The sequence below is a fragment of the Malus sylvestris genome, chromosome 3, assembly GCF_916048215.2.
Source record: "Malus sylvestris chromosome 3, drMalSylv7.2, whole genome shotgun sequence".
Lineage (NCBI taxonomy): Eukaryota > Viridiplantae > Streptophyta > Magnoliopsida > Rosales > Rosaceae > Malus > Malus sylvestris.
This window is the reverse complement of record NC_062262.1, coordinates 13,683,785-13,755,873: the sequence shown is the minus strand read 5'-3', so window position 1 is coordinate 13,755,873 and position 72,089 is coordinate 13,683,785. Positions and strand designations below refer to the sequence as shown.

Below are 72,089 nucleotides of genomic sequence, written 5' to 3'. Positions count from 1 at the left end.
TTTAGTATACTTGTAAAATCTCAAAAATTATGAAATTTTTGGAATTAACAGTGTTGTATGTTTTCTTTATGTCTGAAAATTTTCATGCATATCGGATGAACAATGAATATTTGGTGAATTTGTAATCTCAGGTCTGTACTGAACATTTTCTGCAGCACCTCTCTTTTCGAACTCATTTTTGGCTCGCTTAAAATTTTAAAAAATCATGAAATTTTGCGAAATAGTAGCCATATATGTCTAGTGCATACCTAAAAATTTTCATGACAATTTAAAGAGAATTGAGTTTTTAGTAAATTTGCAAACTAAAGTAGTACTGCTGAATTTTGGTACTTCAATACTAGTTTTGTTATGTGATATTGTTTCACTGATTTGTGTACGTCTATTGGTACCAATTATTATACAAGTTTATGGTTTCAATATGTCCTTATTTTATGCAAATTATCAATACTAATGAATTTTATAGACAACACTAATTAAATTTTGATTTAAAGATGTATTGGTTTGTTTTGCTTAAACCAATGTTTTGTTTGGTCATCAATTCTGATTATGATGATAATTGTCTTTTGAGAGAAAATTGGAAAGTGGCATCAATTTACTAATTAATCATTTTGGTCCCTATCGAATAACTGAATAACCATGTTTCATCTTTCGAGAACTCCATTGTTCAATGTCAACAACGACATATTTTTGTGTCTGATTGAATCTTTTGAGAATCATTGAATATCCAACAAAACGGTTATTTAATACTGTTCTAAAGGATTATTTTGAAAAATCAGAATTCTAATTTATATGGTAAATACTTTTGTCCCAATGGGAATTTCAGGAAATCACTCACCAATTATAAATTAGTATTATAGAAAATCATAAAGTACTTCTAACATATTTTCATATGGCCAAAGTTGTTGAAGCTATATGTATGTTGTGTATTTTATGTTTTGGCTAGCTATGTAGGTATTTTCTTTGCATGATTAGTTTCTGCCCAAAGGTGTAACAATCATGCAATTTGGAGTTGGTTCGATCCTCCACAACTCGACTACTTCCATGATGAATCTTTCAGAATCGAGAATGAGTAGGTAAATTTGTCAATCTTTTTCCTTAATTTTCTGTGAGTTCTAAATTGGATTAAAATTATTGTTGAAAATTTGATGTTGTTGAGATATCTATGTGTTTACTTTAATCGACTTTGTTTTAGAATTAAAACATAAATTTTAAGTTTGGATTCTCTTATAAGGGGTCATTTTAATTTATGACCTAATCTTTAACACATATGTGTCTTCTCTCATACACTAAAATAAATTTTGTAGCTATTGGTTTATCTAATCACTTGTCACTTTTATCGGTTAATGATGTTGAGATATTGTTCCTTATATAATCCTAATTTTGATCCATATAGATTGGTTTATTATGTCCAAATCAACTATTTTGTGACTCAGTAAATTTATTTAAGAAATTTTCATGTTTTGAGCATATTAAAGATTGTAAATTGGTTTTATTTAAATTATGATTAAATCTGAAATTTTGGTGGAGCTTGGGAAATACTAATGGAGTTTTGCATACCTTGCAATGTGTCCTATTTGATTACAATTTTGATAGATTTTTCTAACTTCAAACTTTGTAAAAAATTGCCATGTTATATTATATAATGGATTGTGTACACTATCTTTATTGATTCAACTAGCCTATATTTTGTTATATGAAAACCACTTTCTCTAGTGTTTAAAATTGCAATTTTGAGTGTTTGCCCAAGTGGGAGAAATAACGTATTATGAGCTTCACACTCATCAATTTTGCATGTTTTTAATGGTCATAGTTTTGGTAGATAAAACGTACATTACCATACTAGTTTATATTTTATATATGCAACTAATCTTGTAGGAAATTCAAGAAGGGTTAATGAATATATTCTACTCAAAAGTGTTTTGCTTATTAATTTTTGTTTGTGGTTCAAGAAATTGGACTTGTGATTTATATGTTATTGATAAATTATTAATCTGCTCAAAAGTGTTTTCTTATTCAGTATAACTATAAATCAATGTATATTGAAACATGAAATTGACAAGATTGCATATACTTCATTTGCTCAAAAGTGTTGAAGCTATATACGTTTGCCCTTGTATTTTATGTTTTAGCTATGCAAACCTAATATAATTAGTTTCTGTCTAAAGATGATTCTAGAATTATATGTTTTTGATGCAGTAAGAAAACATTTAGTTAAAGTTTTCTATTTCTGTCAAATGTTAGATGAACAAAACTGACAAAATGATTTTGTATAGTTTTTCAGTCACAAGAATCACTTCCCTACAAATATCTAGAATAAAGATGTTGAGCTCACAAATTTTATGTTTTAGATCCCATGGCTAATGTTTTGCTAATGTGAGTATTTGAAAGGTATTTGTTTCATTCTGTAGACCTTTACAAAGTTTTTCTTTACTCTCTTAATCAATGGAAGTAATAATAATTTATATAATTTTGTCTCTTTTAATCAGTGGGAGTAAGAGATTACCTTTTGTGTTAAAATTTTGAAGTGTTAGTGGCTGATATTTTAAGAGCTTTTTGTTTAAGTTTTGTTCATAAATTTTAATAAGAGATCCTGATTTTGTAAATAGTATGTCATATTTTACTTGTTCTCTTATCATATTCTAAATTGACAGAAAAGTTGGATGTTGTTACCAACGTTGTTGAGTTCTTTTGTGAACTACTTTTGTACTAAAATATATTTTCATATTTTCAGTTCGACTATTGTGAGCTAATGTTTGACTATTAGCTCTTGACACCATGACTTTGTTAGCAACAAAGTGCTTTAAGTTGAATGTTTATGTGATCTTGGAGTGCAAGGAACATACAAAGTTGTTCTTTGTTTCTTTGGTTATGCATTCGATTCAAAGTGACAGGTTGCTAGGAAAGGTTGTTGCATACTTATGAAGACTCAGTGATCACCATGAGTTCTTATTTGTTAGGATAAATCATTGACATTCAAGTGGGAGAATGTAAGGTTGTGAATGACAATGAATGATGTATTGGATTACTTATGTTGTAGGCCACTTGTTTATTGTGTTGTTAACAACTTAAGTAATCTAATAATCCTAATGAAATAAGGATTATGGAGTCTTATCCGTTGCGATTGACGTAAAGAAATCTGATGGATTTCACTACAAAGATATAGTATCATGGTGGGACGTAAACACTTAAGTGATAGGGTTTGACTTTCACAACCAATAATAGGCTGGCTATGATTAAACCCTAATGATATAAATACTATAGTTAAGTCCCTACTTCCATACACTTAATCTCTCAGATACGCTGAACCCTATTCATATAGCAGAGAGATTATTGAAATACTGGAAGTAGAAGACAACCTAGAAATCTGCAATGTCTTCCGTATTCCACAAATAAGTTTAATATAATTAGTTAATCTCTATTTTATATTGATTTGATTTATTCATGATCCTAATACCTTGTTGTTGTGATTTTAGAATATGTCTTACATACAATACCCATGGTTCTTATGCGTTTCCTTGTTCATTGTGGATGCCATATAAAGGATTACTTAAAGTTGCTTAATGCACGCTTATTCTTTCCAAATCAAAAATTTGGCCACTGAAAAATATGTATTTAATTGGCATCCTTTTGGCAATCGTGTTTCGTATCAATAAATTATCACCATAGCTTATGTTTGGAAAAAAAAAGGAAAAAAAAAAAGAGAGAAATACCATAAACTACGAAATTTTGGGCAGAGTTTTTGCTCAATAATGCAAACATTTCATATAAGATTCTAATTAGTTTATTTTGGCATAAAAGTACTAAATTAATGGGTAAATGAGAGCAAATTAAGGATTCCACCAGCGGAAAGGGATCCTCTCCGGATCCCTTTTACTAAATCCATCAATTCAGATCCTTGAAATTTGATCTAACGACTAAAAACAAAAATCCCATTTAAAAGTTATAATAACGTTAGCTGTTAAATCAAATTTTAAATATTTGAATTGGTGAATTTGGTAGATTTGATTGAAAGGGAATCCCTTTCCTCCACCAGCCACGTGAAAATTGTGGTGTTGAGTTTGATGGATGAATGCAAGAACAGAAAAACAACACGACTGACGAAAGGGCATCTCAGATCGGATATCCTTCTTTAGGGGCCCTCCTTCCCCATGTGCCCTTCCTTTCAAAGAGTGGTCCTCCGTACCTCCTTCCAATTACATAACAGCCTAGCTTTTCCAACATTTTGCAATCATTCTCGTACAAGATTATTAAGTTAATAAGGTATGAAATGATTGATGGATGAGTAATGTTTCCCATATTTACTTCTGCTTGCTTAACAAAAACAGAATTACACATACCTCAACCTTATTATGTCACTCAGTCTCATTTCCTTACTCTATGGTATAAAATATAGAATTTTTAACCAAAATGATTTCTGAGATTGACATCACTCTTTACTTTGGTCTCTAATCCAATGGTGGATGAAAAAGTAAAACAATCAAAGTGAAGGAACATTTATTCTCTTTCACCGTTGGATTAGATCAAATTCTATGTGACCACAATTTCCTTAGACTATAGAGTACAGAAGAACAGGACTGTCATGTTACTAGCTATTAATCCTATTGTAAAGGAAGACTGGATTGTGATTGCTTAATATGATCCATCTAAGATTTATATTAGTGCCTTCATGCACGCGAGGCATTTTTTGAACCACGGTGTGTTACACATGACTTACATGTTTTAAATGTATTTATATGCTTGAATTGCTCCAATAATTTTTTTCATGACAAAAAGAAAGTCAAATATATGAAGTAAATGAATAATATTCAACCATGCTAAAAGAAACCCCTCATAAACCAATCAAAGTAGCCGACTCCATATAATAAAATTGGTCTTTCAATTTCCATATACATTCTATTGAATTTACATTAAGAATAAAGAAAATAATATTTGATAAACAATTGACTAAATTATATTATTGCTAACCCAGTATGAGGTTAATCCCACCTCCCTCCCCCTTACTGTAGAAAATAAGGAAAATTAATGAAAAAAACTTGAAAACTTTGAGTTTTAACAATAACGACAAAATAAAGGGTAAAGTGAATAGTACCATAACTTTTTAGTGTAAAAATGTGGTTTTTCGTTAAAGTAAATAGAACCGGGAGCTTTTCGTTAAAGTTCCCTAGAAAATATCATTAGTAAAAAAAACCGATCATTTGACAACTAATTGAATCATATTGTTATGTGCGTGCAAAAAACCTTTTTTATAACTGGCACTACGTGCCTGTTAAGTGTTTAGAAATAGAGAAAATAATACAACTAATTGAATCACATTATTGTGCACGTGTGAAAGACTTTTTTTTATCACCGGCGGTACGCGGCTCTTAAGATGTTTTGAATGTGTTTAAAAATAGAGAAAATAATATTTAATAAACAACTGATTGAATCATATTATTGATAACTCATTGTGAGGCTAAGCCCACCCATCTTCCCCTTAGTGTAGATAATATCATTTGTTAAAAAAAAATTAAAAAAAAATCGTTTGACAACTTATTGAATCATATTATTATGTGTGTGCGAAAGACATTTTTTATAACCGGCACTATGCGCCTCTTAAGATGTTTTGAACATGTTTAAAAATAAAGAAAATAATATTTAATAAACAACTTGCTGAATCACATTATTGCTAACTTATTGTGGAGCGATTGAATCACATTATTACCACCTATATTCCCATCACAATAAAGAATTTCTCGCCTATTGTGAGGTACTGTTGACCCTAAAAACTATCAAGCCTACGTGGCATGCAAGCCGAGTAATTAATAAGCTAACTACGACCTTCAGTTATGTGCGGGGCGTGCCAACTCGTCGGCTGAGGAATAAAATATGTTGATGTGGTGTTAGGCTCACTACTGACTTCTTGATCTTGTGATTACGGCCGAGGAAGGAACACGTCTCGGCCTTCGGGTTTCAAAGCTTGAAGACAAGGCTACTAGTTCTACGAAGTTCAATTTCAAATTCGGCTTTCAATGTGCCGAATGTAGTAACCCGGTAACACCTCACTTCACCGAGAAGGCTGATGAGACGACCTCTACCAACAAGGACTCGGAAATCCTTGTTGATCAAGACTTGGATAAATAACCAGTCGGTTTCGAAGCAATGTTGTCTATCTAAACTGAAAGTGATCCTCAGTCGGCTGATTATACGGCTCCAGTGTTGTCTATCCAAACTGAAGATGTCGCTGGTTGCATTCACAGTGCTGTCTATCTCAACTAAAGATATGTTGGCGAGAAGAAAGGGGGAGAGGAAAAAATCTCACGGTTGTTGAGAAGCTTTGCGCAGGGCAATTTTTGTGTTGATTTGAAAAGGCCTTGAATGATGCACTTCTCTCTTAATTTATAGTAGCGAACCCCCTTATGGCCGAACTAGAAATTTACTTGAATTAGAACTCCTCAACCCAATCTGATCAAGTTTTGGCCAATCTTAACCCCTATAGGACTTTGAACCAAGCTTCTTAACGAACCAAATTCATCCCCTAATTCTGAGCATCCTTAGCTTTAAGACTCCTTGTTACACTAGAGTTTGACTACCTCACCCTTATCTAAACCAATCCTTTTCGTAATAAGATTCGGCCAACCTTGATTGGATAGCCCATGACAAGATTATTATTGGATTGAGAATGACTTTAAACTCAGCCTAAAATATTATTTTGGACCCAAACATTGCCCCTTCGCTTCTGAGGTCTTCAGCCTATAATTCCTGGTCGGGCCTCAACCTTGAAGAAGTGATCTATTGCTAAAGAATAAACCTTTAACATATTTCTTCTAGTAAACCAGAGGACATTGCAAGCCTCGAATACTCCAACTACCCAGACGTGTTTATTAAGCACGATCTCTCACCCGTGTTAGTTTTCTTAAAACGCTGCAAAACTTGACACGTGGCAACTTTTTATCTTAATTGTCCATCTTCAATAATACGTACCCCCACGTTCGAGGTGTGCAGACACCAAAACGTCTCTTTGTCATAACCTTCACTGTTACACACAATCATACATCCGTTACATATACCAGGCTTTTCTTTTATCATTTTCTCAAGGATACCGATTAAAACTTTATTGCTTGCTTCAGCCTATCCGTTTTCTTGTGGGTAATATGGCGTGGACTGCTCAAGCCGAATTTTCAAACTTGCTGTGTATTCTTTAAACCTGTCGGCCATAAAAATCATGTCGTTGTCCGTTAAAATTATTTCTCGTACGCCGAATCTTGTCACGATGTTTTCTTCTACAAAATTATAAAATTCTTTAGATGTTAACTCAGCATATGAAGTAATCAGTCGCTACAAGTATCCATGAATACTTTGCTGATCCGGAAGACGGCGTAATTTGTCGATTACATCCATGGCCCATCCTCTGAATAGCCATGGCTTGGTGACCGAGTGAAGTAATTTGGCCGGGACCTTTTGTATGGGTCCATGGATTTGACATTGTATACAACCTCGCATGTATTCAATGCAATCTTTTAACATACTTGCCCAAAAACAACCTTGTCGATGAAGCAACCAATGTGTTTTACGTTTAGATTGATAAGCCTCGCATATTCCTTCGTGTATCTCTGTAATAGCTTGGGCAGCTTTTTCTAGGTCGAGGCACAATACCAATAGACCGTCTTCACCTTTTCAGTATAGTTCATTCTGGTACATTATGTAATTTGTGGCATGTGCCCTTGTCTTGCAGTCGTGTTTGCCACTAGGATTATCAAGATACTGCATAATTAATCTTCTCCAGTCGTCTGGTAATGTCTCGATCCCGCATATATCTATAGGATCCTTTCGTTCCCACAGCAAAGGTAGAGACATAACTCGTGTACAAATTACGTGGTCATGTTGGATAACTTGTTAATTAACCAAGGTCGGGTGTAAACCTCGCACCACTGGTATGACCCGGCCCAGTTCGCCCCCCCAAGAGTTGTGCTCCAAAGGCTATTTGAGCTAACTCATCTACATCAGTGTTTCAAACTCATAAAATGTGCTTGAACGTAATGCTTGCAAATGATTCGGCTAAATAGCTAACAACCATATGATAGGGCGCCAGAGTACAACTCATGCTATGAAAAGCCCTATTGAGTTGGTTAATCATAAGTTTTGAATCGTCGAGGACAAGCATGCCCGCCTTCAAGTCATGAAAGATATTAAGGCCGATGACAAGGGCTTTATATTCGGCCTGATTATTTGTACAAATAAAATCCAACTTGAGAGAAAAATACCATCAGTAGTGATCAATGGACTGAATGATGATTCCAACGCCGGCCTAGGTCGAGGTACTAGAGCCGTCAAAATACATTGTCTAATAATTCAAAATGTTTCCACCATGCCAATTTCAACGTCGTTGCCCTAAAAACTGTATGGAAAAGGATGTTGAGCTAAGAAATCAGCCAACACCTGTCATTTGACAGCTTTTTGGGGCACATATTGCAAACAAAATTAGGACAACGCCATTGTCCATTTCCCAATTCAACCTTTTACTATCGGCCGAGTGAGCATATAACGAACCTGAGTAATAAAAATGAGCATGTCATTCCTGAGTTTAAATGCAGCTAAGGAAAAAAATGGCATGCTCCCACCCAGTGTCGTTGTCTTGCATAAGAGGACAGCCAGTGGATTTTCGATAGCCGAGATATACAACTTAAGAGGTTTCTCACGCCGAGGTGGCACGAAGACAGGTAGGGTAGTGAGGGAAACCTTGATTTACGTGAAAACGTCCTGATGTTCTTTGCGCCATTCGAATTTGTCAGAATCCTTAAGTTCAAGAGCGTGGAAAAAGCCTTCATTTTCCCCGCCGAGTTAGAAATGAAACGGTATAGGAAATTGATTAGTTCCTCATGTTCGCAAATAAACAAAGATAAATAGATTTAAATATTGACATAAAGATAGAAAACACCTAGAAACGCTCCAACAATCCAAGCTCCTTGAATGGCATGCACGGCTCCAAGAGTCTCCTTCCCCCTCCTTTGCAAACTCACAGCACAAGAGGGATGTTTAGGTGAATGATGTAGTGAAAATATGGTAGAGGGTGGTGACTAAATGGTGCAGCAAAGGATGGTATTTATAGGCTGAAATTCGCAGCCTCTATGTAGCAAAGGAAAAGGATTTAAATGCCTAATTTGTATAGGATAATAACACACAATCCTTGATGGAAAAGGCTAGGCTTTTAGAAACCAAGGGGGAAAGGAATAATCTGGTTTCTAGAAGTTCTAGAAAGGTTTGGGGCGTCACTTTTGTAGGACAAGGGATAAGGCCTTCTAGAAAGGTTGTTTTGTGGCTGATTTCTAGAAAAACAAGGGATAAGGTGCAACACCTTTGTAGGAGTGGATAAGGGCTTCTAGAAACCTATTTTAATGTGTTTTAATTTGAAAATAAATCCCCTTTGCAACTGGAATTAAGTTAGGATAGGATTAGGATAGGATAAGATAAGATAAGGTTGGATAAGATTTTGGATAATGTTCCTTCTTTTGAGCTGATTTCTTATCTTCCTTGACTTGGATTTATTTCTTCACTCTTTTCAGCACATTCCTAGCCTCTTGAACTTCAAATTCGTCCATCCATCTTGCTCCATTCATAAGCTATCCATTTGGTGCCCAAAACTGTCTCAAAATGCTCCAAATTGCACTTTCTTGCCAACTTTGTCATACGGAAACACTATAATAAACACAAACAAACTATGAAAATGCAAGAAAACAAGCTAACTAAGTCGCATAAATATGCTCCTATCAAATACATATTTCCTTTCAAATCTTCAGCCTTGGGAATATAATGCCCTGGTCAAAGCTCGACGATCTTTGTAAGTAACAACTGGTTGAAGATGGCATCGACCTTGGTGATGTCGAAAATGTAGACCTTTGATGTTTTGACAGCGGCTTCCACAGAGGCCAAGCGAGTTTTGACATCTTTGGAATTAGCATGAGCCAATGCTTTGCATATGTATGGTTTGTCAATTACTATTTCGGCCGCATCCATACTGGCATATTAGGATTCTTCACCTTCGACTGATGCATAACTTACTGTTGGGTTTGTATAGATCGTTCATCGGGTTGAGGATTTCGAGATTTTCTATTCTCTAAGTAAATAATCATATTGCTCAACATGTTGAGCCAATTTGTACATATCTGAGAAGTTTGTCCCCCAAGAATTTCTTTTTGTACTCCACATCCAGGCCATTCAGGGCAAACCTATCAAACTCGACTTCAGGAAAGGGTACTCGACACCAATTTCTGGCCGATTTAAACCTAGTAAGATATTCCATTGCTGACTCGTCAAATGATTGAGCCATCTTGGCCAAAGAAGAAACTGACATTTCCATCATTAGCCGATAGAATTGCTCATGAAATTTCTCGACTAATTCCTCCCAGCTTTGGATGGAGTTGGGTGGGAGGTTGATGTATTATGCGCACGCTGAGTCGCTTAACGAGAAATTGAACAGACGTGGTTTATGAAAATCACTGTTAACATCTCCATATTGAGCAATGAATCGAGCCACATGTTTTAACGAGGACAAGGATGATTCTCTAACGAAAAGGCTAAAGTCTGGAATCCTGAATCCATTAGGATATTCGAACCTTTCTACAAAGGTTGGATATGGGTGATGAATTTTAGGAACTTCCGCTCATTTTTTAAGGCCGAATCAATCAGTCTCTGGACTTCAACCATGACAACAGGCACCGCTTCTGCTCCTCGGTCGATTCTGACTGATCTACTGCTTAGTTCGCCATTTTTTTCTACGTCAATCAAATTAGGCCAAGCAGATTCTATCTCGGCCTGTATTGCTGGCAAAGGATTATTCTTTAGAATATGAGGCAGCCTGGGTCGATCGAAGGGTCCAATTTCGTGGACTTTATTAACCAAAACTTCGAGCAATCTGTTGTGCACAACGCTATTATCACGCATCTCTTTAAGTATGCTTTTTACCTCTTGGCTGAACATTTGCTCAAACTGACAGGATTGTTCTTCAAATCGTCGCCAAAGAAAAGATCTAAATGGTGGATCAGAGGCCTTATCATCGTCATAGTCATAATCCTCCACTAATCCTTCAACAAAAAACGCCTTTTGTCATTTTGGTAGGGATTTCTGCATCACGAGTCTGATCGCCGAGATTAATTTTCTTTTCTCGGCATGTTGTACTTGTGGCTTCAGGTGTTACGGCAGCAGGAGGATTATGTGGCTGTGACAAGCTATCTTGTTCTGGGATTTAGACTATAAGTGGAAAATTAGTCGTTGACTTACCTATGACTATTTTCTTTTTTACTGACCGTGTTTCAATGGTCATGAACTTCGTAGCTTTAGCATTGGGTCCCACTGGGCGTGCCAAAATGTTAATCCTAAAAACTACCAAGCCTGCGTGGTGCGCATGCCAAGTAATTAATAAGCTAACTACATCCTTCAATTGTGTGCGAGGCGTGCCAACTCGTTAGCCGAGTTTGGTCGATGAGTAAAATATGTTGATGTGGCTTTGGGCGCGCTGCTGAATTCTTGATCTTACGACTACGGCCGAGGAAAGAACACGTCTCTGCCTTCGGATTCTAGAGCCTGGAGACAAGACTGCTAGTTCTGTGAAGTTCAATTTCATATTCGGCTTTCAATGTGCCGAATGTAGTAACCTGGTAACACCTCACTTCGTCAAAAAGGCTGATGAGATGACCCTTACTAATAAGGACTCGGGAATCCTTGTTGACCGAGACTTGGATAAATAACCAGTCGGGCTCGAAGCAGTGTTGTCTATCCAAATTGAAGGTGCTCCTCGGTCGATTGATTCTAAGGCTCCAGTGTTGTCTATCCAAACTGAAGATGTCGCCGGTTGCCTTCACAGTGATGTCTATCCAAACTAAATATGTGTTGGCGAGAAGAAAATGGGAGAGGGAAAAATCTCAGGGTTGTTGAGAAACTTTGTGCAGGGCAATTTGTGTGTTGATTTGAAGAGGCCTTGAAGGATGCACTTCCCTCTCTATTTATAGCAGCGAACCCCCTTATGGCTGAACTAGAAATTTATTTGGATTACAACTCCTCAACCCAATCTAATCAGGTTTCGGCCAATCTTAACCCCTATAGGACTTTGAACCAAACTCTTTAACGAACCAGATTCATCCCCTAATTCTAAGCATCCTTAGCTTTAAGACTCCTTGTTGCACTAGGTTCAACTACCTCACAGCTTTAAGACTCCTTGTTGCACTAGGTTCAACTACCTCACCCTTATCTAAACCAATCCTCTTCGTAATAGGATTTGGCCAACCTTTGACAAACTATGACAAGATTCTATATGAATATTACTGGACCGAGAATGACTCTAAGTTCGGCGCAAAATATTACTTTGGGCCTAAACAGGTGCTAATTATAAAAATTAAAAAAGTTAAAAAAAAATTAAAATTAAAAAAATTGTACCAAAACAAAAATGTACAAAATAATTAATTATTAAAAAACAATATTTATATGACGAAAATACCCCTGCATTATTTTGGATTGCTTTTAAACTACTTTGTTTGGGGGGTATTTTTGTCCAATTATTTTTGGTGAAAACTGTGACCCCAAAAGTGCTCCTAACTTTATATATAAAGATATATATATATATATATATATATATATGGACAATACTTGGGTACTGACTATTTAGTATCCAAAATTTACTGACCTCGTAATTACCCAATAAAATAAAGACACAGGTCCATTTTCAAGTTTCTAACCGCACAACCAAACATCCCTTATTCTGCAAACCAAACATTCTTCTTCTCCCACATCAAAACACTGAATCCCTCTCTTTTCCGGCAACGCACCCGCAACCCCTGTCTTATCTAGTGACCACAATCCCTTTCTTCTACAGGACTGCGATCATCATCCTCCATTATGGACGATGGCAATGATTGCAACATGTCATCATCAATTCGGAGAGTCATTTTTTTCCATTTGATCTCAACTTGGTGATGTTTGTGGCGACGAGCAAGATCCTGAAGCCACATTTTGTGCCATTAATTAATATGGATCTCCATAGTGGTTACAATCAGTGGGTGAAAAAGAACCTCAAGGAAGAGCATGAAACTCTTTTTTATAAAGTTAAATCGTATGGGTTCAATTAGATGCGTAATAGCTTTTGGGAAAGATTTGCAACGTTTTTGCTGGTTTGGAGCAAACTATGGGCGAAGATAGAGAAGAAGGATGTTTGGTTTGCAGAACAAGGGGTGTTTGGTTGTGTGATTTGAGACTTGAAATTGGACAGGTGTCTTTGATTTATTGGAGTCAGTAAATTTTAGGTACTGAACAGTCAGTACCCAAGTATTACCCTATTATATATTATGCTGAAAATATGATTTTAGCACTACCAACTCAATTTTCTTCATATAAACCCCTACATAACTTTTTTACTCAAAGAAAACCCAATGACTAGGATCCACATAAGCAAATTCATTAATTTCATATTACTTCACACATTTTACATTTTTCACATGCCTAAAATACCCCTATTACATATTTGATGTAGACAATTAATTGTAAGGAGAGAGTAAATGATTTTGCAACAAGAAAAAAAAAAGACATTAATGTTAAAAATTTATTGCTTTGAATTTTCATAAAACTATTTGATTTAGTTTTTTTCACCCTACTCTTGAATACTTTTGAATTTACCCTTTTTTTATTAATATATTAGAACATTGTATTTCATTATCTACATGCACATTAATTTACCTACAACAATTATACCATGGCTGTAATATAATATCTCTTTTTTACAATGATGCAAAATAATGTTTATACCAACAACAAAACGTGCCTAACATATGTACTAATACATGGAATATAATTTACCTATATTAAGAAGAAATGTAGTTCGATGCATACTATTAAAAATACTATGTTACACCCATGTTTATACAACAATAAAACGTGCCTAACATATCTAACAATACATGAAAAATAATTTACCTACAAGTTAGATAAATGTTATTTGGTTGGGTGTAGTATAAATGTTTTTAATGATTGGAAAAATTAAATATAACTAGGTGTAGTGTAATTTTTTTTATATAATTAGAACAAATTAATTTACCTACCTACTATTTGAAATGTTCATTTCTAATGATGCAAAATGTTCATTACCTAACTACAAATTAATTTCCAATAATTTACATACAACAATTATACCATGGGTGTAATGTAATATTTTTATTTACAATGATACAAAATATTGTATGTACCAACAACAAAAGGTGTCTAACATAAGTACTTGTACATGGAAAATAATTTACCTATAACAAAAGAAATGTTGTTTGATGTATAAAATCAACAATATTATGTTCCATTCATGTTTATACAACAACATAACGTGTCTAAAATATATAACAATACATAGAAAATAATTTACCTACAAGTTAGAGGAATGTTATTTGATTCAAAATATATAATATAGGTGTAGTATTATTTTTTTTTTAAATAATTGGAACAAACTAATTTACCTACCAATTAATATGGGTAAAATTGCTACAAAATATATCATGAAAAAAACAACTACTTTTCTAGTTTGACATGGAGACGGTTAATGCAAACACTTTTTGCATTTTATTTCATTTTTTTCTACTACTTTTAATTTGGCACAAATTTAGGAATTTGGAAAATGGACCATACAGTATGAGTGGCATGAGTGTAAATAAATTGTATTAATAGGTCAATAGTGTTCCCATATATTTGCAAATTTTAAATTTGAGCTTAAACTGGATCTTTAAAGATAGATGGGTTTTTATCTAGAAATAATGAGTTGTAAGGGCCAAAATCTAAAGCACCCTATATTATGATATCTTGGCTCTTGTGTTGAGAATAATCTTAACTCCTACTTCTTTTTTTTAATACATCGATATTTTTACACTGAAGGAATGGGAAGTTCGGTTAAACCACACAATTGGTAGCTTAATTTGGTATCAAATTCACTATCCACGAGATTCGAACCTAAGACATCTCACTTTCAAGTGAAGAGGAATATCACCAGACCATAGTACTGAGTGTCAACTCCTCATTAAATTAAGTAGATTAGGATTTAATGTATACATTAAACATGTAGTAATTGAATGTATTCACATGAATTAACTTGGGTTCATGTATTAGTCTTAAGTTTGTCGAGTTAGCGATTATTATAGGAAAATATTTTTTTTATGGATTAACTAAATTCAGGATAAATAACTTTCCTTCTAAATAATTGAGGATTCTTTATTAGGAGTACACAAAATACGGAAAAACTTACTGATGAGAAGTTGGTGAAAGTCTACTCATCTGATTTTGACCATATGAAATCTGTAAAGTGTTAAGTCTACATAAGGATGGATGCGTCTTCATTTTGAATGAAAGAGCTGTGAAGCAGAATATTATGCCGCTACTTATGCTAGTCCAGAGGTTGTTTGGAGAAACAAGTTCATCAATAAACTTAAATATGTTCCTACCATTAAACAACCAATGTCATTATAAGGAGGAACAATGAAACATTGTCTCAAGCCAAGGAACTACAGTTTCATAATGAACGAAAGATTTCTCAGTTCATGGAGCAACATATATGCATGCATTTAACAAATAAACGGCGGAAATATACTTGTATGCACTAAAAAACAAAACTTAACCATGAAATTTCAAACCTAGTAGTGTGGTTAACCAAAGAACCTCTCTAATTCACATAAAGAGTTGAGATTTCTTTATACATTTGAATTCAAATCTCAACTCAAGGAGGCTTTGAAGGCCTCCACTCATCTCCTTGAGTTGCACTTTGTAGCCTTCATCTCCATCTTTTGCTTCTTGGATTCTTAGATTTGGATGCTTGAATGAATTCTCCCAAAGTTCCCAAGGTAGAGAACCTTCAAGTTTTGAAACAAAGGATGATTGAGGAAGAAGATGGTAGTATCTTCCTCTTCATGTGGCCGGCCTCCAAGAGAGAAGGAGAGAGCTTGTGCTTTCTCTACTTACCTCTTAGAAACCCTAATGAGGAATTGAGCTATAAAGTTTCTTATAAAATTTGACTTCACCTCGAAACCCTCACTAACTCACTACTTGATGCATAATCAAATATTACGTGCTCTTAGATATGAAATTTGACTTCACCTAAAAATCTCACTAACTCGCAGGGCTCGATAGTGTGTTGTTCGAGTTCATTGTATTAGCATCGATAGACATGAATGAACAACAACAAATCTATCACATTCTAGTAATTATTTAATGTAAGGAGATGTCCTTGGGAGCCACTGGAAGATCCATCTTTGAAATCTCTATATAGTACTTGTTGATCAAGCTATGGTTTGTAAAAATTATTTTAACATGAGGTGCATCATGGTGATTAAAGATATTTCCATTTGATTTGACATTATTTCATATCACAAAAAATCTTGATTGGGAAATAAGCAATAGAAGAACCAAATATCTGTATCTAATTTTGGTAGTGTTTCCTTATTTTTGGCACAGGAGGCCGCTACGAAGGATTTGCTTTCCTTCGTTGGATCTAGTGCGTAGGTGGGCCACCAACCAAGTCAAGAATTGGGGAGGTTAAAATTAAATTGAAGTTCGACTTCTAACCAAATGATTGAACGACCAAGCAAAGAACTAGTTTTTTTGTCCAAATTTAATCACTAAATTGTTCCGATTACACCCACACAAAAACAAACAAAAACAAAAACAAAAAAACAAAACAAAACAAAAATGACCAATTAAAATACTTCAGCACCAGTTGACTAAACCAAAAAACCAATCAAACCCGTAAACTCTTATGTGGAAGACAATATTTACCAATGCTCCAATTTTCTCTAAATACTTTATCCGGTGCCATGAACAAATTGAAGGTTGATAACTTGCTATGGAACTCCCCTTTTCTTGTACTAGGATATTGCTGGAGTCAGGACAGAAAGTTACTTCAAGGCAGTGATACCAAACACAAGATTTGAACCATGCCCTACATATATATTTTCTTTCCTTTTCTTTTCTTTTCGTTTCTTTTCTTTTCTTTTCTTGTCTGTATGTTTGATATTGCCAATGGATTTCTTATCACGTCTTTTCCTTAATGTTTCATCTTCCTTATTAAGCTGTTATTTGCAAATTCCTCTTACATACATTTCTAATGATCATGGAGTGCACTTTTAAACCCCTCCTATCAATTTTTTGTGATCCACTCTTTACAAACTCGACCTCAATTCCCAAGAACTTAGCAATCCTCACCCCCAACATAGCCTTAACTTCACTCTCGAACTAAATAAGCAACTTAACACTTGTTATTTATTTGTTTTTTTTGAGTGATCTCCGCAATTCCAATTTCTCGTTCAGCCTCTTCTCTAATTTGAAGAATGCTAGCAGTTTTCTCATTTGAACCTTCTTATTTTGTTTTTTAAATATCACCCTTTAAAGACTAAACTCTACTAAGAATCAACGAAATCCCAAAATCATCAATCATCTAAGTTAAATACTGAAGATTTTACAACGCTAAAAGTGAATAATTACAATCGTTGCGCAATAATGCAAAATGATCAAAAGACTGAGAAGCCATCCCACTTCTTATTCTGTCCGTTTACAGAAGGTTCCCAGCATTTTCAAAGCAATATTAAACCAAAAACAATACGACCGAGAGTCAGAGACCTAACATCGCCGTGATCCCACACGTGACACGTATTAATTTCTTCCCAAGTAATAGTAAAAATAAAATCCAACGAATATATAATAAATAAAAAATCCAACAAAAAAATAATAATGATTAGTAGAGCCAAAAGAAAAAAAAAAGAAAAAAGGCAAACATAAAATATTGTAAGAAATGAGAGAGCATGAGGCGAGCGAGGGTGGTAGGTGTGAGATTTGACCAAACCCGCCCTCCACCTCCTCTCAAGTTCTCAACGGACTCGTCCCCCCCTCTCTCTCTCCCTCTCCATGTATAAATACCCATCGCCACCCTCCTTTCGTCTCAGCTTGACGTTCCCAAAGAGAACACCAAGCCTTCAGTTTCCCCCAAAACAAAATTTAAAAATATATAATATCAATTTCCATTTTTCTAAATTCCATCCGAGTCCCCAACACAATGCAGTCTCTTCTTCCGCCCTCACCAAACAATCTCACAAGCCCCGCACTCCGCCTCGCCCGCCTCGCCCCCACCCGGCTCCCCGTCTTCAAATGCGCCTACCGCTCCGACTCCGTCCACTTCCCCAACGGCGTCGGCTCCAGTCGCGCCGACTGGCAGAGCTCCTGCGCCATTCTTGCCAGCAACGTCGTCTCCCAGCAACCCCATACCCCCTCCGACAAATCCGGAACCGCTGACCATGTTGCCTCCGTCAACGGCCACAAGACCTCCGTTGACCTCGATATTGTCCCCATCGAAAAGCTCGAAGACGACAAGTCGATTTCGCCGCCTCCGCCTCCCAGGGCACTCACCATCACCGACTACTCTCCAGCTCCTATGCACGGCTCCCAGCTGCGCGTGGCCTACCAAGGCGTCCCCGGCGCGTACTCCGAAGCCGCCGCCGGCAAAGCCTACCCGAAATGCGAGGCCATCCCCTGTGACCAATTCGAAGTCGCCTTCCAGGCCGTCGAGCTCTGGATCGCCGATCGAGCAGTTTTGCCGGTCGAAAACTCCCTCGGCGGCTCAATTCACCGTAATTACGATCTCCTCCTCCGCCACCGCCTCCACATCGTTGGAGAAGTCCAGCTCCCGGTCCACCACTGCCTCTTAGCCCTCCCCGGAGTCCGAAAGGAGTACTTGAACCGAGTCATTTCGCATCCCCAAGCCTTAGCTCAATGCGAGCTGACTCTCACCAAACTCGGCCTCAACGTCGCCCGCGAGGCCGTCGACGATACCGCCGGCGCGGCCGAGTTCGTCGCGGCCAACAACCTTCGCGACACGGCAGCGATAGCCTCCGCGCGAGCCGCCGAGCTCTACGGCATGGAGATTTTGGAGAACGGGATCCAGGACGACTCGAGCAACGTGACCCGCTTCGTGATGCTGGCCCGGGAGCCGATCATCCCCCGTACGGACCGGCCGTTCAAGACGAGCATCGTCTTCGCGCACGACAAGGGGACGTCGGTGCTGTTCAAGGTCCTATCGGCGTTCGCCTTCCGGAACATCAGCCTGACGAAGATAGAGTCGCGGCCGCACCGGAACCGTCCGATCAGGCTGGTGAGCGATTCGAACGAGGGGACGGCGAAGCACTTCGAGTACCTGTTCTACGTGGACTTCGAGGCATCGATGGCGGAGGTCAGGGCACAGAACGCGCTGGCGGAGGTGCAGGAGTTCACGTCCTTCTTAAGGGTCCTGGGAAGCTACCCCATGGACATGACTCCTTGGAGTCCTTCCAGGGGGGATGATTAGTGCAATTACCTGATTCCTTAGGCCCCGAAATAGTAAAATTATTACCACAAAGAACAAGGACTTGGGAGAAAATTTGATATTTTTCGATTTTATCTCTCATTCGCTTACCTACCCTTTTTTATTATTTTTTTTTTTTTAATATTCGATGGATCTGAATCTGGATCGATGGGTGGGCCCATGCCATCACAAGCAAGTGAATACAATTTGGAATTTGGTGTTTGGGTAAATATATTTATTTATTTGTAGTTTTTGCATTTTTTCAGTCGACTTTTCTTTTGTCACGTGTAAGAATGAACAATTAGAATTCTTTTTTTTTCTTTTCCTTTTTGTTAGTATTTTGGAGATTATTTTTCTTTTGTTTGCGGTGCCGTCTGTATTCGAAGATTACAGTTTGATTCGTAACGTTATTGTCAGTTGTTGAAAATTATTGTTATTTTGGCAAAATATGATATCCATTTTGTTATTAACTTAATTTTCATATTTTTTCGAAGATCAAAAACCCAAATGTCTTTTTCGACAATTAAGTATTCATCATTGTATTTTTTAAGTACAAGCAAGCAAGCATTCTCGTCCGTTTTTCCAAATTAAATACATGCAAAATAAATGCACAATTTAGGTGAATGGATGAGAATGATTGGAGAGGCTCGTGCTTGGGGTTGTTGAAACACTTGTCAAGGCATGTTTTCACCAACCAAAACCGAGTGACACAAGTCTAAGTTTAGATTTGAAACTATTGCGATTAAGTCAAGTCTCCAAACTACATATAGACTAAACTCGGAGTTGGGATTCATGCACTTACCTTTGTTCTTGCTTCTACCCCATTTTCACGGCTTCACCAACCAACCGATTGAGTTCCATCAACAACGTCACTTTCGCTCATTATTCTTACAAATGTGAAATTACCTTCTACTATAGAAAATTACTCTCGTTTTAAAGCAAAATTTCATTGTCAATTTTCGGTCCGCATGCGTGAAAATCGACAAATTTTGTGTAATTGAGATCATAAGCTAGTTTACATTAATAAATGGCTTTCAGTGGCTGATGCATGAAGAAAATGCTTAGCATATGCATATATATATATATGAGGATTGGTCCCAAACTTTCATTGCATATTAGATTTGGTCTCTAAACTGTTCATGAAGTAAACAAAATATGTACTATTGGTCCATCTGTGTGATTTCCCCTCAATTAGATTACGTGGCAAGACATAGGATCCACAATCGATTTATAAACTTTCACCCTAATTTAAATTTAATTGTTTCACCCTTGTTTAAATTTGGTCTATAAACACATACTTAGAATTGAATATATTAGACATTTTGTTAAATTTGAAAACCTCAATTAATGAAATTTTAGTTTACGGACAAATTATAAGCTATAATGAAAGTTCAGAGACCAATTATAAATTTTTCAAGTCCCTAGTTACAAAGTGCCATGTAAAGTGAATTTGAACCCAAAACAAATGTGTCCATAGTCTTATATCTTGAAAGGAAAGCTTGGTCTACCCTTAAATGATTGGATTTATGACCAAAATTATATACAAGAGTGATTAAAGTAGAAGAATAAACAATGTTAAGATAGGATTACGTGGGTGATTTGGAATAAGATAGGATTACATGGGTGACTATATAAAGGGTGGTCTTATCATACACATTTTTTTATCTCTCACACATCTCCGGTTAATTTTTATTCTTTGATCTTTTCCAATTCATTTAATCTGACGCTAAAAGTTGAAAACAGTGTTAAAGGTAAAAAATGGTATGTAAATATAGCACCATCCTATATATAAAGAATATTTATTTATTTATTTATTTTTTTTTTGAACAATCAATATAAGGTAAGCATTACTAGCAATAATATGATTCATAGTCACTTTTAGCAAGAATCAAACATAATCTTCCACTTACAAGTAAAGATAAATAATATTAGATCATATTATTGAGTGACGAATATTATATATATATATATAATAATGAGAGAGAGAGTTTGGTTGGATGAGCAGGGGCATGGTGGAGAAAATGGGTTGTGGTAGGTGGAGCAGTCTGCAATTTGTGTTTTGGTAGCTTTGCTTGCTAACAAGTGGTTGATAGCCACTTCACTTCGCTTTCACCCTGACGCCCTCCCCACGTTTATGTGAAGAGATTTTTTAGTGTAACCGTCACACGAGATGATACATTATTTGTTCCTATAGATATGATGAGTTATGTGTGTTAAAAGATTAATAATTTAAAAATTAAAATTTTTCAACATTTGCATAAAAACACGTGATATACCATCCATATTCCCGTCACAACTAAAATTTTCTTTTTTCCCTAACATCCATTGGTATTTCCTGACATGGAGTGGGCCATATTGGTCTTGGGCCCCATATTGCATCAATAATTTCTCAATAATTAGCTTTCTCTATTTAAACATATTGAGTATTTATTTAGGAAATTGAATAATATAATCACGCATACGTGAGATGTCTCGCTTAGTATAGCTAATTTTCTTGATTTGTATTTGGTCTCTACAAATTCCTAATAGTCATCTACAAGTCATTGTCAAGTAGGAACGAGCTCCCCTTGACAAGGATTGCAAGGATTCTAGTCCGATTCTTTTTCTAGGGATCCAAAAGATTCTATGATCATGTTTGTTTATCGTATATCGTGTAATCAGAAATTATTTGAAATTTAAAATTTAAAATTTAAAATTAAATATAAATATTACTTAACGAAAACTAACCGTACGATGTACGATGAACGATTATTATGGCTGAATCCTTTTCCCTCAATGTCTAATTGCTCGTTTGGTGTTTTAGAGTAGATTGAATTAAGTAATTTATTATGAGAGCTGCTAAACTCATCTCGTTGTCTTATTTCTTCACTCGCATTATAATCTCACCTACCATTTTGAAAAGTTAAATAATTAAAATGATATTTCCCCACTCATTATTATTCTCAAGATAACCTTTACTATATATACATATGAAGTTGTAAAATTCTCTAAAAAAAAAATATATATATATATATATATAAACATGTAAAAAATAAAACTAAAACTAAAATTAAGAAAGAAAAGCGAGCAAGAATCAGAGGGAAGAGAAGACGGAGATGAGAGTGTCAAAGGAGCAAGTGAAGTATGCGAATTCAAATGAAAAGTTTGGTGACAAAAATATGTGCTAATACTAATCGTAATACAGTAGGCAAAATCAAATATAAATTCAAAACCACCAAGGTAATCAAATTCAGATGGAAAACCACATAGGTATCCAAATTCATAGATAAACTTTTTTTTTTTTTTTACAACAACAAATTCAAATGACCCACACACAAAATTATTCTTCTACCTCTTCAATGGAAACATAATTTTCTATCTCTTCCATAAAAGCGTCACCTTCTACATCTTCAATAAAAAGAGGCATCTTCTAAAGTCCTTTTTTTTTCTTTTTTAGCTTTCTCTTAATGAAAGGAGATGAAAAGATGATTTAGGATTCGTCTTTAGACCACTATTCTAAAGATTCTCGCCTAACGCCGTCTAGGCGACTGGTCACCGTCCTGATTAATGCCTAGGCGTTTGAAAATTAAGAAATTGCATCTAGAACTGCTAAGACTCCCGGCCAAACCTGCCTAGACACCTATCTAGGTTGCAACTCAGATAGAAAATATATAACTTTCCTTTTGCATTTTATTGTTTCCAATAAATTGTAAGAGACTTATTGAACACTTAAATAAACACACATTACATGTTTGCTCCCCATATTTTCATTATGTTCCAATACTTCATGATATATATGTCATTCTATTGTCTAATTTATGATGAAATTATATATATTTTAAGTATAAACAAACATTTATTTACACGAAAATACAATAGATTTGTTTAAATCCACCTAACCGCCTAGGCGCTAGGCCCTAACCCGCCGGCCGACTAGCACCTAGCGTCAAATGAGCAAGTGACGTCTTCACTAACGTCAAAACTAAAACCTACAAATCTCAAAGTAATCGATACATTTGGAGGATGTGGTGCTATAGCTTTGCTATTGAGATAGTATTAGAACAATCTGAAGGAAAAAACATCATGAGTATCAGGTATCTAAACCTGCCGCTTGAACATCCATCATTTCAAAGGTTTCAAGAACACAAGTATGCGAATTCAAATGAAAAGTTTGGTGGCAAAAATATGTGCTAATACTAATCATAATATAGTAGGCAAAATCAAATATAAATTCAAAGCCACCAATGTATGCAAATTCAAATGGAAAACCACATAGGTATCCAAATTCATGGATAAACTTCTGACAACAATAAATTCAAATGACCTCCACACAAAATTATTCTTCAACCTCTTCAATGGAAACATAATTTTCTACCCCTTCCATAGAAGCGTCACCTTCTACCTCTTCAATAAAAAAAAGTCATCTTCTAAGTCCTTTTTTTTTTCTTTTTTTTTAGCTTTCTCTGAATGAAAGGAGATGAAAAAATGAGTTAGGATTCGTCTTTAGACCACTATTCTAAAAATCCCCACCTAGCACCGCTTAGGCGGCTTGCCACCGCCCCTATTAATACCTAGGCATTTGAAAATTAAGAAAGCCCGCCCAAACTCACATAGACACCTGTCTAGGTTACAACTCACTTAGATAGAAAATATATAGCTTTCTTTTTGCATTTTATTGTTTCCAATAAATTGTAAGAGACTTATTGAACACTTAAATAAACACACATTACATGGTTGCTTCCCATGTTTTCATTATGTTCCAATACTTCATAATATATATGTCATTCTATTTTCTAGTTTTTGATGAAATTATATATATTTTAAGTATAAACAGACACTTATTTACACGAAAATACAATAGATTTATTTAAATCCATCTAGCCGCCTAGGCACTAGGCCCCAGCTTGCCGCTCGACTAGCACCTAGCGTCGAAGGAGCAAGTGAAGCCTTCACTGACGTCAAAACAAAACCCTGCAAATCTCAAGGTAACCGATGCATCTGGAGGATGTGGTGCTATAGCTTTGCTATTGAGATAGTATTAGAGCAATCTAAAGGAAAAAACATCATGAGTATCAGGTATCTAAACCTGCTGCTTGAACATCCATCATTTCAAAGGTTTCAAGAACACAAGTATGTGAATTCAAATAAAATTTTGGTGGCAAAAATATGTGCTAATATTAATTGTAATATAGTAGGCAAAATCAAATATAAATTCAAAGCCACCAAGGTATGCAAATTCAAATGGAAAACCACATAGGTATCCAAATTCATGGATAAACTTCAACAACAATAAATTCAAATAACCCACACACAAAATTATACTTCTACCTCTTCCATGGAAACATAATTTTCTACCTCTTCCATAGAAGCGTCACCTTCTACCTCTTCAATAAAAAAAAAAGTCATCTTCTAAGTCCTTTTTTTTTTCTTTTTTAGCTTTCTCTGAATGAAAGGAGATTAAAAGATGAGTTAGGATTCGTCTTTAGACCACTATTTTAAAAATTTCCGCCTAGCGCCGCATAGGCGGCTAGTCACTGTCCCGATTAATGCCTAAGTGTTTGAAAATTAAGAAAGCCCGCCCAGACTCGCCTAGACACCTGTCTAGGTTGCAACTCACTTGGATAGAAAATAGATAACTTTCCTTTTGCATTTTATTGTTTCTAATAAATTGTAAGAAACTTATTAAACACTTAAATCAACACACATTACATGTTTGCTCCCCATGTTTTCATTATGTTTCAATACTTCATAATATATATGTCATTCTATTTTCTAGTTTATGATGAAATTATATATATTTTAAGTATAAACATATACTTATTTACACGAAAATACAATAGATTTACTTAAATCCGCCTAGGCGCTAAGCCTCAGCTTGCCGCCCGACTAAAACCTAGCGTCTTTTAGAACCTTGCTTTAGACAGAGTGTGGGAGTTATCATGCCCAAACTTTTTTAAAAACAAATAATGCAAAAGAGGATAAATAATGTCTTTACTAGTCATTTTACAAATTGACAAAGTTGTAATTAGAAAATTCATCAAAATGTGAGTGGGATAAGATACTGGAGGTGTGAATAACATCACTTTTTATTATTTTCAAAGATGTTAAAGGAAGAAATAGATAAAAAAATTTTTTACAGATTTAACTGTTGAAGAAAAATTACTCATTAAGAAAACTTGTATCTTTCAATCCTTACAAAATGGTAGGATTAGATTAGACAAGTTTCATTTTTGTCTAATTCCTCGCACACCACTATTGTGAATAATTAATCTTGTATAATCCTTCTCTGTTTTCGTTGAAGAATCAAATAACATGAGTTGTTTAATCTAATTTAATTCTAGACATAAAGCGGTAAAACAAAATAATAAGAAAATTTAAATGCATTTAAAAAGGCACAAAATTAAGTTGATTTTCAAAATTTCTTCAATTTGGTCGGTAATGCCCTTTTTTGGATTTTAAATTTCATGCCCTTTAGGAACCACACACGCATAGCACATGTGCATTTATACCAAGTGACGGGGTTGGAAAAGGTCCAATTGCACATTTTTTGGTAGGTTTAAAATTGAGTAGGTGTCAAAAACATATACGTAATCACCAACCCAAATGCTGGATTGACTTCTGATTTGGTTTTATTATTTGCTCAATTTAAAAAGGTAAGAAATCCTTCTCTTCTTCTTGTATGGATTGTTTTGTATTTAGTATATCAACACATAATTTATATAAATATTTAATTAAAGTATAAAATATCTAAGGGAAGATATTATGTGTTACTGCTAATTTTGTGATTTAAGCTCAAAGGTTCTTATTTGACATATATACTACAAGTTAGGCTGTCCATGTCACAAGATAAATAAAAAGGAAACGAATGTCATAACCATGGAAAAATAAGAACAAATATGTCGGTATTCTTCTTAATTCTGTAAGTAGAAGACATTAGATTTGTAAGTCGTAAATGACTAGTTCAATACTAATTTATTTTCATCCTCCTAATATAAACTAGTATCAAAAAATTAAGGAAAAAAAATTGTGTAGGCTACCAACAAATTAACTTTGCAAAATTATTGGGTTTGAAGTGAAACAAAGAGAGGAATGTTGGGCCATCCACAAGTTGAACTGGACAAGAGAAACCAGGGTCATAACGTTTTCTTGGGTTCGGAATGGCCCAAACTCAATTGGGCTAAAAGCCTAAACCGCTAGTTTTGTTATGATTATTTGGGTTAAATACTATTAATGACAAACTTCTGCGGTACCAGTGTTCGAAACCCAAGTAGTTAGGGTGGGTAGGATAACAGAAGTAGGCTAGATTCAGTGTTCGAAACTATTCAATGTTACAGTAAGGGGGAGAGTACAGTATCGAACTCAAGATGCAACGGTTGCCAGGTCCAAAACCCTATATATTCACACACATATATAATGTACCACTTGCACTAATGTTGAAAGTTGGAGTGCCAATGATCATATGGTTTAATAGCATTTGGTCACCTCTTTGTTTGATCTATCTTGAGTTCAAAATGCGTGATCGAAATCTGTTGGATGTATGCAGTGTTTTAAAAGACGCGCCTCAGGGCATGCCTAAGCAACCTTGGAGGTGGGGTTTCAGCAATTTCACCTTCGTTTTCTTGGATTGGGTAGAAACTCGTCTAGGCTTCATCAGGGTGAACCTAGGCGGATGAGGCGTGCCTGAGGCATTGGCTGGACGTTCCCGTGATCCAAAATCTTGCTTGAAATCTGAAATTTTCTAAAAAACTATGTGCTCTGTAACTATGTTGCAGCGGCGTCTTCACGAAGAAGATAGTCGAGCGAGGAAGAAGAAATGTTTTTTATTTTTGATAAAGACTTGGCCCAAAACGACGTTGTTTTTGTCAAGTCTAATTTTTTTTATTTTTTTTATAATCACTACAGTCCTTATTCTTTGCCAATTCTTATTTTAACCACCCAATATCCCATTTTCTCTGTATATTTCACCAACCAATACCCGATTCTCTCTGCTATATTTCACCCAATCCCCAATTCCACTATTCCCCAATTCCTCAAACCCTAAATTCTCAATCCCAATCCTATATTTCAATTTTACTCCAATCTCATACCTCAATTTGTTTCAAAATTCTCCAAACCACCATAATTTGTTTCAAAATTCAAGTTTTTTAGTATTCTAATCTCAATATATAATTATATATACAATATATATTAAATTATTGAGGTCCCGTGAGGCTTTGTCTCACTTCTAGGCAGGGCTATCCATGGAACACCTCGCCAATGTCTCTGCCTTTTAATACATTGGATGTAAGTGATACCCTTTTTTTAGTTGGAAACACTGGATTGTTTCGGTCCTCTATAAAAAAAAAATCTCGATCTCTACAAAATAAAACCTAGAAGTGAAATAGTTATCCGTCATACTCTAGAAAATCATTCTTATAGGGTTGAATTATATCAAACATTTATCCCATAGTTTAGGGCACTTTGATTTTGTGGAAAGTCTCTGGTGGAGAAGTATGCATTTGATAACATGAAACAAAGGGTGAAAGAAGCACAATTTTTCTTCATCCACAAAAAGAGAGAGAACCTCTGAAGCTATATCAAATGGTCTTAGCGATTTATATGCGGCCTAAAAAATTAAAACATTGCAGTTTGGACGGCCACACAAGAGAGACTTATCCATGCATGAGATCCAACAGATATCACAAGGTATTTCAAATCAATAGCGTCATTTCCAATCAGAGAAAAAGAGTAAAAATAAATTAGAATCACACCGAACTTTTAACCGTGAAGCTAGACAACTCTATATTTCATACGTCTCATGCTTTTCCATGAAGTTGTGAGGAGTACAGCATGAAAATTAATCAAAAGTAAAATAGAATGGAGAAGTCAATGTGAACAGCCGAAAACAGAAGTACAAAGTGACCAACTTATGCCGGTGCCTGAATTCTGATAACTTAAGGGGAAAGGATCTTGCCGGATCCTGTTCTTGGGGATTCAAGAATCCTGTAATCATGATCGTTCATCGTACATCATGCGATCAATTTTCGTTAGATACTATTTATGTTTAATTTAAAATTTAAAATTTAAAATGATTTTTGACTGCACGATATACTATGAACAATTAGAATCACATGATCTCTTGGATCCTTAGAAAAAAAAATCCGACGAGTACCTTTTCCAACTTTAAGATAGTGGAAAAAGGTGATAGGCTTAAAAGTTGTTACAGAAAAAGGATAATATAGTGTATGAATAGTTTGCCCCAATAATTGGAGCACATGGTGGCTTTTGTTTGTAGCTTACATTTGGGTAAATATGAAGTGATTATGGTTCCATTTTAAACAAGATTTCATTTAGATAGGTGACTAGTAGCTAAGGTGCATTTCGAGCACATAAATTTATATGATTGATATTCTAAATGACTAATTTTTGGGGAAGAGAATTCAAACTTGAATGCAAGTGATGAGTACACCACACCACTTTTATCAGACACACGACATTACATGACGCAAAGTGCATAGTCAATACACACTTATAACGTCGATGTTCCGGTTGCAATGTATACAAACCCTAGCCAACCCGTCCAATCTCTAAACTTCAAATCTATACTTATATTTGTCCAAAAAGTGTTGAGTTTTATATTCTTAAAATCATTTGCATATATTTAGAGTTCTTAAATTTGAGAATCTTTGTATCGGAGAAGAGGCATCGAAGTCAATACTCAAATTTTGAGTTTTAGCAATTTGGGTATAAGCATATTAATTAAATTCATAACTCAAATTTTCGCGGTTTAATAACATTTTTCTTAACAGCATGAGGTGGACTCAACTTTTACAGTAAAACCCAACTTTGAATAGCCGAACAGAGGCTTGAACTCATATTAGACTCAAATATCATATTTGATTTCAAATTTTCTTCTGCATTAGAGATGTTCTAATACATATTAGAAAATATAATCAAGCACTAAAACCAGTAATGGGTTATATGATGGTAATACTTAGGTACTCACTAGTGAATAATTTATCTACTTATCTTCTGATTTGGTCTAATAAAAAAATATCATGTGTTTTTTGTTTTTTTGAAATCCAAGAAAAATTAATGACATGTTTATTATTTTTTAAAGTAATAAAACCTGTACTAGTTTATCATTAAACAAAAGCAAAAAGTGAATACTCATGAGTGAATACGCAGGTATCATCTGTTATAATTTATCAACAACAAAATTATGAGTTTCCAATGCTATTGTTAGATAACAGAAGTTGGTCAAACATTTCATCATTTCATGAGTTATGATGATCGTGTTCTCAGTTCCCTAGAGAATAAGTTATTATTCACAGAACCCAAACTCAATAATGGCGTTTGCTACGATAATTGTTTATGTTCAAACAATAAATGATGGATTCAAACCTTACAATAGGAAAGCATAATCTTCTTTACTAAGAGCTTTAATGAAAAAAGTTTCAACCAACAAATATTTATCCAAAAATCATCTTAAAATATTATTTAAATAAAATGGCTCAAAGTTTAATAAAAAATATCTAAAACTATTGCCTACCTCTTCCTCGTCATCGTCCTCATCCTCATCCTCTTATCTGCACCACGAACAATTTATAGTGTTAGTATTTTATTCCAATCATATCCAAAAAGGACCTACGGTCCTAGTGATATACGTACATGTCAAGCGTCTGTAAATAGGAAGGAAAAAAAAAGAACTAAAACATAAAACTGTTTCTGGAGAACCCAAAATATAACACTGTTTTTGGAAAAAAAAATTAGATACAGTGTTTATTTTTTCTGTGCACAAACAAACACTGTATTTGGAAAGAAAAGAACCAAAATCCAGAAACAGTGACTTAAATTCTAGAAACATTGACTTAGATTCCAGAAACAATCTATGTTTTAACCTTTGATTGTTTCTTTTCTTTCATACATTGGTTGATTATATTTAAGAAACAGGATGCTTATTTTGCTTTGAATCCAAATACAATGAATTTCACTATTTCTTTTCTAGCTTACATTTAAGAAACAATGTGTCTATTTCATTTGGATCCAGAAACAATGACTTAAATTCCAGAAACAGTGTTACTTAAAATCCAGAAACAGTTTATTTTTACAGTCCTGAAACAGTGACCCGTTGTTATTATTGAATAACATGCAGATCTCAAATTTATTTTCTGGAGAAACAAACGATGAACTCCACTAACGAAGAAAAATTGAAAAACAGTACCTCGAATACTTTATGAATAATAACAACGATCACGTTTCAATGAAATAATACAAAATATAAATTAAATAGCATGAGGATCTATATTTTTGTTTCAAAGAAAAAGAAGAAGGTTTGCAATTCAACGATGAACTCCATTAACGATGAAAATCTAGAACTTAGCCTAAAAAATTTAGGGGTAAAATCGACAAATCATAATTTATTATAGTTAGGTCATTTTTAGTTTGACTACTTTAATATGGGTCTTGTACTAATCATTAAACAAAACTTATAACATGGTTTTGATTAAAACTAAAATTTTTCAAGCCATTTTCATTAGTTTTTCTTTCTTTATTAAGAAGAATCAAGACATATGGCTCTCTCTGGTGCTGGTGAGTAACACAATAGCGGTTAGGAGGAGGTTAAAATATCTTTATGAGTTTTCTTGATCATCGTAAAAGTGGACTAATGTAGCGAAGACGTTAGCTCCCTGTTTAAAAATTAAAAAAATAAAAAAATAAAAAAAAGATACACACGGTTCAAATTGTTCAAAATGTCCACATGCATATAGATTGGAATTGTTCTATATTCTAGGACATTGATTTTTTTTTATTTTTTAATCAAATTTAGACATATGCGTAGAATTATAAGTACATGAAAACCCTAATATTTGCTCACATAGTTTGTTGTTAAACTATACAAATGATTACGGTCCCAAATATAATTTATATCAAAATTGCATAATCAACAAGATTAAAGACATAGATTTATACATACATACATACATACATATATATATATATATAATTATTTTATAGAGCAATGATTTCTTGTTAGACTTAAGTTGTAATAGAATTATTATGTTCCTAAAAATATGCTTATGTTGCTGGATAAATATACTTATGTTGTCGACTAAATTATAAAATTAACTTGATTAATGCCCTAATTGTTTGGTTGTGAATATGAATCACATAGTCAACATAGACATCTTATCTTAGGCGAAATAAAATATTTAGAGTTCACTAAACGAAGTTGTGATCAAATTGTGCGCTAGCACATATATCATCAATAAATATATGCTAGGGATTGGTTTAAATAGCATAGAAACTCGGTAGAAATATAGGAATGGTCTGATCACTGATGCCACTAAATATATATATGTGATGTGGAGCACTTTTAAGGCATTGGATTTTTAGTAAGAAGTCATTTCATCTTCATATAGCATATAACCAGACAACACGAAAAATGAGAACGACTTGCACAATACAATATCATCTGTCTTCCTACGCCAATTAAATAAGAACATACATTTTCATTTCTTTCACACATAACATTACTGTAGTGTGTATCATGTTATGTCTATACAAGTCCTTACATAAAATTTAGTAATAATGGGCAGCAGCTGTCAGCTTGACCAAAAGGTTGACTTGTGGACACTGTCAACCACAATATAACATTGATTTTTTTAGTGTGTTTGGGCTCTTTTGGACCATTATATGGCAGACAAACATATGGATAGACAATGACCAAACCAGCAGCAAAGCCCTCTCTCACACACACATATACTGTATCATATACCAAAGTAGTGGAGAGGGGAGGTGTTGTCACACAAAAGCATGGTGCTGGTTGGCCCCACCTTAGTGGAGCGGAGAGGTGTTGCAACTGCAGGCCTTGTTTAGATGGGGTCCTTCATGTGACTTATTTGACTTACAGAAGCTGAGTGAGTGCCTGCTGCTTTCTTTTTGCATGTATATTTATCTCCATCCTCTTCTTCCTTCTTCTACCACCTCAAGTTCCAAATCTTTAAGCTCATTTCTCTCTCTCTCTCTCTCTCTCTCTCTCTCTCTCTCTCTCTCTCTCTCTAATATTTGAATTCGAAGCCATGAAGCAAATCTTCAAATCAGGAGCTGTTCTTGTTCTCTGCATATTTTTCATTCTTTTCTCCTCAACAGTATCGATCCGTCTCTTAGCGAATAAAGAAGGTAAAACATTTGTGCCATTACACCAACTAGCTATTAGTTTAGTAATATTGTTCACCAAATAGCTATTCGTTTAGTAAGTGTAATTCATTACATCAATGAAAAAGATCTGAAATTCAAATTCTTCTTCCTGTTAATTTAAACAAAGAGAAGTTATTATTCATTAACTTCCCTTCTTTTAAGCAATATATAAATCTTCAGCATCTCTACAGGACAAGAGAAGGGGCTACTCAATGAAATGGCTAATGGGGATTCACTTGTAGGACTGGAAGGCACTGAACTACTGGATGTAAGTTTAGGTTCTTTTCTTTTTCTTCTTCTTCTTGTTCCTTTTTTCAACCCTAGCTAGAGGTATTCCTCAAGTAGAAACTATAAATGTCTGACACTGTTTTTTTGTTGGGATATGTTATTATATTGTAGCAGCTTATGGGGGTGGAGGACTGTGATGATCAAGATGTGGACTGTTCAAAGACAAGGATAATGGCTGAAGCTCACTTGGACTACATCTACACACAGAAACATAAGCCTTGATACTCTTCATATTTTCAACTCAAGGGGCCTTCATTTCTTGTTATTTTCATAATCTCCTTTATTAAGAAACTTTTGGAGAGCTGGTTATCAGATTGCAGATCCTACTTTTACATAATGTAACAGTTAAATCTAAAGTAGATAATGGATATTTAAGTTTATGTATGTCTTCTTAACTCTCTATGAGACCCCTTCCTACAAAGTAGAGAAAGAATAAGTGACGCTGGAAGAAATAAAATCACATCACGTGCGTACTAAGTCCTATTTGCGATTGATTTATATATAAACTTCTGAGATTATGTATAAGTGCCGCTACCGGTACTACTTCTGAGATTACGCGTGTTACATTATAACCCATGAAAACTTACAATCTTTGGTAGGTGATTTTGGGAAATGGCATTAAATAAACTTTCCAATTAATTTGCAAACAGGTAAGGAGATAGGAAGTTTAGGCTGAGTAAATTTAGACACAGTTGGGAAGTAAACAAGATTTTTACTACTTGTAGTCCCAAAGCTCACGTGAAGGCACTGCGGAAAGAAAGCTCTTAATTCTCTCTTCAACTGGTTTGGTTGTCGGTTGAGTTCTTTCTTCTGGTAGCTACTTTGGCGGCACTTAATAAATATGTATGTGCTCACAGAAGCAAAATTCTGGTTTTAATATCTGCTTGTAAAGTTTCCACTAAAGAGAAACTAGACACTGCATTATTTAATTGATAGAACATTAAAGACAAAGTGGTCACCTTCCCAATTGTTTTGGTCCAACACTACATAGTATATTGCAATATAGAATCCAATGCAGCTACATGTGTATGTTCTTGAAGATAGGTAAAGTAATTGCAAAAGCAGCTTTTAGCACAATCGATTTGAGCATTACCTCTGTATTTGAAGTCGTAAGTTTGTTACCATCTCTTAAAATCGGGTGTGGCTACAATGCTCCGTAGTATTTAATGCCTAAATTTGTAGCTGTATGAAATTATCTTTTTAGTACCTGAATGTTCAATTTTATAGAGTATTCAATCCTCTGTTGTATTGTGAGTAATGTCACTAAGTAAAGTGATATTTATCAGACATAATTAGTGCCTTGGTAAAAAAAAAAAAAAAGAGCTTTAACGAAAAGCTCTGGTACTGTTCATTTTAAAGAAAAATCACATTTTTACTCTAAAAAGTCAATCATGATATTATTCACTTACAACACATTTTTGTCATTTTTGTTAAAACTCAAAGTTTTCAAACCATTTTCATTAGTTTTCCTTAAGAAAAAGAAGTACAATAAAATAAATAAATTAATTAATGTAACGTTGCTAAAGTGGGTTTTTTTCAGATTTTTTTTTTTCAAGTACCGGATATTTAAGTTGGCATCTTTTCATTCTATTATGACACATAAAATACGGACCTGAATAACCCGAATAATTAGAAAAATCTCTCGTCTTCCCCAGTGCCTTTTCCCTTTCCATTTATCTAATTCGTTATAAAAGGAAAATCTACCTTATAATTTTAGGAAAACTAATAAAAAGAATTTGAAAACTTTGAGTTTTAACGATAAGGACAAAACAAAAGGTAAAATGAATAGTACCAGATTTGACTTTTTAGTGTAAAAATGTGATTTTTTGTTAAAATAAACAGTACCGCGAACTTTTCGTTAATATCCTCTATAATTTTCTGCCCATATTAGAGGAAGGTAGTAACTTTCTGCTGTACAGCAGAATGGGTTCCCGCCCGCCCCATTACAAAAATATATATTTTCTTCAACTAATAATATGACAATTTAAAAAAATAATACCTATCAAAAAACTGATTTTATGTTTTAAGTTCACAAATCAAAGGAATTATAAATATGATTTCAATCCAAGAAAAAGATAAAAGTTCCAAATTAATTAATGTAACTAGAGGAAGCCAGCCACTCTTTCATATAATTTTTTTTTTCTTTTTAAAACATACATATATAGTATATTTATATGAAGGGAAGTGTTATTGGTACTCCAAAAATTTCATTCTACATTTCTCACAAGTGTATTTTTCCTTTCTAATATAGAAAGTTTGGGGTGTATAATGAAATTTTTGAAATGCTAATAACAATTCCCTATATGAATTTATATAAAAATAGTAATTAATATATACCGGGAGCGTTCCGATCAAAGGCTTAAGTACCATCCCCACCTTCTCCCCAACACCATGCTAAAATTTTAACATTGTAAAATCGATTACTATTACCGTGCCAAACTTTCAATATTATCGAAGTTTGGTATGCTAAATAGTTCGGTTGATATGATATGGTAATAATAATTACCACTTTATTTTGGACAACTTGTTTTGGCCAAAATCTTTTTTCTTTTCTTTTCTCAACTCAATTCAAGACCCACTTTTTTCAATTTTTACGCCCTTATCTCATATTTTACTTGCACAATCATATAACTCTGTGACTAATACATACCTTTCAAATGATTTAATCATACTTGAAGCAAGTAGGTAGCAAGCACTGACAGTAAAAAACTGCAGGCAACAACCATACAGTAAAAATCACAGGCAATAGCACACCAACACAAATCCCAGCATATTTTCATGTAATTGACACTCATATATATTTCATGTACTAAACACTAAATATATTTTCGGTATGGTACAGTAATACCGTGATATCGAATATCAATATCGTACCAGAAAACTTCAATTCGGTACACTACCGTGCCATTACTGAGTGACACAAAAAATTTGACACAAAATCAATATAGTACAGTTGGCAATTCGGTTATTGGCAATTCGGTTAACATGGTAATTTGATAAAAAAAAAAATCTACCTCTATTCATACCCGACCCATTAAGGACGAAGTCTGCCGGAACCCAAACTCGTGGGAAAAATTGCCATCCCAATATATAATACGAAGTAATCAGCCTTCAAATTTTCATAATTCTCGTGAACTAAGAGAAACCAACTTCTTTTTCCCTCAAACTTCAGTAAGTTGGATGCATCTTTTTAGCTCCATCAAGTTGAGCCAATCTAGTGGCACCTCCTCTCTTCTCTTTAGCAATTTTGGTTTCTACACCCTAAATGTTTGATTATAATTCAAGGGTGTATAATAATCTAATTAAATTCTAAACAACTCAAGAGATCCAATTTTATTTTTAAAAATCAAGGTTATAAAAGAAGCCAGACGTTAGTCAGATGGCGGGCTGGGGCATAACGCCTAGTCAGCTAGGCGGGGCCTAGGTAGTTTTAAGTAAATTTATTATATATGGTATAAATACGTGCATATTTATACTTTAAAAAAAATAAAAATTAGGTTCACAACCTTCTTTTTGTTACTCAATTGATTAAAATCCTATTCATTTTCAATTTTTGATCAAGGTCATTGGGTATTAATAACATAATTAATTATTTGATTAATAAAATATTTTTATTTTTAAATATATTCATTTAGTGTTAAAATATTTTTATTATTTGAATAATAAAATATATTAATTAATTTTAAATATTTTTATGGCTAAATTTTTTATCATATATTTTTATTTTTAGTTTGTACCTATTTTTAATTTGTAAATATTTTTTAATTTGTACCAATTTTCTTTTCATTTTTAATTTGTACCCATATATTAGTTTCTTTTTGTGCCCAATTTTTTAAAGTTTTATTTGTGTTTGTACTCATGTGTATACCGTCATGTGACATTGTATATTTAATCAATGATAGAAAAATTACATATGGTATATTTATGTTTTATGCCTAAACTTTATATCATATATTTATATTTTTAGTTTGTACCCACTTTTAATTTGCAACATTTTATTTAAAATTTGTAGTATTTTTCTTTTTAGTTTTATTTTGTACCCATGTATTAATTTCTTTTAGCACCTATATTTTTAAAAAAATCATTTGTACTCATAATTTTTTTAATCTTTTATCTGTACCCTAATTTATTTATAATGTACACATTCTTCTTTATTAATGTACCACTTTGTTATATGTGAAATGTACCTATTTTTTTGTAAAATGTACCAATTTTTTTAACACTATGGATACATTCTTTTGCCATTTATTATTTCTTATTTTTACATAGTTTTTTTTATCCATTTATTAAATCAAAATGTTTGATGACACACCCCGACCTGGAAGGGTCGAAGCATGCTGGTCGTCACCGTGAGGTGACGTAACCATAAGGGTAAGTGATGCAAAAAGTGGATAAAATTAAAACTAATTAGAACTAAACAGTGAAAGAGTGCGCAATTCGTGGGTTGAACCCACTACAATTATTCAGAGCGTAATAGACAGGGAGACTACGAAAGAGTAGTCAAAGCAACCAAAGTACACTTATTACATAATAGTGATAAGTTTGTACGTCTAAACAGAATGAAATGTCATAACTGCCGTGATTCCTCGAGTACCACAGAGAGTACAGCTATCTAGGTCCTGGAGAGGCGAAAAACAAAGTTGAGTGGGTCAGCAAAACAAGGCTTATAAGAAAACCTTTATCTTTGAATATATTAACCCTTCGCCATAAAACAAGTATAGTTTCCTCAAAACATACTACGTAAGTATGAAATCCAATATATCAGCCATATAACTAGAAATATGCAAAGTAAATGATGTATCATATGCCACAATAATAATCATGTGATAATCAATATAACTAAGTGCTTATCCATCTAAGCTGACACACAAGTTGGAACATATGGTTTCTGACATGAACAGGACTGGGTGTAATTAATACGCTCTAGTACTATGATCACGTGAAGACTGGTGCAAAAGCACATCACATACAAGTCGGATCGCCTAATGCAATCTACCCGACAAGACTGGCACTTAAACTTGGATCCAAGGTGAGCGAACGGTGCGGATGTGAACATACACGTGAAGGATTGGCCCTGGCCCTGGGGCGAGTACTAACATCAGGTGCAGTAAGATGAGCATGTACACAAGTACGTATAAATGCCATGACAGTAATATCACAACCATATAGCAGCATTTATCACAATTTATATCACAATAATGATACTAGGCAAGTTAGGCGTAAAAGTGAAGTAAATACGCATTTATGAAAACTATAAATATATATAGGTATAAAACAACTGCCCACTCACAAGTACGTCGTTGGGTCGTAGCCCTCGAGCCTAGCTTGGCCTCGAAAATCCTCGGAATAAGTTTCTCCTATATGTGAAATAACTAAATAACATTAATTAAAGCACATAACGGAAACCTAAATAAAACCCCCATAGTTTGCTCAAACCTAGGGTGTAAATATATGAAATCGATCTACTCGATGACACGAACACACCGTGTCAACCACGCGCCGGCCGAAGGCAGGACGCACCCCCATGCGCCGCCCAAAGTGGTTGTTTACGCGCCCCCGTGAGTACACTGTACTCGCCTTCTTTGCGAAAATCTGCAGTTTTGCAGATTTTTGGGCCAACTTCCAGAGCCCCTAAAGAGCTCGATTCCCAACCAAATTCACTTCTACAAGAGCCAAATTAAAGCTAAGAATGTGATCTACCAATGCCAATTTACAGAAAGTTCGAATATAGTCCGTGTTGTTCAGAAATTTGGCCTGAAAGTGGCTAAACGACCACGGCTGAAATTTTTCAGAAAACTAAAATTTTCTTCCCAACTTCCATTAATTTCTAACTCTTTACTTAACCAAACTTAATGATTCAAAGGCCATTTTGAAGTTAGGAATGTAGAGAACAAGTTTGTACCCAAAAGAAGTCCAGTTGTGGTCGAGGTTGACTAGAAAAACGGTTTGAAAGTGACCAAATGGCCACGGTTCTTAAGTGAAAAATGGCATGTTCTCCTTCTTCTCGAGTTTCTGGGTAAAACCACACATTCAAAACACAAACAAAGGATCAATAACAACCCATAGAAGTGAAATGAAGGTTCTAAGGGTTTCTCAAGGCTTACCTAAGCCATGCATGGCCTGAAAATCGATATGTTGAACTCGCCGAGTCGACCTTCAAAGTTGGTGATTCAAAACTCGTCTACATCAGATTTCAAGGACATGGTTATGATCGTGGGACTGAGATGATCACAATGGTGTAGTTGGTTTGTCACGTTTGTGAGTTTTGGTGTGTTTTGTGGTTGTTGCAGAGAGCAAGAAGAAGAAGAAATGTGGCGTGGGAGCGGGAGAAGAGAGATAGATGCTTTTCTGATTGAGGGAACATAAAATAAAGAAAAGATGGGATAGGTGACAGTGAGTTATGAAGGGGGAAGTGCACGGGATGGGTTTAAAAGGAATTCAAGGATTGGTTTTTAGATTTCCTACAGTAAAAGGGAATCGAAATCTATCTGAAGTTGATATTTTTACACTTTAAAATTTACGCCTACTCGTACTAGCGTGTACAATTTAAATTCGATAGCGAGAAATAAAAAGGAAAGCGATAAGAATAAGTCCACGTCACTTGCCAATAAGGGCATAATCGTCAATACACATACTCGGGGAGAAATTACATAGGAAAATTAGGGACGGGTCGTCACAATCTACCCCCTTATAAAAATTTCGTCCTCAAAATTTCAATACTAACTATTATCAAAGCCATAAAATAGACGTGGATACATATCTCGCATACGCTCTTCTGTCTCCCAAGTGGCTTCCTCCACTGTTTGGTTCCTCCATAAAACCTTCACCATCCGCACGGTCTTGTTTCTAAGAACCTTATCCTTCCAATCAAGGATAGTCACTGGAACCTCGTCATAGGTCAAATCTAGATTGATCTCTAGTGGCTGAGGATGGATTACGTGTGACGGATCAGAAACGTACCTCCGTAGCATCGATACATGAAACACATTGTGCACTCTCGCCAACTCTAGTGGCAAGGCAAGTCGATAAGCAACTTCACCAACTCGTTCAACGATCTGGTACGGTCCGATGTACCTAGGGCTGAGTTTCCTTTTCTTTCCGAATCGCACAACACCTTTCCACGACGATAACTTCAAGAATACCCAATCACTAACCTTATAAACTCTGTTGGCGATACTCTTCTGCCGATCATGGGCTGCTTTCAGGTTAGCCTTTATCACCTGAATGTTCTGTGTCGTTTCCTCCATGATCTTAAGACCTATTAAAACTCGTTCACCGACCTTGGACCAACAAAGTGAAGTACAGCACAGTTTCCCATACAACGCTTCAAATGGTGCCATACCAATACTAGAATGGAAGTTGTTGTTGTACGTGAACTCTATCAATGGTAAGCGCTTGTGCCAAGCATCTCTAAACTGTAGAACTGACGATCTCAACATATATTCCAAAGTCTGGATAGTTCTCTCTAACTGCCCATCTGTTTGGGGATGATAGGCGATGCTGTAAAGTAATCTCGATCCTAAAGCTTCCTGAAAAGCTACCCAGAACTTCGAAGTGAATATGGGATCCTAGTCAAAAATGATACTAACTGGGACTCCGTGGTACCTAACCACTTCAAAGACGAACCGTTCGGCCAATTGATTCAACGAGTAATTCTCACGAACGGGTATGAAGTGCGCTGACTTGGTAAGTCGATCAACTACTACCCAAATACCGTCGTAACCATTTCAAGTACGAGGTAACTTATACACGAAATCCATCGTAATATCTTCCCATTTCCACTGAGGTATCGGGAGTGGTTGCAGCAATCCAAACAACTTTATCCTTTCTGCCTTAACTTGCTGGCAAATTGCACAACGACTAATATACGCTGCAATCTCTCTTTTCATACCTGGCCAATAATAGAAGTGTCGGATGGTATGATACATCTTGGTGTTCCCTGGATGCATCGCATAAGTAGAGATATGCGCTTCATCCAATATGTCTTTCTTTAATTCCTCAACATTCGATACAAACATCTGTTCGCTTTGCATAAGCATGTCGTCAGGATCTCTAACTGCCCATCTGTTTGGGGATGATAGGCGGTGCTGTAGAGTAATATCGATCCTAAATCTTTCTGAAAAGCTACCCAGAATTTTGAAGTGAATCTGGGATCCTAGTCAGAAATGATACTAACTGGGACTCCGTGGTACCTAACCACTTCAGAGACGAACCGTTCGGCCAACTATTCAACGAGTAATTCTCACGAACGGGTATAAAGTGCGCTGACTTGGTAAGTCGATCAACTACTACCCAGATACCATCGTAACCATTTCAAGTACGAGGTAACTTATACACGAAATCCATCGTAATATCTTCTCATTTCCACTGAGGTATCGCGAGTGGTTGCAGCAATCCAAACAGCTTTTTCCTTTCTGCCTTAACCTACTGGCAAATTGCACAACGACTAATATACTTTGCATCTCTCTTTTCATACCTGGCCAATAATAGAAGTGTCGGATGGTATAATACATCTTGGTGCTCCCTGGATGCATCGCATAAGTAGAGATATGCGCTTCATCCAATATGTCTTTCTTTAATTCCTCAACATTCGATACAAACATTCGTTCGCCTTGCATAAGCATGCCATCAGGATCTCTAATCCAGAGGTCATTCTTTTTCCCCTCTGACATTGCTTGTATCAATTCATGAGATTCTGTATTGTTCATTTGGGCTTCGAAAACACGATCCAACATAACCGGTCTGACTTGAAAATTGGCAATTAGGGGTCCCCGACGACCCTCTTTCAATGCTACTCCAGTGGATCTTAGGTCAATCAAAAGAGGAATGCGACTAGTATAAAGAGCATTAAGTTGGCCATGAGACTTCCTACTAAGAGCATCAACTACTGAATTGGCACGACCTGGGTGATACTCAATGGTGCAGTCATAATCACTGAGTAACTCTACCCACCGACACTGCCGGAGATTGAGGTTCGGCTGATTAAAGATGTACTTAAGGCTCTTATGATCAGTGAAGATCTTACACTTTTCCCCATAAGGATAGTGCCTCCAAATTTTCAAAGCAAAGATTATCGCTGCCAACTCGAGGTCGTGAGTATGATAGTTCTTTTCATGAGACTTTAGCTGTCGTGATGCATATGCAATCACTTTATCATGCTGCATTAACACACAACCAAGACCATTCAAAAACGCATCACTGTAGATCTCGAAGTTCCCACCATCATCGGGAAGTGCTAAGACAGGTGCAAAAACCTTATATGTCTCTGCAGCTGCTTCTCTATCTTATCTTCTTCTTCTTCCCCAGACCCCCTAACAATGCCGGACCAAAACTCGCCCAAACCCACTGAATCCCAACTCAAGAACCAAAATTCCGACTCGAATTCCGACCCAGATGAGGAAAAAGCAAATCTCTCATCATCCGACGACTCCGACGAGTCGTCCGAGTATGAAGGAGATGAAGGTGGTGGCGGCCCAGATAACGGTGAAGCGGATGATTCACTCAAGTACATCCGACCCGGCGAAGATATTCCCGAGGCCGATAATACACCCGAGGTGAACATGAAGCTATTCCTTCAGGTGCTCCAGGGGAAGAGAGTGAGGAGAAGGCAGGACGAGGAGGACGAAAGCTATGTCTTTTATGAGGACCTTTTCGATTTTCCAGAGGACCTAGAAAATTAGAGAGAGGAGGACTTGAAGGAGTTATGGGGGGACAATTCGTTGGAGATGACCAACCCCAGGTGGGACCCGGTTTGGGCTGATGAGGAAGAGTGGGACATTGTTTAAGTGAGAGTCGCAATCTAGGCGGGTTTAGGCAAGCGCTTAGATGTGTTAGGCGGACGCCTAAGCATGTCCAAACACACTTTCTTAATTTTCAAATGCTTAAGAACTAATTGGAGCGGTGGCCAGCTGCCTAGCACCTGGGTGGGGCTCGCTAAGCCCAAATACTAGGTGGAGATTTTTAGGACAATGGTATCATCATGTAGTAAATCAATGAACAATTTACAATTGCAATTCAAGCACTATCACCATACTGCACGAAGTAGGATGATAACTTGGGACAACATAAAACCACCCCACAAAGAATTTGGAAAAAGGTAGATGTAAGCAATGTTAAAAATATCGGCATCGGTGGAAATATCAATAGGCAAATTCATGAAAATATCAATGAATATATTGTATATCGATATCGATTGTCTTTGATGAAAATGATGGAAATTTGCTCACAAACATAGAAATTTAAATTTATTTTTTAGGGAATGTCATATGAAGCCACAATACGCGTATGAATCAAGAATTAATGATTAGATATTGTGTAAACAATAAGTATGTGACATGTGAGAATAAAAACTTCCTTATAATGACAAGTAATAAAATAAAGCATTTCACTAGAAAAAATAAATTATAATAACTTAATTGAAATTTTCGTCATGAAAGCAATACAAGTTTTATTGAAGTAAACTAAAACCATAAAGAAAGAAATGAAAAAAAATAAAAAAATGCATAGGCTCATAGATATTTCCTGAAAATATCGAGGAAATTGACTGATTTTCAGAAATATCGTGGATATGGGGTGAAGTCTAAACTTCACCCCCTTTTTCCATATCGTTCCCTGAGTTTATAGATATTTTCGTAGAAATATCGATCATATCCAGGATATTTCAAACACTGGATGTAAGGCAATGTACTTGCCTACTTGCACATTGATCTCTTTCTCATATATTAGAATTAGAGCAGTTTAAAATATTGATTGTTGGAAATAGTTTTGGGCCTTTACATTTGTCAAACTCGGACCCATGTGAAAATTTTCAGTTTATTTGGTCTTCAATTGAGTAACCCAGGCCCAAATTGAAGACATGGGCTAAGATTTAATTTATTTTTTGTTTTTTTGCTTTTGTTTTTTGTTTTTTTGTTTTTTAATTTTAATGTGTAAAGAACACCAAACTGCAAAAACCCTCTTTGTCTCTGCAGCTGCTTCTCTACCTTATCTTCTTCTTCTTCCCCAGACCCCCCCCCCCAACAATGCCGGACCAAGACTCGCCCAAACCCACTGAATCCCAACTCAAGAACCAAAAATCCGACTCGAATTCCGACCCAGATGAGGAAAAAGCAAATCTCTCCTCCTCCGACGACTCAGAGTCTGAGTACGACTCCGACGAGTCGTCCGAGTACGAAGGAGATGGAGGTGGTGGCGGCCCAGATGGCGGTGAAGCGGATGATTCACTCAAGTACATCCGACCCGGCGAAGATATTCCCGAGGCCGATAATACACCCGAGGTGAACATGAAGCTCTTCTCTCAGGTGCTCCAGGGGAAGAGAGTGAGGAGAAGGCAGGACGAGGAGGACGAAAGCTATGTCTTTTATGAGGACCTTTTCGATTTTCCAGAGGACCCGGAGAATTGGAGGGAGGAGGACTTGAAGGAGTTATGGGGGGACGCTCCGTTGGAGATGACCAACCCCGGGTGGGACCCGGTTTGGGCTGATGAGGAAGAGTGGGACATTGTCCGGGAGGAGATTAAGGCCGGCAAGGACCCTCCAATTGCCCCGTTTTATGTCCCGTACCGGAAGCCTTACCCAGCTATACCGGATGACCACTATGACATTTCCAATCCCAAGGCTGTGATTGAGGAAATGGATAGGATTGAGGAGTTTCTCAAATGGGTTAGCTATGTTTTCGAAGATGGAAGCACGTATGTTTTTGTTTCTTTCTTTACAGCTTTCAAATTTGTGTATAGTTAGTTTGTCAATTGAATGTTCATTCTCTACATTCCTGCAAAGATCGTATTTTTACTCCGTTTATGTTAAAAGTTGTTGCTTTTTGGTGTTTTAACTTATCATGTTTCTTATCACATTATGCTATGACGGTCTTTGTTGAAGGTATGAGGGCACTGTCTGGGATGACTTGGCTCATGGGAAAGGAGTCTACGTTGCCGAGCAGGGACTTGTCAGGTTTGTATATAATTTACTAATTTCAGTTGTGACTCTTATATGTCGACGACTATCTTGGACATCTTTAAAATGGCTAGAAGAGAATGATGAAATGACACAGAAATGTGAAAGAAAGATGGGCTGAGCGAACGTATCTTTCTTTATTTTGTTTTGATGGGGCATATGACGGGATGGTGAGTATTTTGACATTTGCATCCTAGGGTGTGGTGGACAAAGCTTGTATCAAAGAGTTTATGCAGGACATATAGTCTACTCTATCACTATGGTTCTTTTCCGTCAGGTTAGAGTAGTTTTCAAGTTCAATATATTAGAAAAAATAAATAGATAAATGGGCATTGTTACTTTTGCCTTGTCTGAGGCCCCCACCCTGTTTATGTTTATCTAAGTTTATTAATTTGGCTAGCTTGCAATTAGTTCATTCTTTTTATGTGAGAAATAAAATTTCATATCCTTTTTGTAGGTATGAAGGTGAATGGCTTCAAAATAACATGGAGGGTCATGGGGTTGTTGAAGTTGATATACCTGATATAGAGCCTATTCCAGGTTCCAAGTAAGTTTATTATCCCTATATATATATGTGCCCTGGTATATCATGGCAGTTGGTTCTTTAAGAATTTTTTTCTGTGCAGTATAAACTAATTGAGGTACTTGTTACCCTCTTGTAAGGCTTGAAGCGCAAATGCGTGCTGAAGGGCACATAATATCAAGAGATTATATGACCCCAGAAGATAAGAAATGGCTGGAGATGGATATTGAAGACAGCATTCTTCTAGCAGGTGGGCAGACTGAAGTACCGTTTTATGAAAGTGAAGAGTGGATCAGACAATTTGGGAGGAAACCGTAAGTTATAGGCTTCTATGTTACATTGGTTGTAATAGGATTGTTTTTTGATGAATTCTGTGTAATATTAATGATTTGATTTATTTAAGATTGTAAGATGTGGTTAGTTTTTCAATATGTAATCCTGATATGGCTATTTGTATGGATTATCAAGTAAAATCAAGTGAGATAGTTGGTCAATGGGCTTGAGTTCCTAAAGTGGTATCGTATTGACTAAGATACCACTTCCCCTTCTTTAGTAGCCAACCCGTAGGATCTTATTTTGATGGTATCAAGAATGTCAGAACAAGCCACCAGCAAATATCTGGTGCTGAAATAGTCCCATACAGTCTAGATGTGAGTATAGAGTAGCTAGCTTTTGGCATATATACCTTTTTGCCAATCAGAAGAGGTGAAATGGGCCTGAGGGCTTGTAATTTACAATTTTGATTTACCATTTATCAAGCCATTTGCAAATTTTACTGTACAGCTGTACAAGATATAAATAGGTATTCTTTTTCTGAAACTGGTTTTGTGATTTTATCTAATGATGTTTCTTTGTCAGGGAGAAAGGTCGATATCGTTATGCTGGTCAGTGGAAGCATGCCAGAATGCATGGATGTGGGGTATATGAAATCAACGAGCGTACCATTTATGTAGGTGCATGAAATTTAAGCCATTTCTTTTAAAAAATTCACTGAACACATAGAGTAAGCTTTAAGATATGGAAGAAGTCAAAAGAGTGGAGAATTATTGCCTCTTATCAAGTACAAATGGAGACCTTTTCCTGTTGTTTGTCACAATAAAATACACAAAGCAACATCCAAGAAATTAGGTTAAACCATGTATGGGGTAGTAAGACATATTATTCTCTAGAAAGAGGGTTGTTGAGATTCAAGACATGGCTAGTTGATTTGGAAAAAAATAGCTTTAATACCAAAACTGATGTACCGGTATAAATGCTTTGCTTTCTTTTATGAACTTCAGTACTGTAAGTTTTCAGTGATGCATCATTAGTTAGTTTTATATTTCTTCAAGTTTCATTTTCAGTTTTTATATTTTAGAGAATATCTATAGCTTCCCTTGACCTATAATGATACTGGTATGACTATTCCTATTCCTGTGAATTGAGACCACCCATGTTTCCATAAAACATTGATACTTTTTCTTATTGTTTTCTGCTACTTCTAATCCTAATATGATATAGACTCCGTCTCCCAATCTACGAGTTGTAGACCAAGTTGTAAACTACCCTAGGGCTTCGTAATAACTTAATAACATCTCTTAACTCAAAATTAGATCCCTAGGTTACAACGACAGCCTATCTCTAATAATTGTGGGAAAGTGGGAAATCCCAGTATACTCTTTAGCAATAAAGGATGCTTGTAGAGGATGCCAGTGAAAAAAGTTTACGGTGGAAAGAAATCAAATGACCTGTAGGGCATGCCAAGAATTTCCGGCACCAAATAATGTGAAAGTTTTACCCTTGTTTGCATTCCTCAGTGTATAACAGCTTGATACTATATTATGGTTATTGAGTTAAGGTACTTTACCTTCTATTTGCATGCAGGGTCGGTTCTATTTTGGGGAGTTAGTGGAGGATGATACTGGTTGTGATGAGGATGTATCAGCGGTAAAAATATATGTTCATTCTTTGATGTATTATACAGAGGCGAAAGTTACCATCTGTGTGAAGATTTCTCTTATGTGTTGGTTGCTTTCAGATGCACGCGGGTATTGCAGAAGTGGCTGCTGCTAAGGCTCGGATGTTTGTGAACAAGCCTGATGGAAGTATGTTTTTAATACCAATAATTGCCTTCCATAAAATTAAATTGTGAATTGTTGTATCTTGTAGAAACTGAAAATTTGTACTCAACTTTTATTGTTGGACGTTTCTGGCCAGAGGTTAATTAAATATGCACTAAAACATATACCATCATTGTCAGGAATATGGCCTACATATTTTAGTATATTTATTCACAGATTTAGGTGTAAAATTGTCCATATAGACAGTATTTGAGGACATTGACCAAAAAAAATGATAGCATTTCAGTATGCTATGGAATGTACATGTTATTTTTACCGAAGAGATACCAATAGTTCTTCAACACCCCATATAGGTTTGCATACATTTAGTTGTGTTGGAATACAGCCCTTCTTGGGGCCTTGCTCCATTTATTATTAATATTTTTTGATAATCTGGCTCTCAGAAAATGCAGATTTAGTTGATTTTGTAGATTACGTACATAGGAACTTTGAACTTTGAATGACTATTATAAATGCTTGCATCATTTAGATCTGGTTTATACCATAAGATCCGTTCAGCTTTTGTAGACTCTGTGATTTCTCCTTTGTTCATGACAATGGAATTTCTTTTCTTTTAAAGTGGTTAGGGAGGAAAGGGGACCTTATGGTGATCCTCAACATCCCTACTTTTATGAAGATGATGATGTTTGGATGGCACCAGGCTTCATAAACCAATTTTATGAAGTAAGTTATCATCAATTGTTTATGGCTGGTAAAATTTTTCACGTAACAAAAAATGAAAGTAAATCAATATACTTAATTAGTCAGGAAATTGATTGATCAGGTTTAAGAAGTTGAGCATGTAATACTTCTTTTCTCATAGAAAAGTATTTATACTTCTTTGTCAGGTACCTGATTATTGGAAAACGTATGTGCATGAGGTCGATGAAGAAAGGGAAATGTGGTTGAACTCCTTCTATAAAGCTCCACTGAGGATACCCATGCCTGCTGAGCTTGAATACTGGTGGTCAAAGGGTATTAATTTCATCATCCATAGACATACGCCCTCTTCATCTCGCATTCATTCAAAAAATTTGCTCTGCACATCCACCCATACATGAATTTCTTTTTCCTTCTTTCTCCGAAGTAAGAAGCAGAATGTTAGGGATCTTCCAGACATACGACAAACTCAATTTTATGAACCCTTTTATCCTTCCATTGTAAAATTTGATAGGTGTCACCTGTCCACATAAGCCATTGGCTTCATCAAATTCCATTTAGTTTTGTGCTTCTCTGAATATAAATGCGTGGTTTGGTCTTCCACCAAAAAGGACAAAGTTAAGTTGCCTACTAGTACTAATGTATGTTACATTTGCTTGATCAGATGAAACTCCAGAATTTGTTCTTCTTAACAAGGAACCAGAGCCTGATCCTGAAGACCCATCGAAGCTTGTATATACTGAAGATCCCATAATCCTACACACACGAACTGGACGGTTAATCAACTATATCAATGATGAAAAATATGGGGTGCGCTTGTTTTGGCAGCCGCTTCTGAAAGATGGGGAAGAGGTGGACCCAAAAAAGGTGGAGTTCCTTCCCCTTGGTTTTGATGATTTCTATGGAAGGAATGTTGGTGTGAAGAAGAAAAATTTATGGATGCGTGTGGTATCAGCAGTGGAAAATGCATGCAAGCCCGTTCTTGAAAAAGTAGAGAAATGGACTGAAGAGAAGAGGAAAGCCAGTGAGGTGAAGTTGAAGTTGATTGAAAAAGAACTTGAACTTGTAGAGGCTGAGTTGTGCCTGGAAGAGGTAATTGAGGATATGGATGAGGAGTTAAAGATGAGAGAGAAAGAGGAAGAGAAGGCGGAAATGAGTTTGCAGGAGGAAGAAGACACTTCTGCTGCATCGGCAAAGCAAGATGAGAAACCCTTAGTTGAAGAGGATGAAGAGGACGAGGACGAGGAAGAGGAAGAGGAAGATGAGGATGATGTTGCGCCATCAAGTTTTGGGTCTGCAACTGCAGATCAAGATGCAACTAAAAATGGCCAGAAGGGAAACAAACCTGGGAAATCTCCATTTTCTTCGTCTTCATTGGCATTTGCTTCATGTAGCCTTGTCTCTGGAGTGAGTTCTGAACTTTTCTTTTACAACATATTTCTTGGAATTTCACTTCATTAAAATGTTGCTATAAGTCAGCGTTATTAAATAGAATGTCTTGTGATGTTAAGACATATATATATGCTATACAATGCCTTAGATTACCAAAAATGAAAACCATAGCCAATCAATATATTAGCTCGGTCGGTAGGAAAGTTTATATTGTGGTAGTTCAAATGATGTCATGGTTTTGAATAAAATCAGCATCTTTTCCTTTCCTCATAGCCAAGCAACTTTGTAAAATTTTTGGATTGGCAATCATAGACTTATATGTTACTGCATCAGGTTTGTATTTATATTATTTAATAAGGATTTGGTATGCTTGGGTGAAAAGCTTGTGTGTGGTGTCCTCTTAATGATTAGTTGTGCTGTATACTATTTGATGGATGAGTCATGACGATTAGATTTCTAAACTCATTAATCCCCTTCTGTAGAGGCTTGACTTGTCTTTTGTATCTAGTTAGAGCTGATGACAGTTTATATTTGCATTAAGGATTTAGACTGTTGAACTTGATTGCTTTCATGATTGAAACAAGAACTCTGGTTGTTTATATGAACTACAGACTTCGACATCTTTCCATGTGAAATATGCTTCTATGCAATTAATCACTATTCCTTGCCAAGAAGAATTTTGATAGCATACACAAGTGATGTATAAGTTGGTACAATGAGTTAATTAGTCAATACAAAGTATGTAATTAAAGCGTAGGTTATACTTACAAATGAGATAACCATGGATCTGTTTTCTTGTGAATTAAGAGTTTTAAAAAGTTTAAATTTTCAGAATACCATAAATCTGGGTGTGTGCATCTATTGATGTGCAGTTATTATGGTAGTTCAGATTTAAAATTTCACTTAACCGAATGATTTTTTTACTTATGGGAGCTTATTTATATATCCGTCAAGTAGTTACAACTTATGGTAGTCCTTCAAAAGTTAGGCAATGTCTAATGGATTTGATCATCAACACTGTCACTTTCTAATCCATCTTGTTTGTCTGAAATAAGTTAGAAGGGTTGAGGGCACTCTGAATGATGCCAACGGCATTTATTTTATATTACCCTGCATTAGTCATGATAATACTCCGTATTTGAAAGCAGATGCCGGTGATTGACACATAAAATGTCAAGACTTTTAATCGGTATATCAGCTGGTGTTTTGAATATTTTTGTAACATATCCAACAGACAGTGCCCTGTTGTCAGAGAATGCAGTTTGAGTGATGCCTGTCAATTTGAACTAGTTCTTACGACTTTTTGTTGTTGTGCAGGTTCCATCCAGGCTACAACAAGCATTTTTGTCCTGGAAAAAGAGTAGAGCAATGCTGAACACAACTATTCCCTCGTGCAATGACGCCTCTAGTTGCCCCTCAGCTGATTCAGTCAGTTTCCCTCCGGTGGTTGGTCGAAAAGTAAACTTGAAAGCCACTTGTCAAAGACAGTTGAACTGCGAAGCCAAAATCTCCTCAAATGGGAGGCTATCTCGGATGCGGCCCATATCTCAATTATGCTCATCTCATTCAACATCTATGGATACCAGAATAAGCTCAAAAGAAATGAGATCAAGAAACTGTAGTTGGCCGCATGTAGCGCAAGGGAGGGAACCATACAGCGTTTTGTCGCTTCACACCCCAGTGCATTGTTTGAACCCGTATGAAGAAACTATGCATGGCGAGCCGCCGCTATCTCCCTTGTTAACATAATACTTGGTACTCTAAGGGTCAATTTTGTAAGCGGCACATTCTTTTTCCAGCTTAAATTTCATGTATAAACTCGAGGCTCTCCCTCCAAATCCAACCAAGAGACAAATAAAGGTGAGGATGATTTGAGTTTGGGTTCGAATGCCTTTTAGGTGTTGTGAAGAGGGCCTATGTAGCGACATTGTTACCGTTATTGTATTTTTGTAATTCTCAGTATCGTTGTACGTTGTATTTTAGGTTAATAATAATATGGAGGATGTTTAGTGTAACTATAGTTTCTCCTGGGCTCCAAAAAACATTGCATTTCCTGGGATCGTCTCATATTTATGACTCGTAGAACGCACACAGTATATTGCAAAAGGTTTCGTAAAAATTGTAAGAAAAAGTTAAAGGTATGTTTAGTATCTTATTCAAAAAATTTAATCATTTCTCAAAACTTATCATAAGAACATCTCTTAAAAATAATTTACTTTAAAACTCAAAAACTCGTTTCAAATGAGATTTAAAATGTTTAGATCTTAAAATTTAAACTGAACAAAGATAGGGGGTTGCAAAAAAAAGAGAAAGAACATAGAGGACCCTAAGAGATGGAGAGGAGGAGAGAGAGAAATAAGAGAGAATTGAAAGAGCGGATTAAAGGAGAGAGAAAGAAGGAAAAAACAGAAAGAAAGAGAGAGAGAGAGAGAGAGAGAGAGAGAGAGAGAGAGAGAGAGATGCGAGGGGAGGAGAGGGAAAAGAAAAGAGTGAGCTTTAATTTTAAAAACTCTAAAAAAATCATTTTTGGTGTTTTTAGAGAATATGCTATATTTCTAGGTTAGTCTTGAATTTATTTTTTGAAAACAGTCATACCAAACAAGTTTTTAATGCCTAAAACTTGAAAAAGTGTTTTGAGTTTAAAAAATTGAATTAAAATGGAGTACCAAACAAGCTTTAAACATTTTACATTTTTTTTACTTTCTTGAGGAAAATTCTTTGTGACTCTCCCATCATGTCACACCCAAATGAGGAGAGAGAGATAATTACAAATATATAGCTGTGTTACAGCAAAATCACTATCGCATTTTCAATTGAAATGACGCATCTGAAAAGCGTTGATAACATTTTACTAATAAAACTCACATAAATTTGAGAGTGAAGAAAAGAAAGGATTTCAAATGTTGCACCATTTTCAAATCCATCCTTTACTCAAAGAAGAATTTGTATACGAAAGTAGTTTTGAAGTCAAATTAAGCCCCCAATAAGTTGTAAATATTCTCATCCTAACTTGATGTGTATGTGCTCACCTAAAGTTTGGTGAATGCAGAAATGTCACAGCCCAGCTAGCTACCTGCGATTACTTGTTATTGACTATTAAAAATGGCGGCAGCATGAGTATTCTTACACGGCTGCGTTTTGTTTTTAATCGAAATTAAGCACAAATTTAATTAGGATCAAATCAAAAGTGGTCGTAAAGATGGTGACTTTTCTAAAAGTAAGTCTTTAAGTCCAAATTCTTCAAGCATGAAGACTTGCAAGGCTAGATTAACTGAACTTGAATTTATTGGTTTAACATCGTTCTTAAATCTTCATTAGTATAGTTTTGTATTAAACTAATATTTATTAGTATAATTTTAGTTTTTAAAGAGAGATGCATTCAATTATTTGTTCAACGTATTATGTATCAGATTCAGAACATTTAAAATGAATTTTTTTTAGTATATCGATATTTTTACACTAAAAGAGAAAAGTTTGGCTAAGTCACATAATGAACAACCTAATTTGGTGTGGAATTCGTCATTCATGAGATTCAAACCTAAGACCTCACACTTCCAAGTGAAGATGAATATCACCATAGCATAGTATTGAATGACCATTTGAAATGAATTTTTGGTAGAAACAAACACACTAATTAGGATTATTTTTTTAATATGAATGATATTAGAGAAAGAGGAGGTACCGAACATAGGACCTTCCAAGGGTATGCCCATAATAATTTTATTAGTTGCATCTCTCTTGTAATGAGATTCTTCTTTGTTATTTATTAGGATGTGAGCATCCAATTTTTCAATTCTAAAAACAATTGGTAATATGAGAAATAAATTCAAGGGATTTAAACTCTAAGCAGTCTTCACTTATCAAATATGACATCATTTAAGCCTAACACACACACAAAAAAAAAAAGGCAATATGAAAAGATTAGGTTTTTCTAATACATAAATATAGCCTTTGTTGAACAGAATACATAGATTGTTTATAGAATAATATTAATGATATAAACCCATAACACTAGTTTCTTAAATTGTAACTACAAATATTTGTCATTTAGTACTACAGTTTAGTGGTTTTAGGTTCGATTCTCACTAAAGGAGATTTTGAACTGTACATTATTGCTAGCCCATCACCTTCCTTTAATATAGATAATATCGTTTGTTCAAAAAAAAAAAAATCTACTAATATCTTATCTTCGGAATTATGATTTAGACAAAAAAATATATCAAAATCTTAAGTAATATTTCAATCTTAATGAAATAAATGTGTTACAGTATTAATTATATGTTCGAGTACCAAATACTTTGGAGCGTCTTAGTTATTACTTGTTATACTTGTAACGACTGAATGTTTTCATGAAATTACTTGTCCCATGCTCTTAATTAGCCAAAGTATTATTTATAGAGCATTTACGATTTACTTAATTACTTTCAATAGAAACAAGTTCGCATCCAACATATTAGAGCTTTCAACATTACAAGCAAATCTTTCCATATATGACATGCTTCAAACTTGCAGTCATCATATTGCATGCACTATAACATACACGTCTCATATAATTAAATAAGATAACTTAATTAAAAGTATATTTTTTTATTTGAAGTTTTAGGATGATTCTCCATCCTTCGACGCGTGGTTGTATAAAACTAAATAAAATTAGCATATGGGCACACACAAAGTGTGTGAGAAAATTTTTTATTTTTGTTTTTGAAATAGAAGGAGAGAGGAAGAGAGTGATAGTCTGATAGAGAATGTGGGAGTGGTAAGTTTTTTTTTTAATTTTTTTAATTAGAGATATGTTAGGATTACATGTAGGTGAGGCTTTGAAAAAAAAACAGCAAAATTTAGTTGTGTGAAATTACATTTCTGCTCCATATTTCTTATTCATGTTCTGTTTTAATTAGAGGGTTAAACTGGTAATTTCATAGGGTTTTTGATTGACAATGAGTGTTTTATTAATTAGTAGAGATAAAGGGAGGCTTTGGATGCAGTCCCTAGCAGTTCATATTTTATGACTGAAACCTAATTGGTTTTCATTTTTTTTATCAAAGTATCTAACATTAATACAATAATGTATTTCTAAGTAGATTATTATATTTTTTAAATTAAAAAATGATATTTTTAGTTGTTTATATTAATGAGATTTTAAATAAAACTTATAATTTGTGGAATTAAAAATATTAAATGATAAATTATGCTCTCCAATATATTGTATGTATGTATAAACTTGGGTACATTCATCAAAATTAACCAAAAAAATATTGTAACAAAACATGAGTACATTTTTCAAAAAAAAAAAAAAAAATATTAAGCTTGATAACATTATTAAATTTCTTCAATTAAACTTGACATGGATATATTCTCAAATCAACGAAATAGAATGTACCTATGTTAGTTAAAAAAAATAGATTAAAAAATAGAATGAATTTTATATATAAAAAAAGGTACATTTTATAGTAAAAATGATATATTTTACATATAACAAATTGATATATTTTTGAATGAGTAAATTTAAGATTTAAAAAAATTACAAAAATTATAAGAATGGGTACAATTAAGATTTAAAAATTAAAAGTCTTTTTATAAAAAAAAATTAATGGGTGCAAACTTATTCATATTTATTTTTCTATTATAGAAATATTTTGAATTGAAAATTAATTAGGAGTTTAATAAGGGTGAGAGTATTAAAATTCTAAACCAACTACTAATTTTTATTTTGAAAATTATGTAACTTACATATAAATTCATTAACACATTAATACTAGGAACTTTGATCAAAATCTGAAAATTACTAAGATTTCAGTCAATGAACATTAGTAATTATGAACCGGACACTAATTTTTTCTAAAATAAAGAAAGAAAAGCATGTCCAAGCACGGCACCGTGAGTCAATGACCAATTATCTATACCAATATCCTGCCAAACAAAGCCAAATACATAACAAGAAGAAAATTAAGCCAATTCCACAAGAAGTAAAATGGTTGAATTTGTCCAATGACACAAAAACTGGTCGGCATTCATGCATGCGTGGTCATGCATAAGTGTGACGTCGAGAGAGAGGAGATGAATTTGCATGCCACGGATACACCATTACGGTAAAATTTTATGTTCATATAATAAAAATATGTATAAGTTTTTATTCATATATCTTTGTATTACTGACATAGGATACCACATAAATGTGTACTGGTACCATGTAAATTATTCTCGAGACATAGAGATAAAGAATTATTGTGGCAGCCGGCAATAATAGAGCCAAAGCTGATCCATATGGACATGTTGATCCACTTTGGAAGTGAATAATGAGCGAGTCCAAGTGTATGGACTTATATATCAGACTCTTGCATTGCAATTTGCATGCATGTATATATCTCAAGACTGCGACTTCGACGTGGCCCCTTTCGCTCACATGTTTTGCTTGCTTAGCATACCTTATATATGGCTAGCTGTCTAGATAGACCAACCTGCACCAGTGATGCCTCCCTTCTATTTCTTGTCTTCTTTTCTTTCATCAATCACTTTGGTGGATATCGCCTACCCTAGATAAACAATCATGTGGTTATTAAAAGAAAAATATATATGGTTATTAGGGGAAAGGAATCCCCATTTTTTTTAACTTACAGGACCCATACCACATCAAACTTCAACGATTCGAACCGTCTATTTTTCAAGTTGCATAATCCTTGCAAAATATTAGCCAAATTGGAAATATTTGAGGCATCTAATTGAGTTTAAAGAAATTTATGAACACTGTGTGTTAGAGATATGTCAACAATCTGTGATAAACTTATATATGCTAATAATAAATGCGAATAAATATATTTCAGAGAATAAACAAGATGAAATATTATTTAAGCAGAATCGAAATACTAGACTTTTGGCGAATTTGTTTGTGGTACTCTCAATATGCTTGGTATATAAGAATTGATGATTTTCAGTGAGAGGAATGATATGCAGATGTATGTATTTATAGTGAGCATATGTTTGTTCGCAACAAACATGTTTTTGGGAGACGACTGTTCAACGCAAAGGGTGTGTTGCTCCATTTGTTTCTCAAATATGTTCATACACTCTCAGACTTCATTTGAAAGGATGAGTCTTTTCATAAAAAATAATTTCATTAAATTCAAAATTAATTAAAAATAATTAATTAAAGAATTTAATTTTCAGAGCCCCAAGGCACATTAAGTATCAATTAATTAGTACACTTTAAAACCCAACCCCAAGGGTGAGCCCAATTTCATTCTCCATGAACCATCACTCCAATCACTATCTATAAGGGATAAAGCCTTATAGAGTGAGGAAACATTTTGGGAATGACCAATGTGGGACAATGAAATTTATACTCAAAATTTCCAACACTGTGTTCTAAGAAACATCAAATTTCATCGTGACAATTAAATTGACAAATGGTTTCGGATTAAATTGAATTTTTGGATAGATGATTTATGAAATGAAACTTACATAATAGATAGTTTGAATTGTTAAAGTTCGATGTAGAATGAGTCCCACAACTTATTCCCATTTTTTGAAAGAAAATGAAGATCTCTTTCCTTGAAGGCTATATATATTATTTGAATTTATCATGATTCAAGACCAATTAATCAAATAGAAACGGATGGAATAAGAAAATCATTTCGTTGTAGTGTATGGAATCAAGCACCAACGTATCAAGAGGCAAGTTTTATTAATGGGCCCTTCTTAAGTAATTTTTTTTAATAGTTCGGATTATTCAATAGTACGGAAAATGAACAATCAAAATATGTAATCCAGAATATTGAAGATTTACCCCTTCTAAAGATGGTATTTGAAGAATTTTTTTTAAGACAATATATTCAAGCCAAATTCAACAAACAATCAAAATTTGAGCTTAATATGTTCATATGAAAATATATAAGAGGATGAAATTTTTTGGAGATCATCAATGGATGGGATCTAACCAAAACAATACATATTTATCAATATGAAAGTTTGTTACCAATATATAAATCACGTGAGTCTTCATAGCATAGAGTAACAAAAATTATATTAGAAAAAAATGGAAAATATATTTTGGTCAGCTCGATAAGATGGCATGATCTTATCCCTTTGAAGAAGTAAGTTCATAAGAAAAGCCAAAAAGAAAAGGTCTCTAGAAATTGATCGATCCCCCAAATGATATCAACTCTATCAAAGGAAGAAAATGAAAGGAGTATATATATATGAAGAACCTACTTATTTGTAGAAAGAAAGAGCAATAGTCAAATGTATATTGCGTTGCGTGCATGTAATCACTTTCCATAAAATATGGATCAAATGAATTTAAAAAGAATGCGACGGATGATAGAAGCACATAAAGTCACATAAAAGAATGATTTACATTAACTAGCTGGTGAACCTCATCATCATACTTGAGTTTTGCAACGTATTCTTGAGTTTTTTTTTTTTTTTTATTTAAATGATAATGGTGTTTCAATTTGATTGATCATCACAAATAAATATAAGGGTGCTTATTAGGTATGTTGCTTTAGTGATCAACAAATTCATCTTAAGTAAATTTACACAAAAAAGTAATTAATTAAAACTACTACACGGTCACTACAAGGACAGGTCCACTAATACAAATTCATCACAAGAACGATAGAAGCAACAAACCTCATCACAAGAACGATAGATGCAACAAACCTATACTAGTGCACACACTGATCTTCACTGATGAGTGAGGCCACACAAAGTCGTCGCTGGAGAGTGAGACCATATAAAGTCATTACTGAAAGGCGAAACCACATAAAGTCACCACTAAAAGTTGAGACCACATCAAGCCGCCATTCAAAGGTGAGACCACATCACCCGCAAATGTGGTACAAACAAACCATAAAGGGGTTAATTGACTGATGTAAAATAGTTTAAGGTGTTAATTTACCAAAAAAGTAGTTCAGGGCACTTTTAATTGAATCAATAGTTCACGGATGTCAAACGACAGTTTACTCTTGTAAAAACCATGTAAATAAATCATATTCCAACATAATGGTATTAACTACTTTCCACTTATAAATAGAGAAACCTATATTCTACTTCTATGAATGACCAGTTGAATATCTAACTATAGTTAGCTCATTATTTGATCCGGTCTAAACCCCCTACCCTAATACCATTGTATAAAAAGATTTTTATATTTGTAGAGATGGTTTATTAAAATTGCATAGTCGGAGGGTTACGAGGAATTGTCGTTTTTAAAAAACTGAGGCATCGTTCAGTGGCTTGGATCACATTGAACTTTATATTTCAAATGGGATAAGGCAAGGATTGGAGTGGAAATGATGAGATTCATGTCTAGTGTTTGGTCATTTCACATGCAAGATTCCATAAGCACACGAACATGTGTATATATGATTGAGTTTTCCAATCTTTGGAAAGATGAACTACCATGACGAAACCAACAACTGATTTCTTTTTCAAAAAAAAAAAAAAAAAAAAAAGACTTATTAATCATTCTTTTATGTGATACTCGTTCTCCTATTAGTCAAACCATGCAATTTCCCCCTCACCCAGGGGTCCATTTTACTTCTTTTTTCTTTTTTACTTTGTTAGTGACATGTGTTAGCAATTTTTTAAAAATGTACAGCAATTCTAAACTGTCCTAAGTGGCAATGTCAAAATTATCACAAATCTTTTAATCATTCATTTTTCAGTTAACTCCAAAGAAATATAGTCCGTTTTTTAACCATTAGTATATGCCTAACTTAACATCCAATTACCATACTACACTACTATCACTAGTAAAAAAAACACTTTGCGCGACGTACGTATATTCGTCGCGCAAAGTAAATATCGTTGCGCAAAGGTTTGCGCGACGTACACTTCGTCGCGCACTAATAGTCGCGCCAAGGCCGTGACGCTAGGGTTTGCGCGACGAAAAATAACTTGCGTCGCGCAAAGTGACTTTGCGCGACGCACAACCTACGTCGCGCAAAGTACTTTGCGCGACGCACACCCTACGTCGTGCAAAGTACTTTGCGCGACGCACTGTCTGCGTTGTGCAAAGCGACTTCGCGCGACGCACGTTGTACGTCGTGCAAAGTATGATTGCGCGACGCACATTGTACGTCGTGCAAGTACCTTTGCGCAACGCGTGTCCTACGTTGTGCAAAGATACTTTGCACGACGCACATCCTACGCGTACGTCGCGCAAACCCTTTTTTTTAATTTTTTTAAATTAGTGAAAAATAATTTTTTTTTAATTTTTTTTGATAAATATTGTAATTAAATTATAAAGAATAATTAATTAACCAAGCAAAAGTATTTAATTATAAAATATCTGAAAATGTACATACAAGATGTCCGAACAAAAAAAAAAACTACAAGTGACCTAGGTTTAATATATCAAGCTACTCGGTATCGGCAAGGCAAGGTGGCTCTGAGGTCGAAGGTGGAGCATGATGAGGTACTGGTAGCGAGATTTGGAGGCCGGACGTCTGTATGGCTTGTACAAGTTCTTGCACCCTCCCGACACAGGTATTCAGCTCCTCGGCCTGGGCCCTCAGCTGAACTTTCATATGCGCGCCCTCAGTCCTCAGCTGCATCACTTCCGCCTTCAATGCATCGACCTCTGCTGTGTTCGATCTAGAAGAAGAAGCACCTGTCTCACGAATCCGCGCTTTCCCCATACCCCGAACAACCTTGCCACGACGATGACCATAGTTCTGATTCAGGACATCAGTCATGATCTGAAAACCTGCATCCTCAGGTACTATGACGTCCTCAATCGGGGTCTCCGGGGGAAGCTGCGATGCTGCTTCATGGAGAACAGCAGTGCTCTTTTCCTCCATAGTAACCTGTAATAATAAAGAAAAAACATATAATGTTTAATACCAAAATATAAATAATATTTGAACGATTCATACATATAAGAATAATAACATATACTTACATGAAGCTGCTTAGTGGTCTCATTACCAGGTCGAACGTAAACGTCCTTGAACATGTCGATCTCTGGGAACTTAGAACCCTCCTAAAGAAAAAAACATTAAGGAAATTTTATTAATCAATAATAAAAATTAAATTGTATAAAATTTCAAAGTTAATATACTTTTACCTCACGTCGTGCCTCAAGCCTATACGAAAAGGGCTGCGAACCAGAATGGTGGAGAAGTGTCTTTGACTCCCGAGCTTTCTGGCCAGCAATAGATTTCTTCTGTTAAACACACAATATACATGTTAGTGCGACTATTTGAAATAAATTAATAAAAAATGCTTAAAAAATAACATTTACAATAATAAATTATTATTAAAATATTATATACATACCACAAATTTTGGGTCCGTAAAATGTTTGCAGAGCCACTCCCAATCCTCTGGTCGGTCCTTCAACTCATCTGGAACATGTAGGCGAGCAATCTCCGGATCATCCCATCGCTTAAAATGCTTGTGAAAATTGTTCTTCCATTGTTTGTACCGGGTTGCTAAGGTCTCCTCTAAGTAGACCATGACCTCAGGGGATACATCCTCAAGATCATAAACGCACTACGAATATGAAAAAGAATAAAATAATAGTAACAAATGTAATAATATTAAGATAATATATTTTGGTTTTTAATATTTGTAAACGAAATTAAAAAAATGATAAAAGGCTAAAAATTAATATACTAACCGACAACTTGTGTCGCACCAATATCTTCGTCTCCTCAGGAATTTTTGCCCAAGACTCTCGCTGAAAAGGACAATTATCTCGAATAACAACACCACAGCTACTAGCAACGCCGCTATGCTGCTGTTTGGTAGCCGCTCCACAATGTTGTGGGTCATACACAATCTTGATCTTGGAGTTGTTTTGACGTACGCCCTGTAACTCCTTCAGCATTCGACTAGGCCCCCTGGTGTTTTTTTTAGCTGGCCAAAAATACTTAAATGGTGAAAACCCTAAGCTTAAATTTGTACAAAAAATTCGACACAACCTCCCCTAGTAGTATAACATTTCCCAAAACATTAAAACAGTAAAATAATAGTAATTCACAACCCGCAACACATTTTCACAATCCAGCAAATTTTCATCATCATAAAAATAATAGTTTTAAAATGAAAAAAAAATACAACGTAGTGAGAATTAGAAAAAACTACCCGGTGGCTGGGAGGCCTCACCCTCAACTCTGGATGCCGAGGAAGTCTGATCAGAAGGCTCTGGGTCACGGCAGCGTCGGTGAGGCCGCCGTGCACTGAGCGACTCAACGGACACTGATGACGTCGATGAGACGGGCACTTGGGACGCCGTAGAAGTAGCCTCAACATTGGGTGTAGGCTCCCCAATTAATGGAGCACTCACGGCTGGAGCAGTAGATGCTGATAATGTGGGAGGCGCATTGATCACACTCCGACGACGAGTAATCAACTTCGACATCTATAAGTAGGAATGAAATGAATCTTCTTGTTCCGCATTATAATTGGAGAGTGTTAAGTAGGAAAGGTAAACCCTTTCAATGCAATACTTGAAAAAGAAATAACATGAAAATAAAAAAGAATAATAAAATAAAACTGAAAGAGAGAACAACATTTAGAATTTAGTGCCTGGGGAAAGTAAACAACTATAGTTCTTCAACATCTATGGTTAGATGGAATGCTTTGATTGCACACATTTTACCTGTAGTAGGCCGGCTAGATATATGAAAGACTTATCCTGTAAATAAAATATGATGTTTTAGTAAACCACGCCTAGCGATATTTCGTATCATTGTTCAAATTGAAAGCACAAAGACGGAGTCAAAACATTAAACAAACTACAGCGAACGAAAAGGAAGTTCAACCATACACCAAGGGAAAAAAGGAACTCTTTGCTTATATATATTACCGGTCTTTATCTTAAATTACTTGCAGTGGGAGTCACAATAAACATACATATTATTTATATTTGGTCTTCAAATAAGCATACAAAACCACCTCTATCCGCATGCAAACTTAAAGCCTCGGATTTTCCTAAATTGTTTCACCAACTTTTGCAACACTCGTACTACTCAAGATCATAGGACATATTGTCTGTTTTCAACTACTGTATCCTCTCTCGGTCATATTGTCTGCTTAAGGAAATTTTCTAAGCAATTCACTTACTTCGGCTGACACTGCTACTGCATCAAACCAATGTTCACAATGTAGAGCGTGTAAAAGAGGCCTTAATCGGGTATCAAAATTTGATACAACACCTACTTTAACACCTGCTTTCCTCAGAGCTTCAAACACCTTCTCAGCATCAGGATCACAGAGATGCCAAGCCTATGAGAAAACAAAGAAAAATATTATAACCCACTTCATACCTCTATATTGCTATACCTATACAGAAAATGGTACTTAAAAATCACCCAACCTTGTCAGTCGTATAGTAGTTATAAAGTTCTTCAAAGTACTGAGAATCAGAACAACCAGTGGAAGAACTGACTATATATTGCCAGAAGGGTCTCCCATCATTTACATATCTACAATGAAAAGAGAGAAAATGCTCACTTTAAATATAAAAGAGAAAATCAGAGAATTCACTCCAAACATGGCAGAATAACTGCTGAACTTCTGCATTAATTAATTGAGATTAAGGGGGACACTGAAAAGAAACAGAAAGAAAGGATTCACGTCTACTTGACCAATCCCATTGAAAACACAATGGCTAGACGGGGGAAAATTCTACGCTAGACCTGAGGGGACTGTCAATATATTTCCAACATACAAGGAACCACAAGACCATTAGATTGTTAGATCTTTCCCGGACAATACTCGGTTATGAGAAATAAAGTGAAGTTGATTGGATGAAGCATCAAATCTCTGCCAATAAACTTTAGAACACAGAGGTTATGAATTAGCTTCCCAGCCAACTTCCAAAATGCCAAATAATAGGTATTAAAGTCAAAAATTGATGTAAATTTCGATAAAAGGCCAGTGAATAAAACAAGTAAAAACATAAAACTTACACTTCAAACGACAGCAAATGGATTATCGAAAACCATATGTACCCCAGTATACAAGGGAAAATAGAAACATTGAAAACAGGATGGGAAGAAACCCTTACCTTGATTTTGGGACTTGATTCGCGTCGGCTTCGAGATTCCCGTGGCGGCTTGGGTTCAAGGTCTGGGTTCGACAAACCAAGAGGAAAGACAGGATTTGGGGTCAACGGGGAAAGAAATAGGGAAAGAAAGAGAGGGGGATTTGGGGTGTAAGGGGAAAAAAAAAGGGAGGGTTCAAGATTTGGGAGGGAGGGTTCAAGATCTGGGTCTACGGGGAAAATTAAAAAAAGAGCTTGAAGGTTCAGCTTTTTTTAATAACTCCAATACTGGGAAGGACAAGTTCTTGGGAGGGATGGTTCAATTATTTTGTCAAAAGTTGGAAAATTGAAAAAAAAGCGCCCATATTTCACTGTTGGACCGCCAAATTTATCACAACTAGCGCGACGTAGTTATACAATTTGACGTCGCGCAAAGTGATTTTGCGCGACGTACACATAAAGGGGTCGCGCAAAGTATTTTTTCAAAAAACAAAATTATTATAAAAATTACTGAAAATGTGATTTTCCTTCTTTCAAAACTATTTTTTTTTAAATAAACCCCACAAAAATATATTTTGCTAACAAAAACCCACAATAATTTTTTCTATATATATATCATTCAATTTCATAAGTGTTATAAGTACAAAATAAATAAATTAAAATCTACTTTGTAACTATATATACCATTGAACTTGAAGGGATACGCATTGTACGAAACTAGTTTCAATGATCCAACCGTCAAACTTGTCTGTATATGCTTCGAGATCGCATACACAAAAAATTGCAAAAAAACAAACATTCAGAGATTAAGTAACGGGACAAAATATTTCAACGGATATAAAAGAAAAATTACGATTTAACGGTTAATTTAACTCCGATTTTGATGAATTTTTACAGCCACGCTCTTTAACCTTATATGAATACAATCAACCAATCCGATCGTCAATTTGAAACATTGACACAAGTAGATACCATAAAATCTTATGTTATACTTAATGAAAGTGTAAATAAACTTCAAGTGTTAGTGAATCTAATGTTTTGATGGGATACGCATTGTACGAAACTAGTTTCAATGATCCAACCGTCAAACTTGTTTGTATATGCTTCGAGATCGTATACACCAAAAATCGTAAAAAAAAAACATTCATATATCAAGTAATGGGACAAAACATTTCAACGGATATAAACGAAAAATCACGATTTAACGGTTATTTTAACTCCAATCTTGATGATTTTTTACAGCTACGCTCTTTAACCTTATATGAATACAATCAACCAATCCGATCGTCAATTTGAAATATTGACACAAGTGGATACCATAAAATCTTATGTTATACTTAATGAAAGTGTAAATAAACTTCAAGTGTTAGTGAATCTAATGTTTTGATGGGATACGCATTGTACGAAACTAGTTTCAACGATCCAACCGTCAAACTTGTTTGTATATGCTTCGAGATCGTATACGCCAAAAATCGTAAAAAAAAACATTCAGAGATCAAGTAATGGGACAAAACATTTCAACGGATATAAACGAAAAATCATGATTTAACGGTTATTTTAACTCCGATCTTGATGATTTTTTACAGCTACGCTCTTTAACCTTATATGAATACAATCAACCAATCCGATCGTCAATTTGAAACATTGACACAAGTGGATACCATAAAATCTTATGTTTTACTTGATGAAAGTGTAAATAAACTTCAAGTGTTAGTGAATCTAATGTTTTGATGGGATACGCATTGTACGAAACTAGTTTCAACGATCCAACCGTCAAACTTGTTTGTATATGCTTCGAGATCGTATACACCAAAAATCGTAAAAAAAAACATTCAGAGATCAAGTAATGGGACAAAACATTTCAACGGATATAAACGAAAAATCACGATTTAACGGTTATTTTAACTCCGATCTTGATGATTTTTTACAGCTACGCTCTTTAACCTTATATGAATACAATCAACCAATCCGATCGTCAATTTGAAACATTGACACAAGTGGATACCATAAAATCTTATGTTATACTTAATGAAGGTGTAAATAAACTTCAAGTGTTAGTGAATCTAATGTTTTGATGGGATACGCATTGTACGAAACTAGTTTCAACGATCCAACCGTCAAACTTGTTTGTATATGCTTCGTATAATCTATCTGATTCGTATAATGCAAATGTTACTTTGATCTTCTATGCGATTGAGTGTTATTGTAAAAAATGTATAACAGTTTAAAGGTTACTTTAAGTATGTTTGTGCAAAACCTGCATATCTTTCCAGTTACAGATTATATTAAAAACCTGAAGCTACGTTGCAGCGTTTAGTAATCAAGTTTTTATAAGGAAAATAGCCGCATTCAGCGAATATAGTGATGCAGATACATAATGCCGAAATAATATGAAGTGAGAAATGATTACTGAGAATATACAGACTGAAATTTATTGATTTGGAATAAATAATGGATAATGCTGAAGATTGAAAATAACTAATGGAACAAGTTCTGCTAACTCCACAAATGAAATCGTATGACGAAAGATGGCATACAAGTAACAGCAGCGCCACCTACAAAGTTACAATTTATCTTCCATGTTGAACTACAGGCTCGATCCGTCAGAGAAAATATTGCTGGTAGGAAGTGCTTTTGCCAGAATGCCATCGTCTTTCCATCTTCCAGATTGACCTAAGTAGTTTTTCTCTCTTTTCTTCTACCATCTCCCGTGTTACTTCAAACGCTCGGGCTTTTGTCATGCAAAACTTGGCTGAATGGTGCATAATTGATGATGTGCGGTCTAAAAAATATCACAAACCAGAAACATGGATAGGCATATTAGAAATAATATAATTTAGGATCCAATCAATCAAGTTACTAAACTACATGTAAATCAACACAAATGGCATATTTGATAAACACTAAGATTTACTGCAATAGATAACCGCTTGAGCGGCAGAGACTATCGCTTGAGCGGCAGAACTCAGTCATACTACAGCTTGAGCGGCAGAGACCACCGCTTGAGCGGCAGAACCCGGTCATACTTCAACTTGAGCGGCAGAGACTATCGCTTGAGCGGCAGAACTCAGTCATACTACAGCTTGAGCGGCAGAGACTACCGCTTGAGCGGTAGAACCCAGTCATACTACAGCTTGAGCGGCAGAGACTATCGCTTGAGCGGCAGAACCCAGTCATACTACAGCTTGAGCGGCAGAGACCACCGCTTGAGCGGCAGAACCCAGTTATACCAAATCTATGCATGGACTGATATACATGAATAAGCATGCAAACGAACTTGAAACCATGATCTGTATTAGGATGTATCTTCCCTTCTCTTGTACAACTACAATGGATGTATTAGGTTTCAAATGGGGCAACCTTACTTAACTGTGAATCATCCATATTTATACCGAGAAGAGGGACCAATCCCATTCTATTTATGATAACTGCCTTATCCCATTAATAATGCAGTTATCTTCAGTTATTATTAAGCCAACTGTTCTTCATTAATTCAAACATGGCTTAATCACATTTTCCTCCCCAGTATGTTATACTTCATTCGAATATAAAACCTTAAGAAGTCTAACCATATACAGCTCATTTACCAAGTTCAGCTGCAATCGGCAGTTTGATGAACTCACATATATGAATTCATGAAGGATGAAATCACATGAATTCTTACAAAGCAAGCATCAGTTGCAGAACTATGAAACTCATACATAAAAGATTAAAAAGGTAGAAGAGACGAGACTTTAGGGGAAAGAGGCTTTGTTGTGAAGTTTCATACACACATGCGATTCTTTACTACAATTTTCTTTTATCAGAAACAAGATGAAGGAAAGGAAAACCCAATTTACTGTAAAAACTAAAATGTAAGAGTGTGCTAATTAACAAGCATTCATGGGTCCCTGTGATGAACATTACCACAATTTTCTTTTATCATTGTAGTGTAAAGCTGTAACAAATAACAAGCATTCATGGGTCCCTGTGATGAACATTACCAGAGCAGTGTAAGAGTGTGCTAATTAACATGGGCAATAAAAGTCGAAAATGAAAACCCAATTTACTGTAAAAACTAAAATGTATATTACCGTGGTAAAATCTGGTTATTATAAACAAGTTGGTCTACATAAAAGAATATCCTTAACCGGACTGTCTAATAAAATGAAGGAAACATGGATACCAATGATCTCAGTAGAACCAAAAGAAAAATGAAAAATATACCCTAATGTTATAGCATTCTTTTCTCTGCATATCTTATCGTTGCATATGTCCACTACCATTGTCTTCTGAAAACAAAAAAACTAATAGGGAAGACATCTTGTCTCTGTTGTAACTACGACGACCCCAAGACTTACAAATTTCCTAGTGACTGAAGGCAAGTCAACAACTTTGAAGCAGATTGCATATAGATGCATATCCTAATAAATTGTTCAATAAACCACTAAACACAATCCAAATAACAAGCATTCTCTCATTAAAATTCAACTGATTCTATACCGTTATACAATAAACATTCAAAACAAATGATTGAAACCTTCATATATATAAGCCATCAAAAGTATTCAATTCAAGTTTATGAAAAAAAAACAAAACTTCAATTCTCAACAGCTAAATTAGATTTGCTTACTCCAAATCAAAGACCATCAAATAGCAAAGGATAGATTGCATGATGAAAAGAGATGAAATATTTATATGTTGAATTTATGAGCAAGGGACAGATTGGAGAAGGTTTTGAAGAGAAATGGGGGATGGAGGTAGCTGCTGCAACTGAGTTTGCAGTTTCTGCCTCCCAAACTGAATAAGTGAAGTACAAAAAGTCGTTGACTTTGCGCGACGCACGTGCATGTACGTCGCGCAAAGATGTTTTACGCGACGCAAGTGAACGTACGTCGCGCAAGTGAACGTACGTCGCGCAAAGATGTTTCACTTGCGTCGCGTAAAACGTCTTTGCGCGACGTACATGCACGTGCGTCGCACAAAGTTGTAAAAAAAGGGGGAAACTTTCTTTATTTGGCGCCAAGATCTTGCGCGACGCACCAAACGTCGCGCAAGGTAGTTTGCGCGACAGACAAAGTTATGCGTCGCGCAAAACATCTTTACGCAACGTTATCGTTCGTCGCGCAAAGTACCGTCGCGCAAACGTCCTTTGCGCGACGTTTGGTGTTTAGGGTCGCGCAAACATACTTTGCGCAACAAAATTTGTTGCGTCGCGCAAGATTCCGTCGCGCAAACATGTTTTTCTACTAGTGTATATATTTTAGTAGAAGTGTCAAAACTATCAACAATTATTTGAACTACACACACACACACACACACACACACATATATATATATATATATATATATATATATATATTATTTGCCTACCACTCTAACTACCTTGTATAATGGTACATATAATCTAGTATTTGATGATGTGGTCCAAATCAAACTTGTCCCCAGCTAATGTGTTATGCATCACCCTAAACCTAAAAGCACGCAAGAAAATTCGCGTAACTTGTATGTTGATTAGAAGCATCCTCTTGGGCCACCTCTCACATCTTTTACCAAAAGAATAATAATAATTAGAGAAACTTGTCTCCAGCTATTGTGTTTTTGTGGAGATGGAAAGGTTCTAATAATTCATGTCTTTTCTACACACGGGAGTACGAAAAAAGGATGAGGTTTTAAATTCGATGATCTAAGCTGATGAGTCTGCTTGATTGTGGCCACGCGTAAAATGAAATCTCTCATATCCTCTTCGGGCTCAGAAGGGGTATAGAACCGTGATTTGACACCAGTTGTCCCTCATTAAAAAAAAAAAGTTTTATTTTCAATTTATTTCTTTACTTTAACACAACTAATGTTATTCTAACAGAAATGTTTAAATTCTAAACACAATGTTGAATCCCACATTGCGGTAGAAAGAGAGAAATTATAGTTTAAATACTTTAACTCTGCTCTAATTAATACCGTAGTCTTTTATGACAAAAACTTCATATCTGACGGATTATGCTTTAAGTGATTACCAAGTTAGGACAATACTGATATTGTTGAATCTAAACATGTGGCACGTCTATGTGATAATTCAACACAAAGTAGGACAAATTATTCCATCACGCCAACTACCACTTATAATATTAGTTAATCATATAATTATAAAAACATTTATACCATAATATATAGGCATTGTATATGCAAGTCATTTTTATTTTTCATTTACTTATGAGATTATCTCCACGACAATACAAGTTTTGTTATGAGAGATTATATTCACACACCCCAAATTACTTCTCCCACACCTTTTTACTTTTTTAATATTTTCTACACACCACTAACACTTGATAAAAAATATTAAAAAATTAAAAGGGTGTGGAAGAAGTAATTTGGGGTGTGTGAATATAATCTCCGTTTGTTATTTGGCCAAAATAGTATAGTCACGTTAAACGCAACAGAACTATTTTCTCATAATTTAGAACATCATCTTGTAAAAAGTAAGAAAAGAAAAAAGAGATTCTGTTGATATTTCTTAAGGAAAATAATTTTAGCCAAATCATTTTTGTGCGGTCAGTTTTCGTTAGACATTATTTATATTTAATTTAAATTTTAAAATTTTAAAATAATTTTTATTGTATGATAAACGATCCTGATTACGGTATCCTTAGGATTCCCATAAAATGAATCCAACGATGATCCTTTTCCATTTCTTAAGGTTAGGGAATTGTTTAAAATCTACTTCATGTAATGTTTTCTGGGAAATTAGAACGAGTGGCAACGTTGCACCGACTGTCTGCATTAATTTGTGTGCGACAAAATACATAACTCCACCGTGACCTCAAATGACTCGTTTTGTTTTCTGCCCACACGACCTGATTGGGCCACGTGGCAATTGCATGTCCCCGCCAGCCCAATAGGCCCCTCAGATTTTACCACGTGGACCTCTCTACTCACGCATCAATTCCACAGAGACTCGAGGATCAATCCTCTGCCATACCGCGGCCCGCCTACCGCTTCTCCTGAAACTTCCACGAAACCACTTAATTTTGACACGTGCTTAAAACTCGAGTGACCATCGTAACCCTAGCAACGCTTACCTACACGTGCTGAGCATGTGAAACTCAAACAACGGTATAGCCGCCTTCCCCGACTGAGCAATGATTAGCTACCTTGACGTCTCACCGTTGCGACACGCTCACCGCCGCACCACTGTCATCCATCCACGTGTTGCATTCTGACAACCGATCTTACCACTAGACGGTTAAAACCGGTAACCCAGCCCACACCGCACACGCAGCTTGGCCGGTTGACCATCAAACTTGAAGAACTAAAATAAAAATAAAATAAAAATAAAGATGAAAAACGTATTTAGCCGATTTTTTACCTAAGCTCGACCTCCAATTGTATCATGGATAATGCTAACTTTGCACTTTAGGTTCAATAATATTTTAACTCATATTTTATTGTTTAAAAATTAAAATTTTTTATATTTGCTTATCGTCGAACGTTAATTCAAACTAAATTATTATAATTGCTTATTTATTGTCTTAGCCCAGTTTCATTTAATATAAATATATCATCGTATTAAAACATCGTATTAAAAAAAATGAACTTTAACGAAACACTTCTGGTCCGATATTGTTCACTTTAACGAAAAACCACATTTTTACTCTAAATAGTCAATCCTGGTACTATTCACTTACAACACATTTTTGTCATTTTTGTTAAAACTCAAAGTTTTCAAGTCATTTTCATTAGTTTTCCTTTAAAAAAATGATGGACTGCTCATTCACATTTCATTTATTTTTCATAATAATAGTAATAATAAAATAATACTATTAGACATCATTTAATTTAATCATGTCTTAAAGTCAATATATTAGGCATTTTCTAATCATTTCAAATTATTATCCTTGTATAATTGCTTCTATATTTTTTATTTACCCAAATTCCTCTTTAAATTATTATAAGTTATTAATTGTTCTGACAATCACCTTTTAAGCCACTTAGTACTACGGTCTAGTTGTATTCCTTTTCACTTATAAGAGAGAGGTCTTAGGTTTGATTCTTATCATAGGCGAATTTGAACTACATCATTGATAGTCCGTTATGAGGCTAAACTCACCCCCTCTCCCTTAGTGTATATGTCACATCCCGGTCCGGGGCGAACCACTTCCTGGGCCCACTCCACCACCGTAGCATGATATTGTCCGCTTTGGGCTTACCATTCCCTCACGGTTTTGTTTCTGGGAACTCACAAGCAACTTCCCAGTGGGTCATTCATCCTTGGAGTGCTCTGGCCTCTTTCTCGCTTAACTTCAGAGTTCCTACGGAACCCGAAGCCAGTGAGCTCCCAAAATGCCTCGTGCTAGGTAGGGATGAGAATATACATTTAAGGATTACTCCCCTATGTGATGTGAGATGTCACAATCCACCCCCCTTAAGGGCCCGACGTCCTCGTCGGCACACTTCCCGCCAGGGATTGGCTCTAATACCATTTGTCACATCCCAGCTCGGGGCGGACCACTTCCCGGGCCCGCTCCACCACCGTAACACGATATTGTCTGATTTGGGCTTACCATTCCCTCACGGTTTTGTTTCTGGGAACTCACGATCAACTTTTCAGTGGGTCACCCATCCTGGGAGTGCTCTGGCCTCCTTCTCGCTTAACTTCGGAGTTCCTACGGAACCCGAAGCCAGTGAGCTCCCAAAAGGCCTCGTGCTAGGTAGGGATGAGAATATACAT

The 72,089-nt window shown here is 35.4% G+C and overlaps 5 protein-coding genes and 1 long non-coding RNA gene across 10 annotated transcripts; 3 read left to right on the top strand and 3 right to left on the bottom strand.

Annotated features, from left to right (window-relative positions):
* The first annotated feature begins 17,848 nt into the window (after positions 1–17,848).
* Positions 17,849–19,745, top strand: LOC126615810 (arogenate dehydratase 3-like). The gene has a single exon (XM_050283712.1). It carries the CDS (start codon positions 18,038–18,040, stop codon positions 19,319–19,321), a length of 1,284 nt encoding a protein of 427 aa, XP_050139669.1. The 5' UTR covers positions 17,849–18,037; the 3' UTR covers positions 19,322–19,745.
* A 12,442-nt stretch (positions 19,746–32,187) lies between these two features.
* LOC126614599 (putative phytosulfokines 6) lies at positions 32,188–33,148 on the top strand. Of its 2 annotated transcripts, none has more exons than XM_050282246.1 (3): positions 32,188–32,458; positions 32,668–32,744; positions 32,876–33,148. In XM_050282246.1, the coding sequence occupies exons 1-3, from the start codon at positions 32,359–32,361 to the stop codon at positions 32,984–32,986; spliced, it is 288 nt and encodes a 95-aa protein (XP_050138203.1). In that variant the 5' UTR covers positions 32,188–32,358; the 3' UTR covers positions 32,987–33,148. The 2 variants fall into 2 exon arrangements, with proteins under 2 accessions (XP_050138203.1, XP_050138205.1); XM_050282248.1 differs by having other exon boundaries at positions 32,198–32,458; positions 32,879–33,148.
* Positions 33,149–39,483: 6,335 nt separating this feature from the next.
* LOC126616997 (uncharacterized) lies at positions 39,484–40,104 on the bottom strand. Its single transcript, XM_050285089.1, has one exon. It carries the CDS (start codon positions 40,102–40,104, stop codon positions 39,484–39,486), a length of 621 nt encoding a protein of 206 aa, XP_050141046.1.
* A 3,600-nt stretch (positions 40,105–43,704) lies between these two features.
* LOC126615488 (protein TIC 100-like) lies at positions 43,705–51,404 on the top strand. The gene is made up of 11 exons (XM_050283305.1): positions 43,705–44,453; positions 44,641–44,712; positions 45,173–45,262; positions 45,379–45,552; positions 46,097–46,187; positions 47,102–47,164; positions 47,256–47,322; positions 47,918–48,021; positions 48,186–48,312; positions 48,662–49,404; positions 50,707–51,404. The coding sequence occupies exons 1-11, from the start codon at positions 43,786–43,788 to the stop codon at positions 51,136–51,138; spliced, it is 2,631 nt and encodes an 876-aa protein (XP_050139262.1). The 5' UTR covers positions 43,705–43,785; the 3' UTR covers positions 51,139–51,404.
* On the bottom strand, positions 48,091–48,749 carry LOC126615490 (uncharacterized). Its single transcript, XR_007620811.1, has 2 exons — positions 48,629–48,749; positions 48,091–48,518 (listed from the first exon to the last, which is right to left on the bottom strand). It is a non-coding gene; the product is annotated as an uncharacterized LOC126615490 (long non-coding RNA).
* Positions 51,405–59,647: 8,243 nt separating the features above from the next.
* LOC126614294 (uncharacterized) lies at positions 59,648–63,698 on the bottom strand. 4 transcript variants are annotated; one of them, XM_050281879.1, is made up of 10 exons: positions 63,407–63,698; positions 62,714–62,822; positions 62,461–62,622; positions 61,997–62,032; positions 61,501–61,756; positions 61,013–61,251; positions 60,670–60,885; positions 60,458–60,556; positions 60,293–60,373; positions 59,648–60,197 (listed from the first exon to the last, which is right to left on the bottom strand). In XM_050281879.1, exons 5-10 carry the CDS (start codon positions 61,754–61,756, stop codon positions 59,751–59,753), a joined length of 1,338 nt encoding a protein of 445 aa, XP_050137836.1. In that variant the 5' UTR covers positions 61,997–62,032; positions 62,461–62,622; positions 62,714–62,822; positions 63,407–63,698; the 3' UTR covers positions 59,648–59,750. The 4 variants fall into 4 exon arrangements, with proteins under 4 accessions (XP_050137836.1, XP_050137834.1, XP_050137835.1 ...); XM_050281877.1 differs by having other exon boundaries at positions 60,293–60,370; positions 61,480–61,756; positions 63,407–63,697; XM_050281878.1 differs by having other exon boundaries at positions 60,293–60,361; positions 61,480–61,756; positions 63,407–63,697.
* Between the last annotated feature and the right edge of the window lie 8,391 nt (positions 63,699–72,089).

What these genes read in the sequence shown, in the direction of transcription:
- LOC126615810 (XM_050283712.1), top strand. Translation starts at nt 18,038, where the DNA reads ATGCAGTCTCTTCTTCCGCCCTCACCAAACAATCTCACAAGCCCCGCA.
- LOC126614599 (XM_050282246.1), top strand. Translation starts at nt 32,359, where the DNA reads ATGAAGCAAATCTTCAAATCAGGAGCTGTTCTTGTTCTCTGCATATTT. An exon ending in TCTCTTAGCGAATAAAGAAG is followed by an intron (nt 32,459 to 32,667) that starts GTAAAACATTTG and finishes GCATCTCTACAG; the next exon opens with GACAAGAGAAGGGGCTACTC. An exon ending in AAGGCACTGAACTACTGGAT is followed by an intron (nt 32,745 to 32,875) that starts GTAAGTTTAGGT and finishes ATTATATTGTAG; the next exon opens with CAGCTTATGGGGGTGGAGGA.
- LOC126616997 (XM_050285089.1), bottom strand. Translation starts at nt 40,104, where the DNA reads ATGGCACCATTTGAAGCGTTGTATGGGAAACTGTGCTGTACTTCACTT.
- LOC126615488 (XM_050283305.1), top strand. Translation starts at nt 43,786, where the DNA reads ATGCCGGACCAAGACTCGCCCAAACCCACTGAATCCCAACTCAAGAAC. An exon ending in GAGCCTATTCCAGGTTCCAA is followed by an intron (nt 45,263 to 45,378) that starts GTAAGTTTATTA and finishes CCCTCTTGTAAG; the next exon opens with GCTTGAAGCGCAAATGCGTG. An exon ending in CATGTAGCCTTGTCTCTGGA is followed by an intron (nt 49,405 to 50,706) that starts GTGAGTTCTGAA and finishes GTTGTTGTGCAG; the next exon opens with GTTCCATCCAGGCTACAACA.
- LOC126614294 (XM_050281876.1), bottom strand. Translation starts at nt 61,756, where the DNA reads ATGTCGAAGTTGATTACTCGTCGTCGGAGTGTGATCAATGCGCCTCCC. An exon ending in TTACGGACCCAAAATTTGTG is followed by an intron (nt 60,557 to 60,669) that starts GTATGTATATAA and finishes TGTGTTTAACAG; the next exon opens with AAGAAATCTATTGCTGGCCA. An exon ending in AGACCACTAAGCAGCTTCAT is followed by an intron (nt 60,198 to 60,292) that starts GTAAGTATATGT and finishes TTATTATTACAG; the next exon opens with GTTACTATGGAGGAAAAGAG.